We start from the raw sequence: 71,786 nt of genomic DNA on the forward strand, positions 1-71,786 counted from the left end.
GAGATGCTTAGGATTCGAAGGACTCTGGCAGGTAGATGCAATGAAGTCAGATGCTTAGGTTTTCAGAACTTGGCTATCTGCTAGGAACTGGCTTAAAAAAAAAAAAAAAGGAAGATGGAGGGGAGTGCCACCAAGCTGAGAGGGCATCACCTCCTCACCAGCCCTCCCTCCAAAAGTAAAATGTCTCATCTCGATGAAAGGGGCAAGTAGGGATGACAGTCACTGCTAGTGTTCAGAACATGAACAAATCTTTTACACAAACTCATGATTTTTATGTTTCTGATAGTAAAAACTGGAGGTATGAATTGATATAATCTATTATAAAGATAACTTTGTGGGATAACCTCTTCAAAAAGTGATGGTCACTCACCCTTATGTCATGGTTTTCTGACATGAAGCAGGTATCCAGTTTTGCTAATTTGGGGATGCATCTAGTAGCGTTTATCTTCCATGAATAGCAAACAGAAAAGTGACCCTGACCACATGTTCTCACTAGGTTCAGCTCTGTAGCCTTCTGCCAAATCTATGGAAAATGTGTACCCAAACATACTTTGCAACCTGACAGTCAACCGAGATGCTGAGTAGGTAGCAGATTCGGGTGTGTACCTTGTTAGCCTTAGCCTCCATGAACCATGTGGGCTTCCCTGGTAGATCAACTGGTAAGAAATTGCCTGCAATGCAGGAGACCCAGATTCGATCCCTGGATGGGGAAGATCCCCTGGAGAAGGAAATGGTAACCCACTCCAGTATGCTTGCCTGGAAAATCCATGAACAGAGGAGCCTGGCAGGCTTCAGTCCACGGGGTCACAAAAATTCAGACACGACTGAGTGACTAAAATACCACCAATCATGATTCTACCTCAAGTATATATACCCGAAGTTTGACACTAGGCACTTCTAAGGCTTGTCAGAAGGAAAAATCATTATCTGCAGAGGATTGCCTTAAAGAGAGTAAGCAACCAATTCCTTCAGAAAGTTTTTCTAAAAAAATACATGAAGGTGCAGCTAAGTCTTCAAAGAGCTAATTACTGAGACTCCAGTATTTTGGAAGATTTAAGGATTTGCTCTCACTGAATCACACTCTAATAATATATCTTTGGTCTATACTGTACTGCATGAAATTCATCATTTTACTTCTAGGAATGTTAACATGGATGACTCCATCACAGAATCCTCATGATATCTCAGGGGCAAAATGTACCTCAGGCCTCAATACCAGGATAGGAGTACACTTCTGGTTCATGTGTTGACCTGTGGAGACTCATCCATGGATGTCCTCTTCAAGCAAAAGCAAGTTCAGTGTTGAATTCACTGCCTAATTCTTATAAGTATTCAGGACACTGCAGCATGCATTTTGTTTTAAATATATCCCTGGGCTTTATCTTATTTTGCCTTCTGATTTTTCATTCAACTATATAATTTTCTTACTTTGTGTTTTAATAAGCTATTTCACTTCTATTATTTTCCTTTTCCATGAGGCAGAAAACACCAAACTCTGGGCTCAGAGTAGACACAGAAATGGGGGAAGGAGAGAGAAATATGAATTGCGTTGCTAAAAAAGCCATTGTTATAAACATGATGAAATGTGAAACAAACTAAAAGGTCGTATTAGAAGGAAAATGCAAGGGCAACCCCGTCAGTGCATTTTCTGTGTGCCACTGAATTCACTTACATCTCCTTTAAAAAATCCCTCTCCCCAAACTATTAATTACAGATCTCATGAACATCTAATGAATTCTGAATACTGTCATGATTTAATGTAAAATATCAAGAACTGTTCCATCTAAAAAAAGTAACATACTATGTCTCATACAAAGTGCCATACAAAGGCAATTTTAATTTGCTAAAAGAAAAACAAGAAACAGAACAACCTTTTTCTTACTGCTACATCTATCATCTTAAAAAAAATGATACCGAGAATTTACATAACCTATTTCCAGGTGTTATTTAAACAAAAGCATACGTGTAAGTATTCTTGAGTAAGAAAAACCAGTCGCAAACAACTAAAACTAGAACCCATACTCCTAATTTTGGCTATGAATTTTAAATTATGTTTTATCTCTCAGTCCTGAAAATGTTATCTTTACTGAAACTTCACTGTATAATAGAAGCAGACACAGAAATCCACTGAGCCTGTGCTGAAACATTTAGACTTTACTCCTGATACAAATTACCTGCAAAAAACTAACTGCTTATACAGAATGTCTGAAGCTACGTCAATGATTTAAAAACAAGCACACAACCAATGTCAAAGCAAAGAATCGTTCTTTTTCAGGAGAAATGTCTTATATGAAGCTCTCCTCTTGAAACATGTTTGATGTCAGTTCTGGGTGAACCAGGACGGCCGCTTCCTCTCCCGCTCAATGATCCTCTTGCCTTGATCCTGCTCGGTGGGTGTCTCCCCCGAATACAGCACCACGGTCTCCACAGTAGGAGCCTTGAAAGGGCCCCCCTCTTGCTTCCCTATCTGTCTTCTGATTTCTGCTGTCTCCTTGCACACCTTCTCATAGCAATAGCCACAGAGGACATGTTTCTGTTTCAGGTGACCACATTCAGGACAAAAGTCTATATTGTTCTTTAAAAAGAAAGAAAGAAAGAAAGTTTAACGAGAGGCAACAAAATGCACACATCATCAAGGATGAGGCTTGTATTAAAGCTTCTTTGGAAATGTTCATCCTGCACAAGGTCACAGGGTACCCAGTTCAACCTCATTTTAATCAGGAAACTAAGGACACACGTTGATTTGAATTAGTAGGAAAACTGGAATTAGAAGCCAGGTTTACCAACTTTGAATCTGGTACATTTTTACTTAAATACAACAGTCTTACTATGTGAAATGGTACTCCATTCCCCCAGCCTCAAAAACTAAACATCTGGTAAGGAGCCCATGGGTGATCCACACAGCCAGCATCTTAACTAAGAGACCAAGGCAAAGCGAATTCACTTTTCCTTTCAGTCAATCCTGGGAAGAACAAGATGACAAACACATTACAAGTTGGCTTCCCCTGATTATCACAGTGTAATTCAAATTCCTGTATGATGTATAGTTGGTATGGGGTGTGATTTTCTTCCTATAAATGAACACTGATTATTTCTTAATGTAAAACTCTTGATATATTACAATTTGAGGGTATTTTAATGAGTTTTTATACATGTATCTAATTTTAATAAGACAATTCTAATCTCTAAAGAAGTCCTTTCAATGGGTTCCAAAGGTAGATTTGAAATATAAAGAAAAATAGTAAACAGGAACATCAAAGAAACTCTAAACATGTTTGAAGACTAACATACAAACATTTATCAGGCAGATGACAACAAGAACTTCATTTTCTAAAAGAAACAAGTGTTAGTCGCTCAGTCATGTCCAACCCTTTGTGATCCCATGAACTATAGCTTGCCAGGCTCCTCTGCCCGTGGGGTTTTTCCAGGTAAGAATACTGGAGTGAGTTGCCATTCCCTTCTCCAGGGGATCTTCCCAACCCAGGGATCAAACCTGGGTCTCCAGCATTGCAGGCAGATTCTTTACAGTTTGAGCTACCAGGGAAATCCTAAAAGAAACAAAGAACCTAGCAAATCATTTGACCCACTGACTTCTCATCTTACTCCAATACATGGAAAACTGGATTATACATTCAACTCGAGGAATTGAAAAAATACCCATGGTCAGTAGGTGTTCTTTTCCTAACAAAGACCTGGCATAACAAATTATATGTTAACAGAAAACTGTCTAAATTAATGAAGTATTTTCCAGTTCCACATTTTAAGTGTGGTCCCAGCCATGACTCAGTAATATTTTTGAGCTTATGTTCTAGGGGTTTGTTTTAATACTGAATGTGGAAGCTTATGGAAGTCAATTTTCTGTCCTTGAGTTCCATCTGCACTGCCCTGGAGAACGCCGTGCAGTAAACAGGAACTCAAATCATGGCTGTTAAAGCCATAAATTAACAAATCAAAGGCCATAAACACTATACTTTTTGTTACTAGATCAATGAAATAAGTGTACCCATGGGAGATGGTGGGTTAGTGCTGGGGGGAGACGGAGAAGGAGCACTGAGATGAATTATCTAAGGATAGGAACACACACAAATAAAAGTTTCAAGAGAACAGGACTTCCATAGGACACTGAATGAGTGAAATCGCTCAGTCGTGTCCGACTGTTTGCAACCCTGTGGACTGTAGCCCACCAGGCTCCTCCCTCCATGGGATTCTCCAGGCAAGAGTACTGGAGTGGGTTGCCATTTCCTTCTCCAGAACAGGACACTGCTACTGCTGCTAAGTCACTTCAGTCATGTCCGACCATGTGCGACCCCCGCCCAAAGACGGCAGCCCACCAGGCTCCCCCGTCCCTGGGATTCTCCAGGCAAGAATACTGGAGTGGGTTGCCATTTCCTTCTCCACAATAGGACACTACCAAGGCTCAAATCCTGGTTCTACCACTTAAGTTTGGGATCATAGGTGAATTCTTTTTGTTTCAGTTTCTTCACCCTAAAACTGAGCAAAACAATATTTACTTTGGAGAGCTGTTCTGAAAATATAATTCATGTAAAGCACTTAGATACATCATAGGCACTTATTAAGATATTAGCTATTTTTACTACTTATCTAAGGATTTTACTTCACAGTATCTCATTGGACTCAGGAAAGAAGAGAATAAGCCCCTCAGGGTTAATAAAACCCCGTACTGAATAGATCTACTGCTTCTGACTTTAATTTTAGGCTCTGCAATAGTTAAAATGTTTATTTACATATAGTTCAAAAGCACACAGCTCAGGACTGGCACAGCTCACGATACAAAAGTCACAGACTCTTTATAACTCAGTTCTCTGTCCAGACTCTGAACTCCCTCCTTGACTGGGTACCGAGTATTTAGCCTACAGAACAGCAGACGCATACATATATAACAAGAATATTGTATTTATTTAGACCAGGGAAAGGTAGACATACAGGATCTAAAAATAATTTACTCATAGGTTACATGGACAAATCAAGAGATTATGCAGTGGTGGACATGAGAAAAAGTACACCCACAAAAATCACCGTATTACCTTAACTTTAATAAGCTTATGAGGGTTTCTTCTCCTACATCGGTTCACTTCAATGCTGCGCCTGTTTTTAGGAGCTGCCATCCAAAATATACTATCCAGAAGGCTGCAAGTCTCCGTACTTCCACTGGTATCATTTGCTGGTTCTGAAAATATAGCTGGACCTTGGACTGCTAACGCTGGTCCTACAAAATAAACCATGGAGATACAGAATGGTTTCTAGCTTCGAAATGACCGTTTCCAAGTATTATTCTCTTTAACAATCAACAGTAATGTATCAACAGGCCTAAGTAACTTAAAACATTACATTCAACAGACATTTAACAGGAAACCTTAGAAGCTATTAAAATATACCTAAAGTTCATACCTGAAATAATTTTAGAACAATATTTCATAGTGGCACTTGCTTAAATGAATCAGTGAAATTCTACCAAAAGTTTCTCATCTTAAAATACAGAACTCAGGGGTTTAATAGTAAACATGAATAAAAGTGTGAGAGGCACCAAATTTAAACAAAACAAGGCAAAAAAAAAAAATTCACTCAATTGTCCACATTCTACTTGATGAGCAGTATCTAGTTATAAGTAAATCTTAAGCTTGAGGCTTTCAAAATCCACTTCCTACCAGCACAGAAATAAATGCTGATTGTCTTTTTTTAAAAATTATATTCAAATTGAGTTAGCGCCTCAGTCATATAACCTGATAGGCCCTTCAAGACACTTAGTTCTCATAATATTTAGTCTTGTTCCCTAAGAAAAGTACTCTAAGGAAAAGAACTCACTCATCACTTTTTGTAGGATACTAATTTACTCTTGCGACCACCAACGTTTCACTTTTGTTCTTCTAAACTGTTTGTAAAAATTAGTGGGAGGTGGGAGGGAAGTTCAAGAGGGAGGGGACATATGTATACCTACTGTAGTTTCACGTTGATGCATGGCAGAAACCAACACAGTATTGTAAAGTAATTATCCTTCAATTAAAATAAAACAAAAAAAAGAAAAAGATTTCTTTACCCTCTCCTTGCTATATTCCTCAGGCCTGCAATATTTCTTTTGATTTTAGAAACTCTTAAAAATATACAAAGCTGTTTAACACTTAACTGATACTCCTTTTCAATATACCTGAAAGTATTGCTAAGCACAGACCTGTGATTAATAGCACAGGCTCTGGAAGCTCGGTGTGACCTTGAGGCCTTTCTGAGTTTAGTTCTTCAGTTGAAAAGTGGAGACACCTAATGGGACTGTAGTGGAGATTATCTTACGAAATATATGTTGACTTTGACATTCAGTGGGACTTTCCTGTTGGCTAAGACGGTAAAAGCGTCTGCCTACAAGGCGGGAGACCAGGGTTCGATCCCTGGGTCGGGAAGACCCCCTGGAGAAGGAAATGGCAACCCACTCCAGTATTCTTGCCTGGAAAATACCATGAACGGAGGAACCTGGCGTGCTACAGTCCATGGGGTCGCAAAGAGTCGGACACGACTGAGCGACTTCACTTCACTTCACTTGACATTTAGCGGGCTCTTCTGAGTATTATCATTATTATGTTCGGGATAACTTCGAAATCGAGTAGAATGTAAACGTCAAAGCAATGACAATTTTAACAGCCAAGTCATTTCCATTTAAAATTAGTTTTCAGGGGAAATAGAGGATCAAGAGTCAATTGACAAAGCTCAAATGCCACAGACGGCAAACTGCTTTAGGTGGTGGACTGGACTGGAAAGAAAAGAGGATCTAGAGAGCGGTGTCCCTTGATGCTAAGTTAATGCACTTCGGTTACATTCTCTGTAGGAATGGGACAGTCAGAGGACGTTTCTTTTCCTTTTTGCAGGGGACTGGGGGGCAAAAACTGCTGTCTTTGTTCCTAAGTAAGTGAATGCCCGGAACATCGTCTCCTACACGCAGCCAAAGATCAGAACACCAGAGCAGGCTAGATACGAGCAGAATTCACCACGCTGCCTGGGGTCCCCAGTCCAAACCCTTCTCCACGGAGGTCTTCTTTACGTACCCCATGGCGGACTGGGAAAACCTGGTCGGCTCTGCAGAAGTTTCCGCTGCAGCTGCTTCCAACAGTTCCGGAGAAGTCCTCGGGCTGCGGGCAACGGCGGAACCAGCAGCACCAGCATGGTGGGCGCCATGTTGCTCGGCCGAAAGCCACACCCACCAGGCCTCTGGGTCCCGCCCCTACCTTGAGCATGCGCACAGACACAGAGTCGGGCAAACGCGCACTTGGAACTATAACTCCCAGCATGCTTCTGGAGCGGCTCTGCCTTTCCTCCAATCAGAAACCTAGAAAGGAAGGCGCGGGGCGGGGAAAAGAAACTAAATTGGCCTCAGTGCGCATGTGCGCGGATGTGCGTTGGTTCTTTGGGTAAAGATGGCGGAGCGTGGTTACAGCTTTTCGCTGACTACATTCAGGTATGGCAGGGACTTTTCGGGTCCTCCACGTAACTGAGGTTGCAGGAGCTCTGCCGACCAGGTTTTTACCTTCCTGGTCTCTGACTTGGCGCTTCCTGAGGGCCTAGTAGGAAATGGGGGTGGAAATGCGAGTTTGCCAAGTCATTTGCGGGGCCTTCCCCGCGGCCTGGGGAGCATTGGTGCCTGGGGGCCGTGGGAACGCGAGTCAGGGTGTCCTGGGAGATCTATCTAGACGCTGTGGGAAGTTGAGGTCCTCACCCAGGGATTTTCTTTCGCTTTGGAAGTAGAGAAAAAGGCAATTTTGAATGAGCTGCTTCCAGGTTTCCTGTTCAGAACTCAGAAGATTTCCTTCCTGAACCAAGTAGGCCTGATTCAGGAGCTTCTGCAGTTTGGAATCTTGGTCAGCTCTATGGGGTTCCTTTTTCTTGGAAAGCCCCAACTTTACAGTTCAGTTCTAGTCTTAGCTTCCATTTGGCGCTAATGTCTTTGGAAACCTTTTCCCGCTTTGGATTTTTTCGGTGCCCCTACTGGAAGCTTAAGAACTGAAAGTGAAAGTGGTAATGTTTCTAGCCGGGTGTCTTTGTGGGCTCCAAAATAGGCTGTATTTGCTTTGGGGCTGTTATTTTTGGAAGGGGATATGTTTATTTAAAGAAAGATTGTAGGCTTTTAAGCTTTAGAGCATTTATGTAAGCGTATTTTTCAAAATAAATCTGAGATGCACTGCCTTACTGACCGGAGAAGGATTCAATTTGGCCATTTTCCCTACGATCAGTAAGGGCCTATTTAATTAAAAATATTATCTGACAGCTAAAGACAGGCGGCATCTAACTTGTTGAGTACTTTATGTGTGGGTGGAGCTTACTCCTTCTCTTTGGGCTACCCTGTGTGATGAATGTTTGTTTTCTAAACATCTTACAGATGAACTGACCACAACTCAAATTCAATAACTCTTCCCTGGTCATAGGTTAACATTTAAACTGGGTTCTTTCTGACGACAAAATTAATACATTTTGCATTACTGTGTAATGTCTTCTTAAAATACTAGAATATTTATCTTTTAAAAAAGATCTCCTCATATACAGTGATAGGAAACAGGGTTTGACAGGTCGCTACTGTTCCTATTCGGAGGCAAAACCTGGAACTCTATCTTTAAGAAAGTGTTATCCTAATTCTAGTTGAAACATGAAGCAACCATATGTTATCAGGGACTGAATCTTTCTATGATAAATTTCCTTGTTTAAACACTTTTTAAAAAAATATGGTGCAATTCTGTTTTGGATTTTAAAAATTGTTTCTAGCCTGTTGTAATCAGAATTATTCATGGTAGATGTGATAAGAGACTATACTATAGGATGAAAAGGTGTTCCTGAGGATCACATTTAGTTGGGGATATTGATAACTAGTGGGCTTCCCTCATAGCTCAGCTGGTAAAGAATCTTCCTGCAACACAGGAGACCCCGGTTCAATTCCTGGGTTGGAAAGATCTGCTGGAGAAGGGATAGGTTACCCACTCCAGTATTCTTGGACTTCCCTTGTGACTCAATTAGTAAAGAATCTGCCTGCAATGCGGGAGACCTGGTTGGGTTGGGAAGATCCCCTGGAGAAAGGAAAGACTACCTACTCTAGTATTCTGGCCTGGAGAATTCCATGGACTGTATAGTCTATGGGGTTGCGAAGAGTCAGACAGGACTGAGCGACTTTCACTTTCACTTCATTGACAATCAGTGGGTAAAGAAATTGGTGTCTACTCATACATTCTGAAGAATGATTTTCCCTTATTCAGGAATTTTTATTAAGAGAGGGCAAAAGAAGGAATGTAACTTTAGATTGGGTGATCAGGAAAGACCAATGCTTGGGGGTTGTTCTGGGGGACTGGAAGATGAAAGGGAGCCAACTGTTTGAAAATTTAGGGGTAGGGAGAGTTGCAGACAAGGGAAAGCATGTTTGAAAGTGCTGAAGTTGAGAAAGACTGAATTGATAGAAGGCCAATGTGTTAGAGTATAGTGAGCAGGAAATTATCCTGGGTCTGGACCAATCTTGCACAGCCCTGTAGGCCAGAGTAAGGAGCTTTTATTGTAAATGAGTCAAAAAATTAAAGGATTTAAGTGGAAGATGTTACGATATAAAAGTATCCGGAATGGGGAATGGAAATAAGAGTGGAAAATAAGAAAACTAGTTGGAGGGCTGTTTCAGTTATCCCTGATAGAGCCTGGTGGGCTGCCGTCTATGGGGTTGCACGGAGTCGGACACGACTGAAGTGACTTAGCAGCAGCAGTGGCAGCAGCAGACTGCTCCCCCTAGGTGTATTCCTTAAGATAGGTGTGGATGTATGTCTGTCTGTCAGCCAGATGAACCTGGTCATCGATTATGTGTTGGTGTACTGATTGAACACAGCTTACACCTCGTGAATGTTACAGAGTAATTCAGGTGTGATGCCTCTGAGCCAAAGAGGAAGCGTGGGACACTGGGGTATGAGTGTGTGGGATCCGGCCTCGTCTGGGTGGTCGGAGCAGCTTTCCTTGAGAAGATGACACTTCTACTAAGGACTGGAGAGTGACTTGGAAGGAGTTCACCAGACAGTGGTGAAGTGCATTGCAAACAGGGATTGTCTTGCCAGAGGGGTTTTTTGAATTCTAAGGGTACTTGTGTCTCGAGCGCAATGGCATGGTATGAGTTGAGACTTGAGTGACAGTATCTATAATTTTATGAAGATGAAACAGATGATCTCCTGAATCTGAAGGTTATCTTTTCAGTAGTAGACTGGATATGTGGGCCTAGCTTATATCTCACTTTGGACAAATTATTTTCATTCACAGACTTTATCAATCAAATAGAAAGGTTGGTGATGTTTATGGGATTTGTTCTAACTCAACAACTAGACTGAAATAATATATCACCTAAAAAGCCAGTTTGGACCTAGCATTTGACTGCCAGACTCAATGGAACCAGAGAAGTATAACCAGCTCACAGCATCTTGAAATAGTTTTTTGTTGTTGTTATATTTTGTTGTGACTGACATCTCGATCTTACGTGTTAGGTCATGTCTACTTTATAAAATGTCAAACTCCACCCACATGGAGTATGTGCTGTTATTTGGTATTTAACAGACAAATACATGTTCTTAATAACGTTACTATTTGGTGTTTACTCAGTGCTAATTTTGTGCCAGGAACAAAAGGCATCGTTTCATTTAATCATCACAGCAACCTTTGAACCCGGTAACACTATTATCCCTATTTTACAGATGAGAAAACTGTTGGTGAGTGGTGAAAGAAAAGAATAATAATGCTGCTTTAAATGGCAGACAAGAAAAATCAACCAAAGAAAAGAGATTAGTGTTTCATTATGAATATGTTCACATCACCTAATAACTTTGGTTTCTCTATAACTTGTAATAAATTTTCAAAGCCCATCTATTCGTTGATGCTTGATTAATAGATTTGGCCTATTTGCCTGCCCTTTCTCAGAGATGCTCCTATAATAAATATTTGAGAATGTGAAATTTAGCAATACCTTTGTTTCTTTTTAAGCCCGTCTGGTAAACTTGTCCAGATAGAATATGCTTTGGCTGCTGTAGCTGGAGGAGCTCCTTCAGTGGGAATTAAAGGTAATTAAATGCTTCATTCACTTCAGATTCCTATTAGTTGTAATGCTTTTTGGGGATTAATAGGCCATTAATGTAAAAATAAATAGCTGTGGCGGCATAATTTTTAACAGTTCTTTTTGTTAATCTACAGTATTTTGATGTTTAAAGAAGTAATAAATCAAAGAAGATGATTAAATTTTTTAACTTAGAAAAGGTTAATTGTAAAATTTAAGGACCTTGTAAAAATGTATCATTGGTTTTTAAGTTTCAAATTACAAGAACAGTAGGCTAAGTAGGCAGAATTCCATAATTTTAAAACTTAACGTACTCTAAGGTGTCCTAGAATACTTTAGGAAAAGTTGCATAATACCTTTAACTGAGGGATTTCTTGTGCAATACAGATGACTATTGAGGGAAAGCTGATTTACCATTCCTTTGGTGATTCTAATATAGAAAGTCAGAAGAAAAGGTTTTATAAATAAGAAATTAAAGAAAGGAGTTTGGCTGAAAGCTTCTGTAACTAGAAAACTATTAAAATGGAGTGTTTAAATGATTAAACATTCAAGTCTCTTATTTTCTTTTTTTTAAGCTGCAAATGGCGTGGTCTTGGCAACTGAGAAGAAACAGAAATCCATTCTGTATGATGAGCGAAGTGTCCACAAAGTGGAACCAATCACCAAGCATATAGGTTTGGTGTATAGTGGCATGGGTCCAGATTACAGGTACCTTGTATCACCATCACATGAATTCCTTGTAATTGATACTTTGGGAAGAAAAAACAAGGGACATTTTCCTTTAATCACCTACCTTCTTGTTATTTTGCTTAGTTGAAGAACAGCAGCTGAAGTTAGTTGCCAGTATGAGGCAGACTGGGGGTTTCTTGAAGGTGAAGAACTCAGTGCTCCTCACTTGTTAAAAGAGGAGATGCATATAGTACTCATTCCTGTCACCTCTGTTCTCTTCTACCATCCAAGGCCTTAGCAATACATGTTATAATAAACTATATTTTTAAAAAGTTTACCAGACAGCAAAAGAAAGCATACTATCCAGAGTTAACCTCACTGTATTTATTTCTGTTTTTAGCAAAAGGACAGAATTCTCAAAAAGGCCATTGGAAGTTGTAGAGTATGACAACCAGTTAGGATCAGATGTTTATGTAGTCTCTTCTTTAATATTCACAGGAAGAGAGTAATCTGGTTCCATCAGGGTACCAGCAAGTTTAAAGAGATTGACAGTTTTCTATGTTTGTCATTTAACAGTTGAAAGAATTATTATTACTTCATTGATTTGTGGAATAAGATAGGTAGAGCCAGAATTTCACTTTCATGAGTCGCTGCAGTGGAACCTGTTAGCACTTCAGGGAGGGAGGCTGCAGTGTGTTACCACTCACAGAATAAACAGAGACATGGCAGGAGTCTTGCTCAGAGGGCTAATGTGTACAGCTCAGATCAGTAGTACATGAGCAGGTAGAGATAAATCCTGCTTGTCTTGCCAATATATTTAATCATATATTTTTGACAGATTTTACATTTTTTACATTATAAACAGTTTCATGGTACTCTTTGAAGTTCAGTCTGTGGACATGATTGAGGCAGAGTGAGATGCCTTAACGCGTGTGTATGTGTGTTCATGTGTGTGCATATTAGTGTATTGCCTGGAGTGAGATATAAAATGAGAAGGTACCTTCTCTTGGGATAAGGGGGGCATACTCTTGGAGATTCTGTGACAAGAGATAAAAATCTCATGTGCATTAAAGCTGTGTCTGTTAAACTGATTGATACCCCTAGTCCATAGTTTTCCTTTTGTCTTATTCTTGTCCATTTCCTGTAGTTTAGCTCTTCAGTGACTCTCTGATATTTTCTTTTAAGTTAGCTGGAATTGGATGACTGGTTTACAGCTGAGAGCTACTATTAAAGAGATGCATGTCAAACTTGTGCTATAGTTGTATGCCTATAGAAGGTGAATGAGTCTTGAGGATGTAAAGCATCTGAATTTTAATTAAGTCTTATTTCTTTTCGGTTTTTCAGGGTACTTGTACACAGAGCTCGAAAACTAGCTCAACAGTACTATCTCGTTTACCAAGAACCTATTCCCACAGCTCAACTGGTCCAGAGAGTAGCTTCCGTGATGCAGGAATACACCCAGTCAGGGTAAGTTGATTTTATTATTTGAAATGTGTCATGAATTAGGAAAAAAAAAAATCATCTTACTTTTGTAAAAGTAGACATATTTCAGGGAAAAAAAAAAGAGGACTTAGTATTCCTGTATTACCTTAATCAGTGAAGAAAACCACTGTGAATGAATAGTTCTGATTTTAACTGGACTTGAAATATTTTCTTAAAGAGACAGTGGGAATGTTTTCTTGCTGTTCATGTAACAGCAGAAAGCAGCTTCTAGATAAAGTCCTTTTGACAGTGATTAAAACATTTCTTTTTGGGCAGGCAGTCATTGCTGCCTCCAGATTTATCTTCTAGCTAGAAATGATTGTAAGCACTTGATGAAAGCAGTAACTGACACATCTGTATTCATTTTAATTCCAGTGTTCTTGAGTTTGGATGTGAAAATGATGAGGTAATTGCTGATATGTAAAACCAGTGGGAAAGCTGCATTTGCTGAAAATCTGTTATTTTGTTAGGATGTGAAGTGTTACCCACACTTATTAACCCCAATATTTGTATCAGTCTATTGACCAAAATGATTTGACTGTTGTTCCTCAGTACCATAAAGAAAATTCATTTTGAACTGATTTGTTTAGACAGGTGTTAAATGCTTTTTAAGGAACTTAGAAGTCTAATTCGATTTACCTGGTAACTTGCTTTACTTGAGAGTATTAATAACTTCTTACATTAAGTTGACTTGAACACCAGGAAGGTGCCGAGTAATTTTCATTTCTCTTTGTTCAGTGGTGTTCGCCCATTTGGAGTTTCTTTACTTATCTGTGGTTGGAATGAGGGACGGCCATATTTATTTCAGTCAGATCCATCTGTAAGTACCATTAGATGTATTTGAGTAGATGGTTAAAGTGCTCTTTGAATATCTAATAAAAATAGAAGCCATAAAACCCTTACAAATTAGAGTATTTTCTCTTCCATTTGGGCTTTAGAACTAATACATATTCACTTGAACATTTAAAATGTTGATAACTTTGTCTTCTGATAAGGAACCTCCTTTAGTTCTGCCCTCTTTTCTTCTGGCATGCTGATTAACCTCACGTACTTAGAATGATTTGTTGAAGTAGTTATTATCAAATCTCTGTAAATCTGTGGAATTCTTTTAAAAATTATGATTAAAGCTAATTTTAATTTTAATTCAGTTAAAACCTTTCTGTGAGTGGGCAGTGCCCTTTGCCATTAATTTAATCTTGGGGTTGACTTGAAGTGACTCTTCTGCACAAATATTGATGTTACTGTCATGACTTGGATGTTTTGCAAAGTGAGTGAGTCGTCTGCTATAAAGCAGAAGATTGGTGTCTGGGTTGGTAGGTGTCTGGAAAAGGCACCACTCCTAGACGTGTGTCTCACGTCTGTCACTCAGGTTTGCTGTGAGGAGACCTGGAAGAAAAGATTCATGATTAGAAACTGATCTTTCATAGATCATTAGGTAATGGCAGGTTTACTCAATTCACATCTTATGCTCTAGCTTTGTGATCTGAAAAGGCAAAAATATTTAGGTTGTTAATTAAATCAGAAAAATTAAGTATTTGAGGAACTCTGACAGTGTCTGTTACCCCATATCTGAGCTTCTGAAGCTAAATGACAAGTCCTCTTATCTTCCTTTCCTCAGTAGCAGAGCCATCATCGTGGGCATCTAGCTTTCATCTTTTGCCCTTTTCCCCTGTTACAGCTAAAAGCCACTTGTTTTCTTTTAAAATATGGTCTCTTGCTTTTAGTTTCTGTATATGTGTGCATATGTACTTTTTCAGTAGATGAGTCATATATGATATGGTAGCTGTTTTCGTGTAACTTTAGATTACAAAATATCAACACCTTTGAAAATTTTTACTACAAAGTTGTGTCTTTTTAGTTTGTTCACCAGTGATGGAGAGCTGGTCACCATTTTTCAGATAGATATGACAGATTTTTAGAGCCTTTCAATCCTAGTAAGCTAAAATATTGCTTTTGATTATTTGCTCTAAATTAACTTCATTTCTTTTTTTTACAAAAATTTTGTACAGTAAATTGTGCATTGATGGGGTTTTGAGATATTAAATATCTGAGAAAATATCAACACAATCAAGATGCTGAACCTCCAAAAGTTTCTTCATGCCTCTTTGTTATCACATTAATTTATTTTGTGACATAGCTCATTGCATTCCAATAAATATTCTGAAAACCTTAGAAGTTAGAGACAAATTATGGAGCTGAGAAATAAATGTCAGAGTCATAAATAATTATATTAATGATTTAAAATGTGCTTTTTTTTTTTCCTCTTCCTCCCCTGATTAGGGAGCTTACTTTGCCTGGAAAGCCACAGCAATGGGAAAGAACTATGTGAATGGGAAAACTTTCCTTGAGAAAAGGTAGATTTATAAAACTAGATTCATTACCACACTTACTCTACAGTCTTTAGCTCTCTGTAAATAATATCATTAATCTATACACAAATTTGTTGTATGACTGTAGTCAAGCCTAGTTACTGATAGAACAAACTTACTTGTCTGTACTCGGGCTCCCCAGCCTTTGACATATTAAGTGGTAATATTCATTTCTTAAGAACTTCTTTTTCTACATTCTCATGTTTTCCTAAACTTTTTTTTTTTAATTTCATTTTTTCTACCATCTCAGAAAAAAAAAAAAAGACCATTGGATTTGGAGTAAAAAGTTTGGGAAGAAAATTTTTAAATGGTTTAAGTGATAACAGTTTGTATGTGTGCTGTCATTCGATCGTGTCTGATTCTTTGAGGCCACGTGGACTGTAGTCCGCCAGGCTCCTCTGTCATTTTTCATTTTGACAATTACCAAAAATATAGTGAACCCAAATACCTGGTGTTGATGGTAGATTAAAGATGTGACATATGGGGCTTCCCTGGTGGTCCGGTGGTTAAGAATCCTGCCAGTGTAGGGCACAGCCTGGGAGGATCCCACATGCTGCAAAGTGACTAAGCTCATGGGCTACAATCTAAAGCCTGTGTGCCTTAGAGCCTGTGCTCCTCAACAAGAGAGTAGCCCCCGCTCACCTCAACTACAGAAAGCCCGCGCACGGCTATGAAGACCCAGTGCAGCCAAATATAAACTAAAAAAACAAAGTTAAAAAAAGACGTGATGTATGTACTTGATAAAAAGTGGAATGATACATAAAAATCTACCCCTGTCCAACACAGCAGACTGCTCTCACTTAATTCTAGCTGTATTCTAGACTCAGCATTATTGTAGCCCACCGAAAAGTGTCCTATATTTTGGATGGGAACAGTCTGCAATTGATTTTAACCACCAAATGAACCTTTTCAGTACATTCTCAGATAATATTAATGCTAAGATTACTTAAAAATCTTAGACCTGGGATTACTTGGTAAACTTAAATAATCTTAGAATCTTAAAGCACTTTCTTTATCCTCTTATGTATTATTGGTGAGTCTTCCAAACGTTATGAAATTTTACTAAAGGTTTGATTTCTCTGCTTTATTTTTGTAAATTGTTATAATATTGCCACCACATGCTGATCATAGTAAAATACTTAAGGAAATTTCCTAAGTAAACTCGTGTTAGGGTTACATTCTTCATGATGTCAGGAATGCACCCCAAATAATTGTCAATTTCTTATTTTGGGGACAGCTCAGTGAGGAGACTAGGAGAATTTGTAACGTAATATTTTTAAGAATGTCTTATTAGATGTTTAAAAAATCTTAATGCTGTTGCTGTCATTGTGTTTTCTTAGTCATGAATCATCTTAATAGTGCCACAAGTCATTGTTTTTCTTAAAAAAATTCTTTAGATATAATGAAGATCTGGAACTTGAAGATGCCATTCATACAGCCATATTAACCCTAAAGGTTAGTTCAATATCTAATGATTGGATTTGTAGTGATTTTATGATTAACTGTTTGGAAAATTGACCTTTTCCCCTCCTTCATCAGGAAAGCTTTGAAGGGCAGATGACAGAAGATAATATAGAAGTTGGAATCTGCAACGAAGCCGGATTTAGGAGGCTTACCCCAACTGAAGTTAAGGATTATTTGGCTGCCATTGCATAATAATGCAAATAATGAAGTGACTGAAAATGCAGAATTTCAGATAACTTCTCTACTTAAACATGTTTAAAGTATGTTTTGTTTTGCAGACTTTTTGCATACTTATTTCTACATGGTTTGATGGACTGATGTTTTTAAAATGAGACTTATAAATCATAATAAACTCTTAAATTAACTTCCAGCTTTTTAGGAGTTAGTAAACTTTTAACATAGTTATTTCCTGCTTTCCATCACAGTTGATTTCTGGAAACTACATTGAAAAGCAGAATGGTGAAATTGGTCTTTAGTCTTCACACAGTTGGGTTAAGTCAAACCTTGTCATCTTCTTTACTGTCAGATGTTGTCTGCTTCAGGAAAGCAAAATCCTGATTTCAGTAAACACTGCTTTTGGAGCTGAGAGAATCTGTAGACTTTCATGGATTCTGAGGCAAGGTAGGAAGCATAGCTGTATTTCAGGCACCATTAGGTGTGGATCAGTGAAACCTAGGATGTTCTATGAGATTGCACTGGAGCTGCCGAGAGTGCTAAGCCAAACAGTCTCCTATAGGAGATGTACTATGTAAATACATAAAAAATGGTGTGCTAGTTCCTGTTGATTTTTCCATCACAAGTACATAAATGTATCTCAGAAGAGCCCCCTAGAGTCTCCTAGATCTTTCTAACTCAAGGATGAACATGAGTGCTGGAAATAAAATACTAATACTTAAATGTCAAAATTACGGCTTAAGTCTCTCCCTCATTCATGTAACCTCTGTAATCAGAAACTTCACTGCACATTAAGACTTCCAACTGCAAGCTAATCATGGAATATCAGAGCCCTGTTTCCATTATATGTGAAGGCATAGCACTTAAAGCTTTCTTGTTTTTTAAGGCATCGTAGGTTGAGAGAAATCCCGTCATTAGTCTTGCTCACAGAACGCGGTTTATGAATGTCACTGTTCTTACCAACAAAGAGATGGGGACTTCTGTGACTTAAATGTGGCTCAAAAGATTTGGTTAAGTTTAGGCTTTTTAGAAAAGAGACTTATCTTGGAGTATTTTTGTCAGGATTCCCAGTTCTCCCTACTGTCACTGTAACCCCCTCTAAGTGGCAGAAGTGTTAGGATGAGAGATGGGAGATGCCAACTTGACCTGTTTCTAGACATTTGTCTTGAAGACCTCATTTAACATTAGTCTCCCCTTGTTGGCTCTTGGTACATTATGAATCCAGCATGCTAAAAAGAGAACTTAGTGGTCGAAAGGAATGGTTTTGGAGTTAGGTCTTACCTCTCCCCCTTAACGGGCCTAGTGACTGCACACGGTAATTATTTCAGAGGGTTTTCTCAGGACTAACCTTGATTCTACAAGTGAAAGGCCTGGCAAGGTTAATGGTTAAGTTTCAGCTCCTTTGAATTTGCTTAGGCTCGCCAATGTCCAACATTAAGAAATCAGAGGAATCCCAAAATTCTTCAAAGAAGGGAAGAGTAAAGGCATTTTTATTTAGGACAAAAAGCACATGGAGGTTCTTATGGAGTGCTAACAGAATAAATCCTATGGAATAAAGGGAGGAAAAAAGAGCTGAAGCACATCTGTGTCGAGTCTCGTCTCTGCCTCTTGCCCCGTTACGTCCAGAGCCCAGTTCAGCTGCAGCTTCTCCATGAGCACGTCTGCCTTGGTTCTCAGTTTGCTCTCTTCACTGACCTTAAGTTGTTCCCTTTGTCTCGGTTCTTGGGAAACTCAAGTTTTTGGTCTAGCAACCCACTGCATGCATCCCTACACGTTCCCAAATTCTTCAGTCTTCTAACCTGTGGATTCTAGCTTTTAAAATCTTATTTTAAGTATCATCATGCTCCTCATGTACATTCTCCATTTTCGGTTCTTTTTTTTTTTTTTTTTGTATCATCTCTTAAAACATTTGCCTCCACTTGTTTTGTTTTCTAGTTTCTCACCGAACGTGAATTCAAGTTTTTGCAAAACTATTAGCAGTGAAATGTGGACATATTTAAAATTCACGTGTGGGGGTAGGAGGGTGTTCAAAAGGAAAGTGGGATCAGGAAGAAAAGTAATATGGATCTTTATAATTATCAGGTGCTAATTTATTGGGCACTGATTAGCTGATAAATATGATCAGAGGATTTTCTATCTATTGCTCAATTATGTTCATGGCTAAAAATGCCTGCTCTCAGTCTTTATTGCAAATGTAGGCAAGCTCTGAGCCCTTGTTGTAAAGAAACTTAAACTAATATTCAGTGGACTGCCTGAGAACATGTAAGAGTTAGTAAGTCCTTTGGTTTAGAATCCTAATTTCCTGAAACCAGTTCAGTGGTCCTGTATTAATGTCGTATTACTTCACACAGGTCCTTCAATTCATATTCCTCCCATGACTTTGCTCCAAAGAACCTTATAGAACCAGCAATAGTTGGCTACCAAATGATAGCTTCCTAAGCATGAACTTAAAGTTGGACAACTAACACTGATCAAAGGCCTTGTCCCTGATCCATTCATCACTTTTCACTTTTTAAGTACTCTTATCAAGTACTCCTGTATTTCAAAACAGTAGGCTTATATGGTCATTTTTGGACTCCAAAAGGTTAACTACCATATAAACGTTTTCTTCTGCAACATGAGAATTTTGAACTCTTATACCTCCCTCAATTCCTCTCTGCTTTAATTAGATCACAATGTTGAGCTTAAAAGGTTTTTTTAAATTGGTATGTAAGTATACTGTGAGGGCTTCCCAGATGGCTCTAGTGGTAAAGAACCTGCCTGCCAACACAGGAGACAAAGGAGACATGGATTCGATCCGTGGGTTGGGAGCTCCCCTGGAGGAGGGCATGGCAAGCCACATGAGTATTCTTGCCTGGAGAATCTCAAGGATAGGAACCTGGCATGCTATAGTCCATGGGGTTGCAAAGGGTTGGAAACGCCTGAAATGATTTAGCACGCAAGTATACTGTGATTGCTTTTCCTCACTTTTTTGCTTTGTTTTTTTCTGTGGCTCACTAATTCTTACCAGTTCCCCCCAACAGGATTGTAAAACCCTCTTCAGTCTGTTTTCCTCTTGGTCAGATATCAGGTAATCTTAACAGTTCTCACCCTACCTTTCACACCATTCCAAGAAAGAACCCTCTCTTCCTGCTCTCATCTAAGCTAGTTGCATGTTGAAACTATTCTGTTTCTTGATTCAGTTCACTCGCTTAGTTGTGTCCAACTCTGCAACCCCATGGACTGCAGCACACCAGGCTTCCCTGTCCATCACCAACTCCCGAAGCTTGCTCAAACTCGTCCATCGAGTTGGTGATGTCATCCAACCATCTCATCCTCTTCCCCTTTTCTTGATTGGCTGGGTTTGAAAAATTCTAGACTAGAAAGAATTGTCTCCACATTGAGTCTCTTATTAATTGGATACTGGACCCTTTTGTTTTCACTGTATTTTTCACCTGTTTTTAAAATTCTACTTTTTAGTAGACTTTTCTACTTTTAGTAGACACTTCTTACTTTTCTATTGATGTTTTTTAAGATTTGGGATAGCATTTTTAATTTTGAAGAACTCTACGATACTCCATTATCTCCCCTTTAGGAAAAAATTCTCTTGATTCATGGTTAAAATACCTTTTATCTGAGTGAAAGTGTTAGTCACTTCAATCATGTGCCACTCTTTGCACCCCCTGGACTGTAGCCTGCCAGGCTCTTCTGTCCATGGAATTCTCCAGGCAAGAATACTGGAGTAGATAGCCATTCCCTTCTCCAGGGGATCTTCCCACCCCAGGGATCAAACCCAGGTCTCCGGAATTGCAGGCAGATTCTTTACCATCTGAGCCACCTGAGGATGTTAGTTTAAAGATATTTAAAAACAAAACATTTGTTCTGCTTTCTGTTTCCTTTAGATTCCAAACAGAAAAAATGTTTGAAAGTGCTGTTTGTGAGTCCCAAACCTGCTTACTGTGCTGTGATTAGTTGCTCAGTCATGTCTGACTCATTGCGACCGTTGCTCACCACTCTGTCCATAGGATTCTTCAGGCGAGAATACTGGAGTGGGTTGCCATCCCTCCAGGGCATCTTCCCAACCCAGGAATCAAACCAAGGTCTCCTGCTTTGCAGGTGGATTCTTTACTGTCTGAGCCACCAACTGGGGGATACCAAATATCACCTGTAAATCATTTCTCTGTGGTCTTTCATGTGCTCTGTGACTCCAGAGAAAAACAGGGTTTGGGGGAGAAGGTGATGAGGGGAGTGGGACAGGAGTGCCTTTGTTTTGTGAGGGGCAGAAAAGGGGCCAACAGCATTTTACTATTCAGGATAGTAACTTGCATTCTTCATAATGTGTCTGGAACCTTTCTAATCCCCTATCTTCAACATCTTAAATGCTACACTTCTGCCTGGGGAAGGATGGGTAACAGTCCCAGCTTCCCAGGACTGGAGAGAGGACTTATGTGTCTGTTGGATATACAACATAAGCAATGCCCATTTCTAGTCCTGCCTCATCTACTCCCCTGGTATCCAGAACCTTTTGGGAGTTCTGCTTTGTGAATCGCTTGATGCAGTTTTGTCTCTGCAAACTACTCCATCCACGGAGAGGCATCCTGGTTCAAATAACCTCTCTCTAGCAGATTTAACTCTAAAGTGTATCTTTTAGGCTAAAAGGGTTGAAGAATATGTGTAATGCACTCAGAACAATGCCGGCCATATGTTAAGCATTGAGCAAGTTTCACTGCTGTTAGTCTTCCAAAAACGTATTGACATGTCTCCTGTGCAGTCTTGTTTTCTTTTCTTTTTTTGTAGGTTTGTTCCTTTTTCATTCCTTTAAAGGAGCAGGCAGGCATAGGATAAAATTTAACGTCAAGTTCTCTTTAATTTTTAGAATGAGGCTTAAAGACTTGCCTGGGGCTCAGACGGTAAAGCGTCTTGCCTACAATGCCGGAGAACCGGGTTCGATCCCTGGGTTGGGAAGATACTCTGGAGAAGGAAATGGCAACTCACTCCAGTACTCTTGCCTGGAAAATCCCATGGACGGAGAGCCTGGTAGGCTACAGTCCATGGGGTCGCAAAGAGTCGGACACAGCTGAGCGACCTCACTTTCTACTTTATGGGTGACTCTGAACACTAGCAGGGTTAATGTCAATTTCCCAGCCCTTCAGAAGCCACTGACGATTTGTCTTCTTTAGAAAGGCAGAGGATCTGGGTATGACACTATGCAGAGCCCGTGATGATGCAGTGGCGAGTGCTTTGGCTTGGAGTCATAACTCTCAGCTCCAGTACTTAGCAGCTGTGTAACCTCTGACAAGCCTCTCCAGCCAGTTTTCTGTTAAAATGAGCCAAGCATTTTCTACAACCGTCGTTTGGCACTCTAGGGGTTTGAGCTTGATGGCAAAGCGATGTGCTTGGCCCGAGGATGGGAGCTGGGCGCTATCGGGAGGTTTTCTCCACCAAAACGCACCGACTCCCGCCCCAGGCAAAGTCTTAACTATTAGATCAAATGCTAGGGTGCGGGTTCAGCCGACCCGGCACCCTGGGGATCGAGCGGTCGGCGGCCAGTGGGAGATGCGCGGTCCTGAAAGTTCTACCCCTGCCCCTTTCCTGGAGCCAGGAAGCCGCGCGTCCCTAGGTTCGCTCCGCGCCGGCAGTTAGGAAAAGTCGGTGCCATCAACAAACATGGCCGCCATGCTAGCGTCAGCCTCGCTCTCGAGGCCGCGCTGCCGCCTGGGAATCGCGGACTCGGCGTCACCCGGCGCGGGGCCACGTGACGCGTTAGGCGCCCGAGGCGGTAGGGCTTGCGCAGGCGGAGCAGCAGCGGAGGCCTGAGTTGGGTCGGGGCTGCCCGGTGAGGTTTCCCGGCGGGTCCCGACCTCGTGCGCACGTGGCCCCCTGCTCGCGCTCGCAGTTCTGGGCGCTGCCGGTGAGGAACCGGGGGAGGGGCCAAGGGGAGAGGGAACGGGGCGCCCCTTCTGAGGCTGGGAGGGGACTTAACTGGACCGGCCCGGCGGGAAGGGTAGTGGGCGCCGTGCCGCCGAGCCCCGTCCGCCCGCGCCGCAGACCCCGCCCTGGTCGCGGGTGCTTTTGGAGCCCCAGCCTGCCCAGCGGAGCCAGCGGTGCAGGTGGACCCGACAGGGCCGAATGCCCGCCAGGAAGGCCCCACTGATCTCAGGCCCGCCCGCTCGGGCTGCCGCGGGCTGCTCCGTGGAGTTTATGTTCAGGCTTTACTTTTGGAGTGGGAGCTGGAGGCAAGTCGGTGGGCTCCTTAGTTCTTTAGAAACAGGCTGGGTTGACGTCACAGGCACGAACAGGCAGTCTTGATTCCTCCGCGCGTGTACCATATGCCCCTGGGAATCACGAGGCAGGAGGTTGAAGGAGACACAAGTATGAAAAGCTTAGAGTGCTCAATTTAGGAGAGAATCTCCTGTTTTGGAAAATTTATTTTTTTTTTTTGGACAATTTTTTCACCAGCTAGTCTACGCGGATACTTTAACCATTTTACTTTGACATTCCGAGCTTTCTAAAATTTCTTGACAGACAAATAGTAAGGCTGCTTATAAGGAAATTTCTTATGTAGCAGGTTGCCAGCATTTTATCCTTACCTGGGTTATATTGTGGATCCCATGACTTTCAAGCTGAAAAAATGAAAGTGTAAAGAGTCTTGAAAACCAAGCGTAGGTAAGGAGTTGGGAAGTATAGCTGTCATCCTTTCCCTAGCCCTCAGAAGAGGAAGTCACTCCAGACACCCAGAATCCCAGGTTCATAGTCTTGGGGCCCCCATAATCTTAGTTGTCCGATTGAAATCTTACAATCCTGAGTGAAAAATTGCTTGTGGTTGATTTGTTTTGTTTTCATAGGAAAGGAATAATGCTGTCAGCATGTCTGCACACTCCATGCTCTGCGAACGCATCACCATAGCCAAGGAACTGATCAAGAGAGCAGAATCACTTTCCAGATCAAGAAAAGGGGGCATCGAAGGTGGTGCCAAGCTGTGCAGCAAGTTGAAGGCGGAATTAAAATTCTTACAGAAAGTAGAAGCTGGAAAAGTAGCTATTAAGGAGTCCCACTTGCAGAGCACTAACCTGACACACCTCAGAGCCATCGTGGAATCAGCAGAAAACCTGGAGGAAGTGGTCAGTGTTCTCCATGTCTTCGGTTACACAGACACCTTTGGAGAAAAGCAGACCCTTGTGGTGGATGTTGTTGCAAATGGTGGTCATACTTGGGTGAAAGCTATCGGCCGCAAGGCTGAAGCTCTGCATAACATTTGGCTGGGCAGGGGCCAGTATGGTGACAAAAGTATTATTGAGCAGGCTGAAGACTTCCTCCAGGCCAGTCACCAGCAGCCCGTGCAGTATAGCAACCCTCACATCATCTTTGCATTTTACAATAGCGTCTCCAGCCCCATGGCTGAGAAGCTGAAAGAAATGGGCATATCAGTGAGGGGGGACATAGTAGCAGTGAATTCTCTGTTAGATCACCCTGAAGAGCTCCAGCCCAGTGAGAGTGAATCAGATGATGAGGGCCCTGAACTTTTGCAGGTGACCCGGGTAGACCGAGAAAACATCCTAGCAAGTGTCGCGTTTCCTACAGAAATCAAGGTGGACGTGTGCAAAAGAGTCAACCTGGACATTACTACTTTAATCACCTACGTATCTGCCCTGAGCTATGGAGGCTGCCACTTTATCTTCAAAGAAAAAGTGCTCACGGAACAAGCAGAGCAGGAGAGGAAAGAGCAGGTTCTGCCGCAGCTGGAGGCATTTATGAAGGACAAGGAGTTGTTTGCTTGCGAATCTGCTGTCAAGGATTTTCAGTCTATTCTAGATACCTTAGGAGGACCCGGGGAGAGAGAGCGAGCTGCGATGCTGATTAAGCGAATTAATATGGTCCCAGACCAGCCTTCTGAGCGTGCCTTGAAACTAGTGGCTAGTTCAAAAATTAACAGCCGCTCATTAACAATTTTTGGGACAGGAGACACCCTGAAAGCCATTACAATGACTGCCAATAGTGGTTTTGTCAGGGCTGCCAACAACCAGGGTGTTAAGTTTAGTGTATTTATCCATCAGCCCAGAGCGCTTACTGAGAGCAAAGAGGCCCTAGCTACCCCCTTACCAAAAGACTGCACAACTGACAACAAACACTAATGATATCCTTTATTGTCATGGAAATAAGTTATTTATACCAAAGGCTGTGTCTCCCCATCTTAATTGGAAAAAAAATCTATGGTAAAATTAATACTTAGAACTCTTATTAAATCAGTTGATGGTGTGTCTCATCTATAAAGTAAATAGCCTACCATAGAAAAAGCATAAGAGACAACCTTATTTATCAAACTGGCTACATTATAATTAGAACAGAAATACATCTCTGCAAGGCTTGTAGCTGTATCACAATACTTTGATTTGTTTGATTCAGTAGGGCTCCATCTCCCCTAATGGTAATTGCATCTCTTTGACTGTGGCTACATTGCATCTTGCATTAAATATTGAGCAACCTCTGAAGCTTGTTTTTCATTATATTGGTTTAGCATTTGATACGGGTTGAGCCTGGGAATTAATTGTTTACAGATAATTTTAGATTCCAAAATTATGGCCATTATTAACAAAAAAAACCTGATTGCTATCTGTTAGGTGCAGTCTGGTGGTTATGTACGTTTACATAGAAGGAAACAAAGTGAAGTCTGATCACAAGAGTCCCATGAATCTGAAATACCATCGTAAAAAGACAACAATCATACTACTACACACCTAAGATGCTGGAAGATTAAATGTAAATTTGAATATAATGAAAAATATGTAAAATAATTCAGATTTTACTTTTAAATATAAATAGCCCCCACATGGCCAGTATTTGGATTACGGATACTATTCTTGTGCAAGTGGCAAGAGATAGCTGCGTTATCTCATTACATCTCTCTCGTGAAATAGCCCCAGGGAGATTTCATGCCTGCTGCATGATACAGTTGTAATTAAAAAGAAAATTTTCATGTCCATATTGTGCTAGGTGTTTTATTAATGTGCAGCAAAAACAAATTAGCAAAGTAGATAATGTATTTACATTTTAAAAATTGGGACTTGAGTCTTAAAGCTGAGGTATTAACTTGGGCTGAGTGTAGGAACCAGTGTTAAGATTTTGTGCTTTCACAGCCTGGCCTTTTCTACTGTGCCAACCCCTATTTTGTGAGTAAACTTGTTTCCAGCCACAATGTTGAGTAGGTGAAATTTGATTGTCAGGGCCTGTGACAATGGAAATGAAATGCAAAATTAAGAGTATGGGGTGTTTCTCTGGGGAGAGATTTTATTACTAAATGCATTTCCGAGGGGGAAATGGCTGTGATTGGGACTCCAATTTAGTGTAGAGAGGTAGATTTAACTCATTGCAACAGAAATTATCTAGGGTTAGAAATTGAACTTAGGCCTTCTCAAGCACGTTTTAAAGTCCTAAAGTATTGATCCTTGGTACTATTAAGTACCTAGCATTACAACAGTTATTGGTACAAAAGATGAATAATTGCTCTTTGCTCTAAGGAGTTCTTAGTCTGGACTGGAGGTGAACAATTGAAGTATAATTAATGTGCTGAATTTTTGTAAAGAATTATGTTTAAAATACTGTGGAAACAATGAGGGAGTAATTCTTGATGTGGGGGACAGAAAGTCAGAGAGGAAGTAACCTCTGAGGGGTTTGGGTGTAAGATTTGACAAGAAGTATACAGGGCATGGATGGGAAAGGTACAGAAGTCTGACTGAGGTTCTGTTCAGAGTCCAGGCATGTGGACACTATAAAACTGAAGGTGAAGCTAGAAAAGCAGGCAAAGTTCTCTGAAGAGTTTGGCATTAGAGAGCCATTGGTGATTTTTAAGATCTGGTCATGATCAAATCCCTCAGGAAAACAAGAAAAACTTGTAGTGTGGAGGAATAATTAAACGAAGGAAAGATAGGATTATAAAAATGATAGTGCAGTATGGTGGAATATAGTCATGGCTTTATACTAGATTCATTCAAGGCGTGCGTGCTCAGTCGTGTCCGACTCATTGTGACCCCTATGGACTGTAGCCTGCCCGGCTCCTCTGTCCATGGGATTTTCCAGGCAAGAATACTGAAGTGGGTTGCCATTTCCTTCTCCAGGGGATCTTCCCGACCCAGGGATCAAACCCGGGTCTCCTGCATTGCAGGCAGATGCTTTACCCTCTGAGCCACCAGGGAAGCCCAGAAAATATACAATAACTATATACTATTTTAATAAGCTTAGAAGTTAGCCATGCTCCCTATCAGTTGAGATGCCATCTCTCATTAAATTCTAAATCAGCTCAGAGAACACATGTTTATTATTTTTCTAACATCATGTGACTGATTCTGGAGGAGCCAAGAGAGTCTTTGGAATAAATTGATTAAAAGATACTACAAAATGTCAAAAACATTATTTTCTTAGAGAATAGTTAAAATTGAAGAAGAACTAGAAAACCTACTTAACCCATAGTCATTGAGAAAATTGTTAAAATAGTTAATGACCTCCCCCAAGTTTCCAGGTCCAGTTAACCTCCTTTAGGTAAGTTTTGCTTATGTTTAAATGTGAAATAATCTCCTTGCTCTGAAAAATAATACGGGCAAACTACCTGACACATGAGACACTTGATAAATGTTTATTAAATGAATGAGTATCATGTCAGTTCTGCCCTAAACAATTTGTGGTGATGAAAATGTTTTGGAATTAGATAAAGTTGGTAGTTACACAACATTAAGAATGTAGGCCAGTTAATTTTATGTTTTCTGAATTTCACATCAATTAAAAAATAGTACCCTGTACGTAGGGTAGAAATATTTCGAGCATGTGTTCCATTTACTCCCCCTCCTTTGCCCCCAAATGAGAACTTTGGTTGTTCCTGTTTGAGGACAGGGCCCTTGTGAAGGCCTCCGGCGCTGTGGCTATATCTTAATTCAGGTAATTGCAGGCCAGTTGTCTCAAATCATTGTGTATGTGTGTTCAGTTGTGTCCAACTCTTTGTGACGCCATGGACTGTAGTCCGCCAGGCTCCTCTATCCATGGAATTCTCCAGGCAAGAATACTAGAGTAGGTTGCCATGCCCTCCTTCAGGGGATCTTCCCAGCCCGGGGATCGAACCCTAGTCTCTTATGTCTCCTCCATTGACAGCCTGGTTCTTTACCACTAGCGCCACCTGGGAAGCCTCCAGATACACTACCAGCCAGTTAAGTCATTTGTACATTTGATTTGCATTGAATTACTTTACACTTTTTGACTGTTTTTCTTAGTATGTTTCTCCATCTTTTTATTGACATACATGTACTCTTTGTTTAGTATGGATATGAGTCTTTTATCTATAGTGCATTGCTAAATCTTCTAGTTTGCCTTTGTGTGTATGTGTGTTTGTGTGTGTGTGTGTGTGATTGGGGAAGTGCTGTTATGTTTATGAAACCCTATTTCCTTTCTCTCCTGAGCACACGGTGGAAGCGTATCTCTCAACCTGCTCTGAAATGAGTTGTGGCCATGGAATATGGGTGGGGCATATGCACCACATCCAGGCTTGGCTCTAGAACTTCTATGATCCTTTGCACTCTTCTTCTCATTGATAATCAGATGCTAAAGATTCTGTGGTGGATTCTGATCCTGGGAGCACTTCTGCTGGGTGGAATTGAATCACGCTCCCAGTTTTTCTTCATTGATGAACTCCATGCAGGTTTTAGGGGCATTATCTTATCACATCATTGTATTTTGAAAGGACTTCTTTGGATGTGACCTATTCTTTTCAGTCTCTTTCCAGAGCTTTGCCTGACCCTTTGGATCTTCCGAAGAAGAAAGCAGTATAGACATTCATATGAAAAGATTTTCCAGTTTAGACATTAGGATTATCCCAGGAGATAAACACTTTTAATCTGAAAGATTTCATTCCAGGAAATAATTTTTTTTTTTTTTTTTGCTCCTCCACCTCTCAGATACATCATCACAAGGGTTTAAGGAGTCATGCAAAATGACTAGAATTCTAAACTAAAATTAATTTCAAATGGAGCACTGTATTTTATTTCTTTGATGACAACTGTATCTGCCAGTGAGGTGTATAGCAAGCAATGCACACCTGCAGCACAGACCCAGCGTTGCACGCATGCACGTGTACACTGGCTTGTTTTCTTCCTTTAGGTACCCAACCCCCCAACTGTTTGTAAGTATTTGTTGTCAAAACTATATTCACTAAGGAGAATAGGTGTCCATAATATTAAGGGTGGAATTCTTCAGTGAGTCACATGTGCGTGTTTATGTGTGTGTGGCATGCATGCTCAGTCATGTCTGACTCTGTGACTCCATAGACTGTAGCCCGTTAGGCTCCTCTGTCCATGGGATTTTTCAGGCAAGTATACTGGAGTGGATTGCCATGTCCTACTTCAGGGGATCTCCCTGACCCAGGGATTGAACCTGTGTCACCATGGTTCCAGGTGTGTGTGTGTTTGGAACGGAGACTAACAGTGGTTCCTAAAATCTCCAGCTCAGGAAAAAAGGCAAAGAGCCTCTGACACTTCTCCTGGGATACTTCACAGAGAAAAGAATTTTTAGCCAGGACCCTTAGAAGATGATGATGATGACAATAGTAATAATGCTGATATCAGTATAACAAAACTGTCCTATCTGGGCCTCATTTAGTTACTTATGAAACAGAGTGAACTCAATAAATTGTCTTTGACTTCAATTCTAGCTCCATTTTTTTTTTTTTTTCCCAAAAAAGACAAATGTGAGGTGGTTTAATGGTGTTACATAGATCCCTGAGGACTCCCTAGTTATTTTTGAGCCCTTCTGGTGTGAAGGATGACTGTTACCAGTGCCAGGAGTGCAGAGATGACACAAATTAATCATGTATTTATAAATTCCAGGCTGAATGAATTGCCATCAGTTTGGTTATGAGGTCAGATCTTTAAGAATAGATTTTATACGTGCACATATTTTCCTAACTTTGGTGTAATGAAGAATGTTGGATTAAAAAAAAGGGACTTTGGAGATTGTCTTTGCCAGACACATCTCAGGTTATGGGTGGAAACCGTTTTAGTTAAATGAGAGTAATAGCCAGAATTCAGGCTTCATAATTACCAGCTCTGGCCACTGGGAGGCAGCACACAGTAATGGTCAGCTCTTGCCTGGGAGGCAGAGCTGGTTGGATACATTTTGCCATTCTGTGTGAACCCTGGGCAAGTGACTTAACCTCACCAAGCTTTAGTTTCCTTATCTGTAAAATAAGGATATGAAATAAGACACTCTATGGATAGCATTTAAAACAGTATCTGACACAAAATAAGGCCTAGTAACTATCAGGCCTTGCTAGTTGTCATACTTTCTGTATTTTCACATGTGATTGCTTTGAGTTTGCATGCTGATTATTTCTTTTCGGAATAAACTATACATTTATATAGACTACATATGCTATATACACATGTGCTTGCATGCACACACAAGCTTTTGGATCCCTTTATTTTGCATCACTTGACCCTTTATTATTATTTTGCATTTCAATTGTGTTTCATTTTGAGAATTCCAATTCCTTCTGATTTTTGTTTGAATCCTAAGATAATTATTTCCCTTTCCTTAACTCCTGGTCATAATTCTGGCGATAATTCAGACATGGCAAATAGAGGACCTTGATAATAGCATTGCATGACCACACAGGTTCCCAAACAGGGTGGGTATTGTTAGGGATCCTAACAATTTTAATGAGGATTATTTTCTGTGTCTGTGGTGGAGAACACACAGGTTTGAGACCCCTGTCCTGTGTGTCTTTATGGGGTAGAGTGTAGAGTAGCAGGGGGAGGTTGAGATTTTTGTGGGCAGATAAATTGTATAGGGGTGGGGTGTCAGTGCTAATGGCAAATAATTGAAAAACTCAAAGTGGCATTTATTCCTAAAGATCTACTTCAGTTCTGATTCTAGGTAAAGTTCTGGCCTTTGTTTACCCTTTTTCCTTCTCACTTATAAACACCTTAAATCCTTTTTTGATTCAAAGTGGTGACACAAGCTCATAGTAAATAAGTAAAATAAGCTCATAGTAAATATTCTGTGATTTTAATAACCATCAATTTATTATCTAAAGACATTTACAATGAAAAAGAGTGAATCAAACAAGGTCACCAGCAGAGCATTTTTGGATGTGATGTGTGGCTCCGTGTTCTGTACTTTACCATGAATAATGTGGAAGAAAAGAAAATATTTGGCAATAGGCAGAGTTAGGGATAGGGGAGCTATCTCACAGTATATTCTTTGTGTTGTTTTCAGACTTGATGTCTCTGTCATCAGTTCTCATTTGCTCCATTATTAATGCCAACATCTGGTGAGATTCTAGCCCTCTTGGCATTTCTTCTTTGGAAGATTCTTGTGGTCTTGGTCTATGAAAAAAAACAAATGGGCACAATGTGAGCTGAGAACAGAAAGTAAATTAATTTCTGCTTCTTGAAAGGGTGTCTGTGCATTCTCTGCTGTGCCCTGTCTTTTTCTGTTTTGCACAATGTGTATTGAATGTAGGGAATATATATTCCTTCTGCATGATTTCTAGAATATAGAACATCAGTTCAAAAGAAAAAGAAAGTGACAGTAGAACAAGGTTACAACCCTAACGAAAATTCTGCAGGAAGAACATTAAATGGGAGATGCTATAATAATAGATCCTACTCATTTTTGTATTTCTGAGAGCTGAATGAGGTAATGGCTTGACTACAGCGGAGTGGTTGTTTTATTTCCATATTTATCAAGGGTGGTAGGGTGGGAGCCAACCAGAGTGGTGGATTGTGAAAGGTACATGAATGAAGAGGGAAAACTGACCCAAAAAAATAGGCCAATTGTAAAGTAAATTGTAAAGTCAGGGAGCAGAGTGCTTACAGGGCATGGAATTCCCAGTGGGGCTGTTGGTGCTGCCACTGGACTCTGGCATCAATCATCCAGGTCAGTAACGTGGCTGACTTCTGGTTCCTGGCATGGTTCTTGACTGGTCTCCTGAGAGCGAGGGCAGATGGTCCATCCATGGTTGCTTCATGTTTATCTGACTTTGTAACCGTAGTATAATCATCTGTTGATAATTGGCTAGACAGAACAGTTATTTCTTCTGTAAGTATTGGACTTGTGTTCTCAGGTGGCAAAGTTTGAGATAACTCTGAAAAATAATAATGATGACAACAACAACAAATGAAACCTGGGTCTCTATTATTTTCTTCATTCAGCTGAGTTTATCCCATTCCTAAATCAAGGCCATTACATAGGAGAAGAGGAGAAAGACAGGATATTTTAGAAAGAATTTGCTTGCACCTAAAAAAAAAATCAACATTCAGAAAACTAAGATCATGGTATCCAGTCCCATCACTTCATGGCAAATAGATGGGGAAACATTGGAAACAGTGGCTGACTTCATTTTTCTGGGCTCCAAAATCACTGCAGATGGCGATTACAGCCATTAAATTAAGACGCTGACTCCTTGGAAGGAAAGTTATGACCAACCTAGACAGCATATTAAAAAGCAAAGACATTATTTTGTCAACAAAGGTCTGTCTAGTCAAGGCTATGGTTTTTCCAGTGGTCATGTATAGATGTGAGAGTTGGACTATAAAGAAAGCTGAGCACCGAAGAATTGATGGTTTTGAACTGTGGTGTTGGAGAAGACTCTTGAGAGTCCCTTGGACTGCAAGGAGATCCAACCAATCCATCCTAAAGGAGATCAGTCCTGGGTGTTCATTGGAAGGACTGATGTTGAAGCTGAAACTCCAATACTTTGGCCACCTGATGCAAAGAGCTGACTCATTTGAAAAGACCCTGATGCTGGGAAAGATTGAGGGCGGGAGGAGAAGGGGACAACAGAGGATGAGATGGTTGGATGGCATCACTGACTCAATGGACATGGGTTTGGGTGGACTCCGGGAGTTGGTGATGGACAGGGATGGCTTGCTGCGGTTCTTGGGGTTGCAAAGAGTCGGACACGACTGAGTGACTGAACTGAACTGAAAAAAATCACACCCGACATGAAAAGATGTTTAACATTGGTAATTATTACAGTAATGCAAGTCAAAACTACAGTGAGGTATCATGTCACATGGGTCAGAATGGCCATCACCAAAATGTCTACAAATAATAAATGCTGGAGATGGTGTGACGAAAAGGGAACCTCCTTACACGATTGGTAGGAATATAAAATCGGTACAGCCGCTATGGAAAACAGTATGGGGGTTCCTTAAGAAGCTAAAAAGAGTTACCATATGATTCAGCAATCTCACTCCTGGGTATATATCCAGAAAAGATGAAGGAAGTAAGCTAAGTGTCCAGTAACAGATGAATAGATAAAGAAGATGTGGTACATGTATATACCATATATATATGTAAACACACATTCATATAATATGTAATATTTATATAATATGTAAATATAAATATGTAAATACATGTAAACACACATAAGTATATATGCATATATATGTAAATACATATAAAACACACAGATTATATACATATGTGTGTGTATACAATGGAATATTTCTCAGCCAAGAAAAAGAATGAAACATTGCTATTTGCCACAACATGGATGGACCTAGGGGTTATCATACTAAGTGAAGTAAGTCAGACAGAGAAAAACAAATAATATATCACTTTTATGTGGAATCTAAAACAAAATACAAATGAGTTTATTTACAAAACAGATTCACAGACATAGAAAACAAACTGATGTTTACCAAGGTGGAAAGGGATAAATTAGGATTGTGGGATTAACATATATGCACTACGGTATATAAAATAGATAAACAACAAGTATTTACTGTGTAGCACAGTGAACTATGTTCAATATCTTGTAGTAACTTACAATGGAAAAGAATCTGAAAAAATATAATATGCAACTGAATCACTTTGCTCTACACCTAAAACTAACACAAGTGCCATAAGCCATTGTTTTTCTTAAAAGAATTCTTTAGGTACAATGAAGATCTGGCACTTATACTTCAATAATAAAAAAAAAATCATGCATGTATCACATTGAACAAATTTTTTTTACCAATAAACAAAAAATATCAGAAAGTACAAAAGAAAAAGTTTTCAACTTCAAGATAGACATAGCAAAATATACTCTAAGATGTCTGTCTACCAAAAGTCAACTAGAGTATAAAAGCACTATGTTTTGCTAAGGACTTGAACATAAATTCATTTGCTCTGAAAATGTCAGCTTCTCTAAAGTGTTTACAGTGACTAGGAAATGAAAATTTTAAATTCAAATTGGAAAGCAACTCAGTTCAGGTGCTGAGCTAGAAATAATAGAGACACCAAATGCATGCTGGAGGGATTGCTGCATGAATTATGCTGCTCCAGCAGCTGATAATTAATATTGTGTCTCATTCATAATGCCTGTGACTTCAGCCAGCTGCCAACTAAAAACTGGCACTTGCCATCTGCCTCTACAAGGACTAAGTCACAAACCGCTGTACCGCTTACCCTCAATACCCCCTGAAAGGAGCTCAGGGTGGAGATCAAGAATGGGGCCCTCTGTGCTCTGGGAAAAACTAGCAGAACAGGCTTTCAGATAGTTAGATATTTTCAGGAGAGGATTCTTTTTTTTTTTTAAGGGGGGTGAAATTTCTAAAAAACTTTTTATTGGAGTATAGTTGACTTATAATATTGTGTTACTTTCTGCTGTATAGCAAAGTGAATCAGTTGTACATATATCCACTCTTTTTTAGATTCTTTTCCCAGATACATCATTACAGAGCAGGAGAGGATTTTATGAGCCTGATTCTTGTATCTCCTATGTGTTTATTGTTGTTGCTCAGTTGCTCAGTTGTGTCTGACTCTTTGCGACCTTATGGACTGCAGAACACCAGGCTTCCCTGTCCATCACCAACTCCTGGAGCCTACTTAAACTCATGTCCGTTGCTTCGATGATGTCATCCAACCATCTCATCCTCTGTCATCCGCTTCTCCTCCCACCTTCAATCTTTCCCAGCATCAGGGTCTTTTCCAATGAGTCAGTTCTTCACATCAGGTGGCCAAACTTTCAGCTTCAACATCAGTCCTTCCAATGAATATTCAGGACTGATTTCCTTTAGGGTTGACTGGTTTGATCTCCTTGCAGTCCAAGGGACTCTCAAGAGTCTTCACCAACACCACAGTTCAAAAGCATCGATTCTTCGTTGCTCAGCCTTCTTTATGGTCCAACTCTCACAGCCATACATGACTACTGGAAAAACCATAGCTTTGACTATATGGACCTCCTTATGTCTAGAAAAGCACTAAAATCATTAAAAGTTACATCTGCTCCTTATGCCTAGTGTCCATAAGATGTTACAGAAAAACCCAAATTAAGTTTTTGGTCAACCCAATACAGTTCCAAGGCCATCCGGGTTGGGACCCTTCCCAGTGCTCAGAGCATTTCTTGACTGCAGCGACTGGGCTCCCAGGGCAGCAGGCTAATCCTCCTGTGAGCTCTGCCCCCGGCACCCTTCCTGGGTCCTTGTTGGACCCAGTCGCCTCTGTCACCTACGTGGCCCAGTGGCTCAGGCTCAGAGGCTCACTGGGCTTTAAGACACATAGCCCAGTGGGCAGAAATGGAAGCTTTACAGACATAGCTAAAATGAAATCTTCTTAGTCTCACCCTCAAGGATGTTCTCTATCATCAATATGATTTTTCATCCCTTTAATATTCATCTCAGATGCTACATGCTCATGACAAAAGAGGGAAACTCTATGGACATTGTTTAGGAATTTCCTTCTCTCTCTGCTCACCCACCGCTCCCCCCCACTCCCCATTAAAATACAGATAAACTGAACATTAATCATTTCAACTCCAAAAACCTGTCTTCCGGCATCCTAGCCCAAAGGACCAGTTTCTTCACAGGAAAAAAATATTGGTTTGCTTTCTATGGAAATGTACCTTTTCCTTATTTTTTGCCTTTCCAGAGATCTTTTACTTTATAGCTTGGCATCATTTTGTGATGCCAAGCAAAGACCGTGTGTATCTGCCTTTTATCTCTATGAGAACAAGGCTGAGACAAGGACAAAGCAAGAAACTGTCTAAAACAGACCCCATCACCACCTTTAGAACCAGTGGACACCCATTTCTGAAAATTTTATAAGTTCTCTTTCCTTGAAATTTTAGAATCCCATGAAAGATTCAGAAATATTGTGGGCCAGGCTCAATGTAGCCATCTGTTTTCTATAAAATTTGTCATGTTAATAAGTAAGCATTTGTGTGAGCATTAATTATTTTTCATTTAACTAGACAGGAAGAAAAATCCCAGACTGCTTTGTCACAGGCATTGAGAAAAATCCATAAGAGTTCATTTAGAATGAATTCAGAATCATTGTCTACCAAAGTCATTTTGGGTTTCCTTGCTGAAGTTTTGTTATCTGTTCGACCCAGTCATTCTATCCTTAGCCTGTGAGATTGTTACTTGATCCTGCTGATTCTGACAGAGAAAGCCCCTCCTTAGGAAGATTATTCAAGACATCTTTAAATAAACAAAAGGGAAGTCAAAAGGGCAGAGAGACAGGCGCTGTGGAAGGGCTCACCAATTAGCCATCTGGGTTAGATATTCAGGAAACACGAGGGAGGCAATTTGGTTTATGAGCACTTTACATTTCCTTTGAAAGATGATTGTTGATATGCTTGGCCCTAATTTGCACACGATCCCTCTATAGGGTCTCGGTTGTTGGGGGATTTGTCTTGCTCTGTAGACACAATAGTGACCTTTTAACGCTTTGCTCGCGGATGTCCCTGCAATGACCGGCCCTGTGTATGCTGGATGGAAAGGTTTCACGTTTCTCTCTGTTCAAATCCCATCCTGCACCTGGGAAAATACACACTCCGCACATCCTGGATCCCCCACCAGCTGCCTTCCTATAACAATATTTTAGTAAATCATCTGACGAACCAGGTGCAGCAACTATGGAGCTTCATCTGTACCCAATCTGCAGGCTCTCATCACATCCCATGGCCCCTCTGAATCACTGAGAGGAAACAGGAGCTGGGCTGGACGATCGGGGTGGGCCTTAGTATTTTTAAGCTCATTTTATTGAAGTATAGTTGACTGACAATGTTAGGTTAATTTCTGCTGTACAGAAAAGTGATTCAGTTATACACACACATATATATATGTGTACACATTCTTTTCACATTCTTTTCCATTATGGTTTATCCCCGGACATTGACTGTCGTTCCCTGTGCTATACAGTAGGGCCTTGTTGTTTATCCATTCTCTGTATAATGAGGCCTAAGCTGGCCTCTTTAAGGGACTTCCTGGGTGGCTCAGTAGTAAAGAATCGGCCTGCCAATCCAGGAGATGTGGATTTGATCCCTGGGTTGGGAAGATCCCTGGAAGAGGAAATAACAACCCCCTGACATGAGTTTGGGTAAACTCTGGGAGTTGGTGATGGACAGGGAGGCCTGGCGTTCTGCGGTTCATGGGGTTGCAAAGAGTCGGACACGACTGAGCGGCTGAACTGAACTGAACTTAGTATTCTTCCCTGGAAAATTACATGGACAGGTGGGCTACAGTCCATGGGGTCACAAAGAGTTGGACATGACTGAGCAACTGGGTGGTCCTCTTTAGGACCTTCACCAGGAAGGCTCACTGGCCACTGCTCTGTCCTAGTTGTCCCCAAACCAAAGGCCCGCCCCGGCATGTCACTGGTCTTCATAGGAACTGCTTTGTGACATGCTGTCACTTTATTTCTTCAACTGCCCATGACTTTGGGAAAAGAGACCAACAAATGTTCCTTCAAGGAAAGTTTTCCTTTCTCCAGTCTCTCCCTTGGCATCCATCAAAGCCCCTCCTATCTCAGGATATAGCTACCCTCTGTGGCTCTTCTTGTTTCTGTGCTTTGAAACATTTTCACAAAGCTTGTCGAGAGGACTGTCTGCTCCTGGGGCCTCTGCCTTCTCCCCTGGAACTGTGCACTTCTCAGGGAGAGTGACAGAGCAGTTGTAGCCACAGCAGAGGCCAGCATTTCAGATGATTCCATGCAACAGGGCCTCCCAGCAGTGCACTGAGGTGTTCAGTTAGGTGGACTCAGTTCTCGGGTGAGGAAGCTGGACTCTGGGTGGGTAAGCGACAGGCCTGCAGGGACAGGGTCCTTGGTCCCAGGGCTGGATTAGGACCAGCTCTCCTAATTCACTCCTGCCCACTCTCATTTTCACTGCCTGCTGCAAACACAGCTCTGCTTGATATAGGTTTAGCCAGGTAGGATGGGAGCCCTTGTGATTTTAAGTTAGAATCACATATGCTTCAGAAACGATGAAAATGTACATGTGTCTTTAAATCTGGAAATTCACCAAGAATGTAAGACTTCACCAAGCAACACTTCCTGTCACTCGATAGATCTATCTAGATAATGGTTTATTTTTCTAAGAATTAGCCAGATTTTTTTTCCTATAGATTTTTTTTTAACTACAGATAATGCCTGGAAAGAGATCTTTTTTTTTTAGTCTCAATTATAGGTTTCTACCACTCTGACAGTTTCTAAATTTCTGTCATATTTAAAAACATTGTAATAGTAGTAGATAACTCTGGTTTTGAAAATTGAAATTTGGAAAATTTTGTTCTCAAAGTGCCCTTGTTCTATTTGTTTCAGCCAGGATTTCATCATCAGCATGCATTCATATATTAAAATATTTATGTTTATTTTTCCAATTATAAAAGTAGTGTGTATATTAATAAGAACTCTGGAAACCATAGAAAGTAGAACGGACTTAAAAATATTCCATAACTCTATTCCCATAGTTTACACTTTAGTACCTTTTTTTTTTGGATGATGTTTAATATTATATATATATATATATATATATATATAAAATATATATACTGTGTGTAATAGACATAAATTATTATATGTAAATGTCATATACATGAAGATCACTGTGTTTTTAACATATATGTATGGTAATTTGAACATTTGTGATTGAACTATTTAGTAATAGTTCTTACTATTTACTAAATAGTAAAATTATCCCAATGTTATTATAAAAATATGGATAGCAAAGACAGTTGGTTTTTTAAAAAATTAAAATAAGTTTTTAGACATGCTGCATAGGAGATCTTAGTTCCCAAACAAGGGATCAAACCTGCAACCCCTGCATTGGAAACTTGGACTCTTAACCACTGAACCACCAGGGAAGTCCTGAGAGTTGGTTTTTAAAAACAGGAATATGGTTGAAATGGTGGAGCCTGTCTTAAAATGCAAATACAGACACTTATGGACTCAAATAGCTGTACATAATATATGAATGGAAGTATAAAAATATGCATACCACAAGTCAAGGAGGAATATAAGTAGTACCTATTTACAAAGCACTTTGTTCCAAAAGGTCATTTGCAGAATGTGCTAGAAGATTGGCATTGGGAACTGGAGGCTACTTCCCCTGGCAGAGGGGCGGGCACTTCTACACCCAGGCACTGGTGGGGAGTTGGGCCTGGCCAGGCTCCAGAGGTGTAAGTGAGGGGCAGGCAGATGGGGCTGCAGAGATTGGGGATCAGGGGAGTTTCCTCTGGGGGTGAATCTCTCATTCCCATTTGCCTTCCTCCCGCTCCTCTCTTCCTCTGGCTGCTATTCAGAGCAGCCCTAGGAGCTGAACAGGAAAGGTGGGGGCTTCCCTTCTGTCTCTCCTTTCATCATCTCTCTTCCTCCCTCTCCCCTCTTTCTACCAGATATGCTTTCAGGAGACTAGATGCTCCTGGCCTGGGTCAGAACCAAGGAAGAGTAAGGATGGTGACAGGTGAGGGTGGGCTTGAGTGTGTAGGTAGGTTAGCAAGGTGTGGGCCAGGCAGGAGACCCTCCTGGGCTTTAGAGGGAAAAGTGAAAGTCACTGAAAGTGGAAGTGGCTCAGTCGTGTCTGACTCTTTGTGACCCCATGGACTGTAGCCCGCCAGGCTTCTCTGTCCATGGGATTCTCCAGGCAAGAATACTGGAGTGGATAGCCATTCCCTTCTCCACAGGATCTTCCCAACCCAGGGATCAAACCCAGGTCTCCTGCATTGCAGGTGGATTCTTTACCAGCTGAGTCACAGCCATATGTATGCAAACAGCCACTGATCTACAAGGAGCATCTATGCCTTGTGTGGACAATCCAACTGCATCACCTTAATTAAAATCCTTGTTACATCAGTTAATAGACAAATCAGTAGGTACATCCAGCTCTAGGAGGTGAAAGGAAAGAAAAGGAAAAAGCTAATTCTACAAGGTACAGGGCATTGAAATATTCTTGTTGAGGCAATTTCCCTGGGGGTTCAGTGGCTAATATTTGTACTTCCAGTGCAGGCAGCCCAGGTCCAATTCCTGATTGGGAACCTAGATCTCACATGCTGCAACTACAAAGTCCCACATGCCACAACTAAGGTCCAGCCCAGCCAAATAAGTAAATAAATAAATATTTTTTAAAAAAAGAAGTTGAGTACACATGGGAATTCTCACAAATTTAGAAAAGAGTGACTCATACCATACACATGCACTTAGGAAATTTTAGCATTGGTTCCTCCGCAGTGATTCTTATACCTCCAACCTGAACATCATTTTCTTTTTAAGAGTTTCTGGTATGTACTATCTTTTTTCAGATTTAACCTTCTTATTCATATGTGTTTATTGTCCTGTTGGGCCAGATAACACCAAGTAATGAAATTTATCCAGATCCAACATTACAGAGTGCATGATGGGCAACCCTCCTGTTGTGTCACCAAGTATCAGAAAATGTCATACCAGGAGAGTAGGAGACAAAGTTAAACAAAACACTATATTATTTCCAGATTACCTCAAGGATGGAAGGAAGGCCAGGAGCAAGTGATGATAAGGCTGAGTAGTGAAATTATAGTGCTTTGGGGAAAGAGGTTCACTGGCAAAGGTGAATGAAGACAGACATAGAAAATGGAAAAATAATCAAAATCATACATAAACAGAGAATAACTCTTTATTAACTGCCCACAAGGTGATGAATGCTATTCCAATGAGAGGCTAGAAAGTGTGAAGAAATTATCTCAAGTACATCTTTCTAAATGATTTGGTTGGTTAAATGATTTTAAAAAGAAGGAAGATCTTCTTTTTAAAAAGAAGAAACATTTAAAAGAATTAACTGAGCCTCAATTTCAACACAAGATTTTGTTCTTGGCTAGAACACCGAAGTGAGTAAGTCAAGTTCTAAAGCAGGAAGACCTTGGGAAAGGCCTGGAGAACAGCCCTGAAGAGTCCACAAAGGTGGGTTGTTCCTGAGGCAACAGAACAGGCCTCCTGGCCCCAGGGGGCTGTTGCCATGGTCTATTATTGGGTCTTGACATTGTAAATCTATAAATTCAGTCTCATTTGTGGCAAGGGCCAGAGCATGTGCAGAATTGCCACAAACAAAACTCCCAAGACAACAATGAGAGGGAATGTCTTGTATTAGTCTTTTTTTTTTTTTTTTTAAAGAAATCTTATTTCTTTATTTGGCTACATTGGGTCTTAGAAGGCATTTGGGATCTTATTTTCTCAACCAGGGGTCCAGCCCACATCCTCTGCTTTGGAAGGTGGATTCTTAACCACCGGAGCACAAGGGAAGTCCCTGGTAATAATCTTTATCAAATCCTGTGGCGGTCACACTGGACGAACGGCTTTTGTCCGCTGATCTTATGGTATCAGGGAGTTGATGACACCCAGGAAGCCCAAAGACCCTAGAAGTCACCTAGAAGCAAGGGTACCTAATTTAACTGGATGATTTGAAGGGTTCCCTCTGCGCTCCCGAGGGGTACAAGAGACAAGCCTGGGCCCTGACCTGCTTTTCACATCTTGTTACACTTTCTTTCTCCAGATTATCTAGAGCTGTTTTCTTTTCTGTTTGGTCATTTATTTTGCCTCTTAGGTTTCTCCTGATTCTGCTTGGGGAGTGTCATGCTTTTTAAAAAGCACATTTGAACAGATCTGTATTGTTTTTACTAGTTAACTCTTAGGCCAGGGACCAAGCATGCCTAGTTCCCAACAACATGCGTGGATGGGTGGCAAGGGCGTTATCACAGAGGGTCCTTGGAGGAAGTGCCTTCTCTAAGGGAGGGAGCAGGCTGAGCCAAGTTCAGGATTGCTTCTGCGCTATCTGGCGTGTGTCTGAATTTATAGGAACTATGACTAAAACTCCGCGAAAACTCTTGCTTTCCTGTTTTCACTCAGTTCTCCTTTAAACTTCTGTGTTGCTCTAGTCACATTCACTTTATTGCTTCTAACTGCATGTGTACCATTTCCTTATCTGTTCTCTTGTGATGGGCTTCTAAGTGTCTTCCAAATTCCCACGACTGCAAATAACTCCGAGATAAAGGTCCTGATGTGCTTAAGAGCTGATTCATCAGAGTCTCTTGGGGCATATCCTGAAAGAGGGATTTCTGGATCCCAGAGAATGAGCATAAACTCCAGAGTAACGTGTAAACTCCCTTATCCTTACCTACACTGCCAACCAATGCTTTTTCCCTTCACTGTATCCTGCAATCTACATAGAAGCATGTGGAAGCCCACTTTCTAGGATGGAGCCCATGGCTGTCCAGTGTAAATATCAGTGTGACTCCTCCAGACTGGGGTCGGGATTGGACTCAGGCCAGCTGAGTCTGTAGGTGGGGTCAAGTGGCCTCAGCCAAAGGAGATCGTGTGCTCGAGGCAGGTTTCTCGCCCTGGCTGTCTAGACCCACCAAAAGAGGCATTTAGGCTCCAGTATCTGCATCTGTCACAAGCAACTCCTCCCCACCCCTTTACCTTCCCAGCAATTGTGCTACACATCACGGTGTGAGAATCACCAGTTTAAGTCAAGCTTTGATAGAACAGAGATAGCGAGTCCGATGAGGTGGACCATTAAGCCATTCACTTTCATTCATCAACATCCTCGTCAGCATCGTCACCTAATGTCAATAGCATTAAGAACAAAAAAGTTATTGAGCTTCTTTCCCTGTGCCAGGCACCGTATGATATCCCTTACAACACAGTCCTATTTAATTGTTTTGAGAAACCTACCGCAGAGTACAACCACCACTTCAGAGATATAGGGCCCTGCCAGGGAAATACAGGTCTCACATAGACCAGGAAGACAGCAGGCTCCTGGGAGCTTGTGGTCTGGCTTCCCTTCCCTCAGTACTGCCTTTGATGAGCTCCCTCTGAGATGGGGGTTTGTGGGCCTGCAAAGGTCTCTCAGGGGTTGCCCTTGAGGTCAGCCCTGCAGGGAGTGAATGGAGGAGGACCGCACAGAGGGACTAGCTAAAACTCAGTGCTGTCACGACGGAGGCAGGGCGCCTGATGCAGGGGTGGTTCTTCAGAACTGACCAACACGGGGCACTGGGGCGTTGTCTCTGTGCCCTTTTTTTGGTTAGTGGTGTGATCTACTCCCAAAGAGGAACATCACTTTAAGGGAGAGAGGCTTGTGCCAGAGCTGGGCAGTAAAGTATAAAGGCAGATTTTTTCCAAGCACATTTTATTCTGAGCACATTTATGTTTCAATCATTAGAGAAATGATAAAGGTTTAGCCTTTGAACAGAATGATCCTCTAGCCCAATGCTCTGATTTTGCAGAAAGAGAATGGAGGCCAAGAGTGGTCATTACCTGCCCAAGGCCTCACAGGCAGCAGATGCAGGAAGGATATGACTGGGTGAGGCAGGCTGAGCTTGCAGCTCTGCTCTGCCAAGTGTTCTTGGGTGAGTCACGTCCCCTCTGGACCACAAAGACAGAAACATCGGCCCTCTGGAGCTGCCGCAGGGACTGAGTCCAGAGCGGTCAATCCCTCTATCCCTTTCTGATTCCCAGGCTCCTTCTGCTGCCCTGAGGCTGTCCCATTCATTAATGCGGATGGACTGCCTTCTCAGGAGGTCGGATCCTTTCAGTTCAGTTCAGTTGCTCAGTCGTGTCCGACTCTTTGCGACCCCATGGATTGCAGCAGGGCCAGGCTTCCCTGTCCATCACCAACTCCCGGAGTTTACTCAAACTCATGTCCATCAAGTCGGTGATGCCATCCAACCATCTCATCCGCTGTCATCCCCTTCTCCTCCTGCCTTCAATCTTTCCCAGCATCAGGGTCTTTTCAAATGAGTCAGTTCTTCACATCAGTGGCCGAAGTATTGGAGTTTCAGCTTCAGTATCAGTCCTTCCAATGAATATTCAGGACTGATTTCCTTTAGGATGGACTGGTTGGATCTCCTTGCAGTCCAAGGGACTCTCAAGAATCTTCTCCAACACCACAGTTCAAAAGCATCAATTCTTCAGCACTTAGCTTTCTTTATAGTCCAACTCTCACATCCATACATGATTACTGGAAAAACTATAGCTTTGACTAGACAACCTTTGTTAGCAAAGTAATGTCTCTGCTTTATTATTTAGGATTATTTAGGATTCTTCTCTATTTGATGTGTAAGCTCAGTTGCTTCAGTTGTGTCCAACTCTTTGTGACCCAATGGACTGTAGCCTGCCAGGCTCCTCTGTCCATGGGATTCTCTAGGCAAGAATACTGGAGCGGGTTGGCATTAGTTCTCCAGGGAATCTTCCACACCCAGAGATGAAACCGAAGTCTCCTGCACTGCAGGCAGATTCTTGACTGCTGAGCCACTGGGGAAGCCGTCTCTATTTGGACCTGTAAATAATTTGTTATAAAACAGAAAAAGTACTGACAGTCTTTCAAATGCCAAAGAGGTGGAAATCACCTGAGACATTTGCAGGAACTGACTCATAACACCATGAGTGAGTGAGTGAGTGAAGTTGCTCAGTCGTGTCCGACTCTTTGCGACCCCATGGACAGTAGCCTGCACCAGGCTCCTCCGTCCATGGGATTTTCTAAATACCCCCAAATAGCCAACTCTTTTAGAAATACCATGATTGAAGACTTTTTCATTGTTGGCCTCTTCCAAAGAGAATTAATTGATTTTTAACTGCGATTAGGATGGGATATCAGGATTAACATTTAAAAATGTGTCAGACCTGAGAAAGTAAGCTCTCTTACAAGAATCTCTGGCTGTATCTGACGTTTTTTTAGGACAGAAATATTGGGAGACATCTAGCCGCCTGTTTGCATTCAGGAAGGCACGACTTGTTTTTACCTGTACTGACCACACGGGGGCGCTTAAGGCCTTTTCTGCGTAGTTTAGTCGCTCTTTAAGACTCAGGGCAGCAGCTCCAGGACCAGAAGCACGTTTTAACCAAATGGGTGACCCTTCTTCTGACAAGACCACCAAATCTGGTCATTTGTAGCGGCCTGTGTCACTAAAAATCAGTGTCAATTTAAAGATACGTAGTAAGACAAGGCAGACATTGCAAAGATTGCCTTGTGGAAACAGGTCATCTTTGAAGCTGAAGAAAATTCATAAGTGCGTCCCAGACTGCATATGTTCCGTTTTTACAGGATCAGTAAGTAGAATATATTGCCAAGTTTGGAAGGGGGAAAAGACTCTATTTTACAAGGGTTCTTGAGCTCTTTTAAAACTTTTTTTAATTAAAATTTCCAACATATACAGAGAAAACATTACAGTGAACCTGATGGACCATTATTTATTCATGTAAATCCTCTGCAACTGTAATTATGAATACCTGAGCAATCTTTTTTTCAGCTACACTTTCTTCAGTGTTATTTTGAACCCAAATCCAGACAAAACCTTCTCATTTCATCTGAATATTTTGTTATGTACCTCTGTAAGAAATCGTAATACTATCATTCCACCCAGATAATAAACGTTAATTCCTTAATATTCCCGGATATCAAGTGTCTAGGCAGTGCTAACAGTTTCCTGATTTTTTTTTTAATTTTAAATGTTTTGTTTTAATCGCCATCAAGCTGGAGTCCGTATGTTGTGATGTATCTCTTATGATCTGCATGTCCTTTCCGTTGCTGAGTAAACTGGTTCTTTCATCCTGGAGAATTTCTCACAGTTTTGATTTTGCTCTCGACTTCCGGTGGTATTGCTTCACAGGTTTTCCTACCCCCTGTAATTCCTACTGGAAGTTTAGAGTTATAGGCTTGGTTAGGTGCAAATTACCACAGTTGGATTCATTATTACTGAGCAGTTGCTAAGTAGTGATCCTCACATTCCTTTTCTATTAGCTGAAGAACTTCTATAGAGACACTGTGCCCCTCATCCATCACATGGCTTGTTTAGGTTTGGATCATGTGGAAAAGAGGATAAATGGTGGCAGATTTCTCTTTGTTTACCAGTTTTCTCGACCAGTTTATCATCTGCCGGAGGTGACCAATAAGGTTTATAATGTTGCATCATTACGGATTTTAAACATACTTCATGTGTTTCAACCCATTGCAGTTGTTGTGTTATCTTTGCCAGGTAAGGGCTAATTTAGATTGACTTCTGTCATGATCCTAGTCATCACAAGAGCTTCATTGCTATGTGGTAAGGTAAGATGTCCCAGAATCGTTTTGGACTCCTGGTTTCTTTGGTGAGAAATGGTATTTAAAGACCGTAAGATGGGTGTGCCAGGTGTTTTATGCTTTTTACCTCCTGAGAGTCATGAGAAGAAGATTGGGCATCATCAACCTACTCGTAGAGGTAGGTTGCAAGATCCAGCAGCAGTGTGCCTTATTCTGCCCTGCATCTTTTTCTTTGTAGAGTCAGCCAATGCTGCTGGGATACTGTAGTCAGCAAGGGACTGGGGACTTCTCCTTAGTCTAGGTGTTGTGTGTACTTGTTTTGTCTTGGAACCCCGTGGAGACCACCTCGACTACAGATAGTAGCCTGACGTGGTGGGAAGAAACATAAGCATTTGGCTCACTGACAACCTAAATCCAGGTCACGGCCAGCTACCTACTAGCTCTGACCTATGGCCAAGTTATTTAAACTCTTTGAGCCTCAGTCTGCTAATCTATAAAATGGAATGAATAGCATCTATCTAATACATTTTTAATGGGGATAAAAATGGATGATCTTTTCTAGCTTAAGGATAACCTGTAAAGAGCCTAGCACAGAGCCAGAAGCACATTAATTTAGACTACTACCTCACACCCTAAAATAGTAAGTTGGGTTTGATCATTTTAACCCTAGATAGTAATTAGATAATGTACTTCTAATTATTAAACATCATACTGCTATGAAAATAAACAATGAGGAAGAAGTCCAAACAAGGAGCAGGTGAGCTGTTTACTGTTCTGGTATTATCCATTAGACTAAGGTCTAAAGCGTTCTCTGTCTTTAGATACATTTGTTAAGGTAAATACCTTCCTACTTCTCATCTCCCAACAAATTAATGGCAAGCAGTAATAAACCTTCAATGTATGAAATCAGACCAGGGTCCATTTGATAAGTGTAAAGCTAAAATGTCATGTTCATAGGGAAGAGCACCACAGACCAGCAGGTTTCCAAGAGTCTCCAACATGGCTCCATCTTTGTTCCCGTCTGGTCATGTTTATTCCTTTCTGAGAGGATACCTTCTTCCACCTCTGTTTTATCTTCCTAGTTTGACCCAGTGCAGTGATTTCATACGTTCCAAAGTCCCATTCTTTTGACCCTATTTCTCACACTCACAAAAATTCTCAGAAGTAGGACTGGGACCATTGCTCATGTAAATATCTCTGTGTGAAACTAAGCCTGTGACCAGCACTCTTATGCCTTTTGAAAAAAGGAATCAAATATCTCAAAGGAAGAAATAAGTGCAGGTAGAAGTACTTTTGTTTATCGCATCATCAATATGCAAATAACATACTCTGAGACTCACTATAACAGTCAAAATGAGTTCTCTCAACTGTGGGGCTTTCGCATGCAATGCATATGTCTGTTCACACTTACCTCACCACACTGCATTCTTCGTTGAGTTAACTAAGAGCAAAGGCTAGTTTTTTAATATTAAGTGGCAGTGGTGTTACATGAAAGCTTAAAGATATTTCTTTGATGGTGGTCACTGAAATCTGTTAAGATTCCTTGCAAAAGAGTTGTTTTCATTTTAACAATGACATACTTGAATTGTACAAAATTTAGAAAATAATGAGAAGAAAAAAGATGATCATTCAATTGCCTGTATAACTACTGTGAATATTTAGTTTTCTTTCTATACATAATGAAGTTTTAGAAAGTATAGTTTGCACATTTTTGGTATTGTGTTTTTCTTAACCTCAGATGATATCATAGACACTTTGTAATTACTATGTGTGTGTTTCTGCTTAATCACTCAGTTGTGTCTGACTCTCTGCGTCACCATGGACTGCAGCCTGCCAGACTCCTCTGTTCACAGAATTCTTCTGCAAGAATACTGGAGTGGGTCGGCATTCCTTTTTCCAGGGAATTTTCCTGACCCAGAGATCAAACCTGTGTCTTCTGCATTGCAGGCAGGTTCTTAACCACCTGAGCCACTTATGGGCATGGTTTAGTCGCTAGGTCATGTCCAACTCTTGTGACCCCATGGACTGTAGTCCACCAGGCCTCTCTGTCTATAGAATTTTCCAGCTAAGAATACTGGAGTGGGTTACCGTTTCCTTCTCCAACACAGTTATTATAATCATATTTAAATAACTGCACTGTTTTGGAAATTTAGATTGTTTCCTGTTTTTCTGATATAATAAATAGCACCATAATAAATATATTAGTATATATAATTTTTAAATGAATTTTGAATTATTTCTCTAGGAAAAGGTTAAAGGTATGGAATTTCTTTATAAAAGGATATGAATATTTTTGTGAATAGTGACACATATAGTCAAATACTCATAAAAATTTTATATCATCTTATAGCTTCATCACTCATATGGTATGAATTATGTTTAATCACACTTTGGTGAGATATGGTTTATTTTTAAAAAACTCTTTTTATGATGATATTGGGAAAAATGGAATTGCATTTGATTATTGTTGAAGGTAAGCATTTTTTCATGATTTGTGACCAGTTATGGGCTTCCCTGGTGGCTCAGAGGTTAAAGCGCCTGCCTGCAGTGTGGGAGACCTGGGTTCGATCCCTGGGTCAGGAAGATCCCCTGGAGAAGGAAATGGCAACCCACTCCAGTATTCTTGCCTGGAGAATCCCATGGATGGAGGAGCCTGGTGGGCTACAGTCCACGGGGTCGCCAAGAGTCGGACACGACTGAGCCACTTAACTAACTAACTAACTATGTTTCTTTAGGTTATAGAATGATGGATCTTGACTAGATCTTAGCAGTCATTTCCAGTATCATTCATATTTTTTTATACACAGTAGTATTCATTTTTCAAAAGAAATTTTACACACTCCAATTTCCAGAACAGCTACAAATACAAGTGTTCTGGTTGGAGTGGGAGTGGAGGGTCCTGTAAGCCTTACCACTTAGCTTTCCTTCAACCCATGACTCTGCTCCATGAAACCCTAGTCCTCTGCGGAAGAGTTTGCAAGTCACCCATCTGTCTCTAGCATGATCTTACCCCCTTGGAAGATATCCCTGAAGAATCCTTGCAGAGGTAACTTGGTAACCTGTGGAGCCACGCCTGTGTGATTGAAGAAGCGGAGAGCTATGAAGGCTGCCAAGGACCACCTGCAAAATCCCACTGGGCAGGTAGGTGAGGAGTGGTATTGAGGGTGTGTGTGTGTGTGTGTGTAGAGTAGGTGATGGTGCTGGGAATATTTCTGCTGAGGGGAAGATGTAATCTTTCTCATATAGGACGGTCTTTTACATTACTGAACAGTACACCTAACATTGGTCTCTAAACATCTGTCTTACCAAGTTGAAACAACAAAGGGTGTAATGACTCACATTACAAAAGGACCATAAGGTCTCTTTAAGTGGCATCTTCTTGGGAGCTTATTTGCAGATCATTAAATACTTAATAGAGGGAGAAAGAAATAATTGATGTGTTCTGGGCCACTGGTGTTTAAGTAGCAATCGGATATAAAAACAAAGTGGATCTGAAGTTACACTGATTTATGTGTCTGATTTTGAAATTTTGCCTTTTACTGGCTAAGGAGCTACAGAAGAAACCATGCAATTTAATATCTAGGGACCTGCCAATTAAAAGTTGTCGCTGCAATCCATATACACCTGCTGGTGTTGTCCATGCGATGCATCTCAAAGTGCATGCTAGTCTCCTGGGGGCCTCGTTAAAATGCACATTCTGATTCAAAAGCTCTGGGGAGGGAATGGGGCATCTTCATTTCCGACAAGCTCCCAGGTGGTATCAATGATGTTGGTTTCAGGACCAAAGCTCTGGGGAGGGAATGGGGCATCTTCATTTCTGACAAGCTCTCAGGTGGTACCAATGGTGTTGGTTTCAGGACCATATCTTCAGCAGTGAGAGTCTAGGGAACCTTTCAGCAAATCAGTAAGAAGGTTGAAATATCCTCCATTGATCCTCTCTTGGAACAAATTAGGACCCTTTATTCCCCCTACTGATAATAGCATTCAAAAATTAGAATAAAAAATTAGAAACAGATGCCACTGACCAACAGACTGATCAATAAACTAACCACAGACAGACACACAGTAAGTTTTTCTGCTCCGTACAAGGCTCTCATGCTCTTGATCAAATCCCACTTTCATACTTGTTATCTCCTCTCCTCCAGGGTTAAATACAAGCAACTCATAGAGCTGAAGAGCTATGTCATGAGCATATATGGAGCATATTGTGTGGTTCTGTGGTTTTTCAACCTTTTGGATTATCCTCGGTTGTAGAAGGCTGTCTTACAGGATGTTTGTGAGCATCCCTGGGCTCTACTCATTAGATGGCAGTAATATTCCAGCTCCCCCTCCCCCCCCCCCCCCATTGCTGTTCCTGACAATCAAAAATGCCCCTGGGGGAATCCCTAGTTAAGAACCATTGCCCTAGACTGTGCATGGCTTGGGGAACACACAGAAGAAACTTTTGAGGGGAGCAAGGAAGAAAGCAACATTTTTGTTTATTTTGAATTGGAGGATAATTTCTGTACAATATTGTGTTGGTTTGCGCCATACATCAACATGAATCAGCCACAGGCATACATATGGTATACATAAGTGAAGCCATGGGTATATATGTTCCCTCCCTCTTGAACCTCCCTCCCGCCTCCCACCCCATCCCACCCCTCTAAGTTGTCACAGAGTACTGATTTGAGTCCCCTGAGTCGTAGAGCAAATTACCACCCGCTGTCTATTTTACATGTGGTGATATACGTGTTTCCATGCTGCTCTCTCAATTTGTCCCACCCTCTCCTTCCCTCCCTGTGTCCATAGGTCTGTTCTCTATGTCTGTGTCTCCACTGCTGCCCTGCAGATAGGTTCATGATAACATCTTTCTTGATTCCAAACGTGTTTGCATGCTTGTGTTGCTCAGTTGTGTTGGATGCTTTGGGACTAGAGGGACTGTAGCCTGCCAGGCTCTTCTGTCCGTGGGGTTTTCCAGGGAAGAATACTGGAGTAGGTAGCCATTCCCAAGGGATCTTTCTGACCCAGGGGCTGAACTTGGGTCTCCTGTATTGCGAGTGGATTCTTTACCATCTGAGCCACCAGGGAAGCCCAGATTCCATATATATGTGTTAATATATGATGTTCATTTTTTCTTTCTGATTTACTGCACTCTGTAAATAGGTTCTAGATTCATTCATCTCATTAGAACTGGCTGAAATGCCTTTTTAATGACTGAGTAATATTCCACTGGGGCTTCCTAGATGGCACTAGTGGTAAAGAACCCCCCTGCCAATGCAGGAGACATAAGAGACGTGGGTTTGATCCCTGGGTTGGGAAGATACCCTGGAGGAGGGTATGGTAATACACTCCAGTATACTTGCGTGGAGAATCCCCATGGATAGAGGAGCTGGTGGTCTACAGTCCATGGGATCATAAAGAGTGGGACATGACTGAAGTGACTTAGGACAAACACACAATATTCTACTGTGTATGTGTACCACAACTTCTTTATCTATTCATCTGTCGCTGGACATCCAGGTTGCTTCCATGTCCTAGCTATTGTGAATAGCGATGCAATGAACATTGGGGTACATGTATCTTTTTTCAGTTATAGTAGAAAGCAACATATTTGATTGTTGAGTCTTCGATGTTGACAAAGTCAAGGAGAAGGTGCTGGGTTCTCTGCTTTAGACACTGCAGAAGAAGGGCCAGAGCTAGAAGATCTTGGTGCCATCTTCCAAACTATGTGGGTGTGTCTCATTGGTGGAACTCAAAGCATTTGCCAAACCTTACTTGCAAGTGTGTTCAAGAGATGTGGTGATTAGTTTTTCATGTCTGCAGTGAAGGAAGCTCTCTAGAAGAGTGTGGAGTGGATGTAGATTATGCCAGGTCCTCTCCTCCCCTAAGCCTCAGAATTCCCTGGAAGCAGCTACACCTGGAGTAATAGAACTTTGGTTAAGTGGAAAGGCCTGCTAGAACTTTTTGTAGCAGTAGGATTATTCTCCTGAATAGCTTTAAGATGATTATTTGCTTCTTCACCACCAACATAAGTAAGATTAGTATCAATAGAGAAATATACAAGGCCTATACTCTCACCAGGCCTGTCTTATGGTTGATTGTTTATGATTACAAAATGGGCAGACATTCTATAGATAGAATAGCCTTTCAATCCAGGACCTCAAGAAAGATTAATAATCATGGTTCTGCTTATAGATGCTGCCTCTGTTCCAGGGGCTATTTAAGGACTTTTTTCTATATTAATACTTGAGCCTCACAACAATACCCCAATAATAGATTTATAGATGAGAAAACTAAGGCGCTGAGGCCCTAAGTGTCTTTCCCAAGGTCACCCAACCAGGAAATGCCAGGGTTAGGATTCCAACTCATGGAAATCTGGTTACAAAGTCTGTTTTTAATAACTAAACTGTACCTAGGATTCAGTTATGTATAGTCTTATTATTTATAAAGGTAATGTGGTCCCAACAGGGAGACTATGAAGAAAATATAGAAGTATGTCAATTCAAGATCTTCACAGCTTGTGAAAAGACAATTTGGTTAAGTGATATAGTGGCTTGAGTGGGGTAGCAGGATTTCACTAAGAATTCAGTCAAATGAAAGTTGAATCTGAGATGGAGGCTCTCTAGGATGCCAACCCCTTCACTATGGTATGAAGTCCTCACTAGAATCTGTGCTAAGTCACTTCAGTCATGTCCGACTCTGTGCGACCCTCTGATTGTAACCTGCCAGGCTCCTCTGTCCATGGGGATTCTCCAGGCAAGAATACTGGAGTGGGTTGTCATGCCCTCCTCCAGGGGATCTTCCCAACCTGGGGATCGAACCTGTGTCTCCTGTGGCTCCTGAATTGGCAGGCGGGTTCTTTACCACTAGCGCCATCTGGGAAGCCCTGCTATAATCTGAACCTATGGTTAAAAGTGGCCCACTAGTGTCATTGGCTGGTATTTAGTCAGCTTCTTGCCTGATATCCCCACCCACCTGCAAAGCCTCAAATACAAAGTCTTAGAAGAAACAGCAAAATCTCTGTGTAATTAACAGGAAGGCAGATGGATTAGGAAAGGACAGAAAACTCATAAGCTTTCTCCGAATTAGGAGCCTAAGTTTTTCCATATGAAAGAAAAAAAAAAAAATCAAATGGAATAGTTTGAACAATAATGTATTTCAACACTTTTGTGTTTCATCCTCTGCTCTCTTCTTTTAGAAACTTCTGGATGAGTTTCCCCATTTAAAGATCAAAACAGCGGAGCAATTCTTAAAAGCAACTATGAAGTCGATGTATTTCACAATAGACTCTAGTGCTGGCTATAGATGATTCTCAGAATATTTCTTGATTTACTTATGCAAAGGCATGCCTTCAACTTTGAAAACTTCAATCTTGAAGACAAAGCTAAATCAATATATTGCTTATGAAGAATTCAGAGTAGGAACTTATCCATTGGGCTTAGAATGTCATTGTTTTTTGGGAAGAAATGATTCATATCTATTTTATAGATTCTGAAAACTTCTAACTGTAGAACTGGTTTTCGTGAGCAAAATAAGCAAATGTATTCATTGGAAAAAACTAAACAATAGAATGAAAATATTGATATATAAGTCTTCTTGTTATAAAAAGTAAATAATTATGTTTATAAATATGTGCCTATTCCCGCACTGAAATTGTGAGAATGCATGTCTTCTATGTGTGTGCATTTCAGTTTCTTTCCTGATATCAGGGCTGGCTCGTGGTTCAGCCTTTATAAGACATAGGGGGCAGAGTGGTGCCTCAGATACTTTATGTCTTTTGCCCCATCTAGGTTTTGAATTCTTAATCTTTAAAAGGAGGGATTAAAGAACCTCAGAAGGATGTCCTGGCACTCATAGGATATTGTTCAGGGGTTTAAACCCTGGTTTACTCTTTAGAAATAGTCCCCATTGGTGGTAAAAGCAATGGAAACATTGTGATAACTCCATTCACAGTCATCCAAGCAGTCCCCATTGAGGGCATTAAATGGCACAGACTGTTCTCAGAGCAAAGGTACTTAACCCTGGATAAGAGGCTGAGCCTTCATTTTCTGTCTGGGAGATGGCAGGATTCATCATTCCTCTGAGGATTCAGGGGCTGGGGACTTAGCACACCTAACTCAGAACACAGTGCTCACTACAACGGGAAGAAGGAAACGCCACTGCTAATCGTTAATAACATGAAAGTGCATCCTTGATCAGCAAGACTAAAAGGTGGCCCAGGGCTCTGCTGAACAATTTCGTGGCTCTCTTTTCCAGAATTTTTCACTCGTTTGGTTGGGGTTGTCACTCCCTCCCCAGCTTCTCCTTGGATTAGATGCCCACTATCTTAGGGTCATCTGTTCCCTTGCTCCTCCTGCCCCCACCCCTTAGGAGAGAGTCTCAGGGCTTTAACTCTTGCTCTAAGCACTGTTTTTGACAACAGAGCACAGGTTGCCTGTAACCGCATCATCCAGGGCACTTAGGAAACTGACATTCTTCGGCCCCAGCTAAGACTTGGATCAGGTTCTTATTTTGATAGACTATAATTTTTAAAATTTTCTTTATTATTTTATTTTTAATCAAAGTATATTATTTATTTTTAATCAAAGTATAATTGGTTTACAACATTGTGTTAGTTTCAGGAGTCCAGCACAGTGATTCATTTATAAGTATGTATATTCTTATTCCTTTTCATATTCTATCTCTTATAGGTTATTACAAAATATTGAGTATAGTTCCTGTGCCATGCAATAGGTCCTTGTTGGTGATCTATTTTATAAATATGAGTGTGTACATTTAACAAACTCTTGAGTTGATTTTTAGTGCCCCAAACTTTAAGAGTCAATGCTCTAGGTATGAATGATTCCTCAGCTTTACATATTAAGATATACTTGAAAGGGATACATCGGTTTAGGTCAAAAAAGTGCAGCTTAAATTCCACATTTCAAGCATTAGGAAGAAAGCTGAAGAGGTAGGAGAGTGACATACTGTGGGGACTCTGGAAATTCTACTCAAGTCATTATTCCCTTTCACCTACTTGCAAAACTGACTTCACTAGCCCCAGTGATTCTGACACCCTCCTCCCCCTGACAAGCCATTTTGGAGGTTAGAGTGACCTCTTTAGAAATGAGTTATTCATTTTTCAGACAAATTTTTCAGAAGACATAATTCAAAATCTTTGGGCAAAGATGGGGTGTGGAGAAATGACCAGATTAAAGCCTAACTTTTAATTGGAAAATGCTAACTTAAAACTTTGGAAAATAAAAAGGCGCTGAATTGTGTGTGAGTGTGTATGTGTGGTATGCATGTGTGTACAAGTGTGTATGAGTGATAGGTGTGAATATGAGTGTGTTGTGTGTGTGTATATAATATGTGTGTATGTGGGGTGTGTATGTGTGTGTGTGGTGTGCATGTGTGTACAAGTATATGTGAGTGATAGGTGTGAATATAAGTATATTGTGGTGTGTGTGTAGTATGTGGTATGTGTGTGTATGTGGAGTGTGTGTTTATATAAGGTATGAATGTGGCTGTGTGTGTATGTGGCTGTGTGTGGGGGGTATGTATGTGTCTACATATGTGTGGGTTGTGTGTATAACTGTGTGTATGTGGGTTATGTATGTGGCTGTGTGTATGTGGAGTGTGTATGTGGCTGTGTATGTGGGGTGTGTATGTGGCTGTGTGTGTATGTGGGGTGTGTATGTGGCTGTGTGTGTGTGTGTGGCAGATTTTGACCTCTGCTGAAACAGCAGTTCAGGTGATGGAAGTCTTTTGTTCAACTATGAAACAGATTGTTTTCCTCCCAATCCCTTGGACGTTGCCAGACCTCTGAGCCAGGATCACTATCTCCACTGTGATAAACACTGTAAAGCTGACAGATTCCCGAAATGAACTTTATCTTGGGCTCTTATTTACTATTAATATAAATTCATAAGAAAATTATTTGAGAACATAATCTGTGCTCAAAATACCTCAACTGGACTGAGTTGTGGAATGGAAGAGATGATTTGAGTGTTAAATCTATAAAAATATATCACATCTTTTTTAAAAAAGATTTTTATTTTAGAAGCAATTCAGGCAACATCAGTAGCATTTTCCTCCCTGGACAAAGTCTACTTGTTCCTTTTTGCTTTGGCTTTTCTGTCTGATCCATTACCTGTCATATCCAGCAGATACTTGCTGTTGCTGAGTCTAAGCTCCTTTTGCTCATTGCAGGCCAGGCCAGTAAACTGGGAGACAAAGTGTAGGGACAAGAAATAGCAACTTTATTTGGAAAGCCAGAAGTCTGAGAAGATGGCAGACTAATATACCAAAGAACCATCTTACCTGGACCTGGATGCTAGTTTCTTTTATAAAACAAAGAGAGGGGGAGATGAGGAGGTAAAGTAAAGATACCCTAAATTTTGCAAATATCTCCTGGTTTCACTAGCCTCCGGGATGGGATGTGTTAATTTCTTCTTTCCTGCAGCCATTCACAGGTAATCAGGATCAGGATATTTTCCTGAGAGTTGAACAAAGGTATTTTAGTTTAATATTCATGCAGAGGGCAGGCCATTCCCTGAGACAGGCCATTATATGTACTTATAGCTACGGGAGTGTGAGTGTGAAAGTTGCTCAGTCCTGTTCGACTCTTTGCAACCCCATGCACTGCACATTCCTTGGAATTCTCCAGGCCAGAATACTGGAGTGGGTAGCCTTTCCCTTCTCCCAGGGGATCTTCCCAACCCAGGGATTGAACCCAGGTCTCCCGCATTGCAGGCGAATTCTTTACCAGCTGAGTGACAAGGGAAGCCCAAGAATACTGGAGAGGGTTGACTATGCCTTCTCCAGTGGATCTTCCTGACCCAGGAATTGAACCGGTGTCTCCTGTATTGCAGGCGGATTCTTTATCAACTGAGCTATCAGGGAAGCCCAGGCAACATCATATTAGTGATTAACTTGTAACAAAAGAAACAGAAAGCAAAGGCTGAAGTAAAATAAGCAGATATAACATGGAGTCAGATTTGTTCTTCCCGATTACATTGCCATCCTAAAGATCCAGAGGCCTTGGAGGCAGACCTCCAAGTGGAGTATATTGGACTCTTCTCAGGCAAAAAATAAGGACTCTGAGCCAGCAGAGGGAGCTTTCTGTCCAAACTGAACTGCCTCTGAATTTGCTGCGTGGATCTGTAGTCTCTCCCTTCTAAAACTTTAGAAGGAATTTTCAGGCAGCCTGGCTTAACTTGAAATCAAGCCTGGCTTGGTGCATCGAATGAATAACCTGTGTAATTCTGGATCTGAGGCGTGTGTGCAAACTTCTTACCAGCACCTTCCATGTGGTGATTTGATGTTGAGAGAGAACGCATAAGACTTGAGGTTAACTTCCACAATCCTGCCCTCGTTATGAAACTATGGTGTGAGATTGGACTCTCCATGAACTTTCTTGTTCTTTGTTCCTTCATTTATAAAATGAGGCTGCTACAGCCATGTGGTAAGATAAACAATGACCTCAGAAACAGAATACAGCTCTGTGTTAGAGCCAAAACCAGGGTCAGAGAATCACAGCTTCTTGAAGCTGGAAAGAGATGGGAGGGGGCACCTGATCCAGCCTCCATCTGAGGAGGTGGAGCAACTTTCAGGATGGGCGGCCAGTTTTCCCTTGGCAGCCAGCCCAGGACTTGGGATCGCAGCCTATTGTCATCCAGGATATTGGGTTTCTGCAGCCTTGTGTCTGTGTGACATTGAGGGGCTACAGTTTTGGACTCTGGGACAGGGAAAATGTGCTCTCTGATGTGGCTGATGCATGACCCCCGGGGCCTCCCATGAAACATCATTTCAACTTTACTCTGTTTCTACTCCATCTGCAGACTTCACTTGTTTTATGTGCTCATTCATTCAGCAAATACTTTCGAGTTGTTATTTAGTGTCAGTTGCTGGGCTCCACCGTGGAGCTGTCACCACGAGACATCATTGCCTTTGCACAGCTTACAAAGAAAGCTGGGGTGAATGCAGCCCATCTGACCTTCTTACATCTTCGCCTGCTTCCATGTCCATGGGTATGGTGTTCTGTCTGAGTCTCTATCCTGCACTTTGATGCCTAGTGAGTTTCTGTTTCATTTATTTTCCATTTTGTGTAATTCACCAAATATTCTCAACCATCTTGTAGGTTGCATGTCCTGGCCCTTTAGGCTTGAGTGGGGTCACATGATTAGTTCTGGCCAGTGAGCTGCGAGTGTGGTGGGTGTTGCTACGTCAGAGCATTGACCATGGGTTCCAGACTCTCTAAACAAGAGTTCTGGAGATGGAGTGGTGGCTTATCCTCTGCCTGGTGTCCTTAGTGACTATACGAAGCACAACGTCCTGCTGACCATGTGTTGGGAATGAGAAAAAATTGACCACTGGGCTGTTTCTTAACCAGGATCCTAATCCAACCTATTACCGTCTTACAGAAGAAGCAGTTTGGCTCCTGCTTTCTCTGGGCTAATCAATGGGATAAACTCATTTACCTATTCATGAATTCAAATATAGGTAGTGAGCATCTCCTAGGTGTCAGGTACAGTTCAGAGGATGCAGCATGAACACAGAGTCAGTAACTGGCCCTTCACAGAGCTTTCCTTCTAGTGCAGAAGAAGAGGTAGCATTATAACAGTGTCCAAATAAAAACAGATGCACAGGTACTTCCCTGGCAGTCCTGTAGGTTGAGACTTGGCTTCCCAATGCAGATGGTGTGGGTTGGATTCTTGGTCTGGAAGCTAAGATGCCACATGCCTCGTGGCCAAAAAACCAAAACATGAAACAGAATCAATATTGTAACGAACTCAATAAAGATGGTCCCCGTAAAAAAAAAAATTCTTTAAAAAAACCCCACAGAAGCACAAAGCCCAGTAGGGTCTGTAGTTAATGAAACTATTCCTGATAAACCCTGGCATTTCAGAGTGTCGTGCACAAGATGTGTGGATGACAGCATCTACCAGAAGCCCCCAAGCTGTCATCCAAGTGGACTGTGCTCAAAGGAAACCTCACGAAAGACCAGGAGGCTGAGAGCATATGAACTTCTTGGGTACCACTGTTGAAGATTTCGAGGTATCCTGTCACATGAGGAATCACCCGGGGCTCCCCAAAGTAGTCTTGTGGATTCCAAGACTGAGGAGATTCTCCTCATGTGTCTGCTTCCCCAACTCCTGTTCTCACTCAGCTCCGTCTGGCCTATTCTTTTGCCACATGGGCAGGGTCAGGAGTTAGTAGGAAACAGAAAGTAGTCTCAAAGGGGATGGGGGGCATCTATAAAAGGTGGGGTTGTCCCCCTTTCCTCAGGCATGAAGAGGAGAATCAAATTCACAGAGAACGATTGTTATTGTTATTTAGGGTCATTCTCAGGTGGACTATTTTTTTTTTTTTAATTTTTAATTGGTGTGTAGTTGCTTTACTGTTTGTTCATTTCTGTTGTACAGCAGAGTGAATCAGCTATGCGCATACATATATCTCCTCTTTATTGGATTTCCTTTCCATTTAGGGCACCACGGAGCATTGAGTAGAGTTCCCTGAGCTATACAGTAGGTTCTCAATGGTTATCTATTTCATACATGTTATCAATAGTGTATATATGTCGATTCCAATCGCCCAATTCATCCCACCCTCCCTTCCCTTTTGGTGTCCATGTGTTCATCCTCTATGTCTGTGTCTCTATTTCTGTTTTTCAAATAAGATCATCTATACCAAGTTTTTCAGATTCCACATATATATGTATGTGTTAATATATGATATTTGTCTTTCTCTCTGACTTCACTTTGCATGACAAATCCTCTTCTTTCTAGTCTGTGTGGTCTTGGCAAGTCACTTGCCCTCTTTGAGCCTCAGTGTCTTCCTATAATGTGGGAATACTAGCTATCTTACAGCATCACTGTGAAGGTTGGAAGCAGTAGGCAGGGTGCCTGACCACACACAAAGTACTCATTGATAGCTGTTGTTTTATGGAAGTAGGACCATTTTCTCCAAGGGTGTTAGAATCTATTGTCTTGCCTGAAGGGGATGGTGGAGAGGCACTCACATTGTTGCAATTCCCTCAAATTAGATAGATGCACATTGTCTGCAAAATACAACTTTCTTGTTATTAGGCCATTATGGTTCTATGTTGATATATCTACTTTCTCCTGAACATCAACTTGCTATTTCAAATAAAGAAACATCTGTAAGGGTGAAGTCTGATTGAGCAAAGAAGGGGTGAGCCCTTTAAATACCTGCATCATGGGGGCTCTGAATGCCAAGTTCTGAGTTGTATTTGGAACTCATGTATTAAGAATTACTTCTAATGGAACAAACTCACAGATACAGAGAATAGACTTGCTATTTCCAAGGAGGAGGTGGCGTGGAGGAGGGATGGACTGGGAGTTTGGAATTGTTGCTGTTCAGTTCCTCAGTCATGTCCAGCTCTTTGTGACCCCATGGACTGTAGCCCGCCAGGTTTCTCTATCCATGGAGATTCTCCAGGCAAGAATACTGGAGTGGGTTGCCATGCCCTCCTCCAGGGGATCTTCCCAACCCAGGGATCAAACCCAGGTCTCCTTCATTACAGGTGGATTCTTTATTGTCTGGGCCACCAGGGAAGCCCAAGAATACTGGAGTGGTTAGCCTATCCCTTCTCTAGGGGATCTTCCTGACTCATGAATCAAACTGGTGTCTACTGCATTGCAGGCAGATTCTTTACGAGCTGGGCTACCAGGGAAGCTCCACTATCTCCCTGTTTGCTCAAACTCATGTTCATTGAGTCAGTGATGCCATCCACATATCTCATCCTCTTTTGTTCCCTTCTCCTTTTGCCCTCAATCTTTCCCAGCAACAGGGTCTTTTCCAATGAGTCAGCTTTTGCCATCAGGTGGCCAAAGTTATTGGAGCTTCAGCTTCAGCATCAGTCCTTCCAATGAATATTTAGGATTGGTTTCCTTTAGGATATACTGGTTTGACCTTGCTGTCCAAGGGACTCTCAAGAGTCTTCTCCAGTATGACAATTCAAAAGCATCAATTCTTAGGTACTCAGCCTTCTTTATGGGCCAGCTCTCACATTTGTGCATGACTATTGGAAAAATCATAGTTTTGACTGTACAGAATTTTGTTGGCAAAGTGATGTCTCTGCTTTTAAATACACTGTCTAGGTTTTTCATAGCTTTTCTTCCAAGGAGCAAGCATCTTTTAATTTCATGGCTGCAGTCACCATCCACAGTGATTTCAGAGCCCACAAAAATAAAATCTTTCACTGTTTCCACTTTTTCCCTATCTATTTGCCATGAAGTGATGGCACTGGATGCCATGATCCTAGTTTTTTTGAATGCTGAGTTTTAAGCCAGCTTTTTCACTTTCCTTTTTCACTTTCATCAAGAGGCTCTTAGTTCCTCTTCACTTTCTGCCATTAAAGTGGTATCATCTGCATGTCTGAGGTTGTTGATATTTCTCCCAGCAGTCTTGATTCCAGACTGTGAGTTATCCAGACTGGCATTTCGCATGATGTACTGTACATGGAAGTTAAATAAGCAGGGTGACAATATACAGTCTTGATGTACTCCTTTCCCAATTTTGAACAAGTCCATTGTTCCATGTTCAGTTCTAAATGTTGCTTCTTGTCCTGCATACAGGTTTCTCAGAAGGCAGGTAAGGTGGTCTGATGTTCCCATCTCTTTAATAATTTTTCAGTTTGCTGTGATCCACACAGTCAAAGGCTTTAGTGTAGTCAATGAAGCTGAAGTAGATTTTTTTTTTTGGAATTCCCTTGCTTTTTCTGTGATCCAGCAATGTTGGGATTGGCAGATGCAAACTATTAAATATTGAATGGATGAGCAATAAAGTTCTACTGTATAGTGCAGGGAAATATATTCAATATTTTGTAATGAGTCATAATGGAAAAATGTGAAAAAGGATATATATGTATTTATAACTAAATCACTTTGCTGTCCAGCAGAAATTGGCACATTGTAAATTAACTATAATTCAATAAAATAGATTAAAAAACCCCCAAAACTTTGGTGTTAATGGCTTTAAAGGTTAAGTCACTAGCCATTCAAGTAAAAAAGGAAATGCTTCTGATTGTATTTATTTGTTGGTACCTTAGGGAGCTTAACATCTAGTCCAAGTATTTAGATCTATGCCACCTGCAGTTGTCGGCTCTTAGGAATGGAAATAAGCCTGGAAGGTGTAGGTTGTGGGCAAGACCTGTAGGCTGCCCCTTCTCAAGAACTCAAATTGGTTCTTAAGTTTATTCTGTGTGGAAGGTACCCTAGACTCCAAATTCTTAAGCAAGCATCCATCTGATCAGAGTGCAAGGTAGTTTATGCATGAAAGCAACATTGACCATTTGCTGTTTCTGTTTAAAGTGTTGGTTAAGGAAAGAAGGCCACCTTATACTTATATTCATTATATTACTTATAAGGAATGGGCATATTATACTATAGTAGTCATTGCTTTCTAGAAAATGATTCTTTTTTTTACATATGACATGAGACTGTGTAGGTGTCGGCCTTTGGTATTTTAGATAATGAGTAATAAGAGATACTAAGGTAATTCAATGCTTTTTGTTATCATTCTGATGGAGTGTTGGATATTATTGCTGTAATGCCCTTAAAATAACTGAGTGAAAAATGAAAAACCATCTTTCTGTTCAACTATAGCCAGTTAACTTCCTTATAAAAAATGTAGGTTCTTTTTTTTTTTTTATTAGGCTACAAAACTATTTCAAGCAAATGAAAACCAAATGTATACCCAAAAAGCCCATGTGTATTTTCAAACTTACATGTCAGTGGTCCATGCCTTTGGTTTCTGGAGCAAAGAGCAGCCAAGTCTCCTTCTTTCTTTTGTGCCTTGAGGAAGGAATAAAAATATACCTCATGAGAACAGGCTTGTGTCATTGTATTAAATAAATTATGTATTAAAATAGCCCCAAACATTTTGAACAGAATCATTTCAATGTTGGTTAAAAGCTACCAAGATAATAAATACATGATCATTAAGCTCCAAATACTTACTATGGAAGAGAACATTTGTTTATAGATGTTAATCTTGTTTTTTAATAGTCCTGAAGTTTGCATATCTCTGATTTCTTAAAGTCACTTGACCAAGAGCCTATGAATCTCTTAATCACCAGTGCTAATGGAATTTAATGCTCTAAAATGACAATTTCCACTTTAAGTCAGTTGGAACTATTTAGATACCATCAGCGTCTATGGAGGTGACCAGAATGGCAAGCAGTCAAGGCAAAGAATTAGATGCTACAGATGCATACCCATTGTCAAACCCACAACCACATGCCCAGATACCCAACTTGTAAGGCTAAGTTTAATTCATGGTAAACATGAGATAGTTTAAAAAAATTGTTTTCCAAATTGAGAAAAACAGCATTTGGTGGTGGGTAAGATTTTGAAGAAAATATCTTTAATTTTCTTGTGTATTACTCCTCGAACCCTCCTTGCTCTTTTTTACAAGGCTGAACTCACATAATGTTATCTTCTTGGCAAGCCAGGCCACTGTGGCACACACAGTGTAATCAATAAATGAGCAATTAAGTGTCCTATTACAGAAGGAAGCAGGTTTGGCTATAATCCAACAAGAGTTTTCCCTGTCCTCTGTATTTATGAGACTTCATGTTATACTTATTCACATTAGGCTTAATAAAGGCTAAAAGAGGTGCCAAAGAATAGATTTGTTGAATACTCGATGCCTGTTTCTCTCACCATTAAAACACCAGTTCTGATTAGGAGGAACACTGTCTCTAGCAGGACCCAGAGTTGGAAGTAGCATTCGGTGGGTGGATGTCAAGTGCGCCGATGTAATCTTTGAACAACAGCAAATCAAATCAGCTGAAGTTGGACCAAACCAGATGCAGAGCCTCCAAGCTCAACAAAACGAGCTATAAAGAAGCAATTGTACTACAGAGGCAAAGGGATCCAAAAGTTATCCATCTGATGGTGTATTTAATAGGACTCTCCCAGCCTCCTCCATGCATCATCTTGAAGTTAACATCCCTTTCCCCTAAGATGAGGAAATTGTCTCAGCACGAGTGCTGTAAAGGGATGCAAAGAAGCTGACAGTCTGTCAGAGCGTTCGACATGCAGTGTCTAGATGGTCCACGGTCTGGGAAGCGAGGTGCTCAGGCCCCAGGCTCTACCACTGCATTTATCTATTTACCCAGAGCTAGTGCAATCCAAGGGAAGCGATTCATTGGGAGACTGGGATTGGCATATATACACTACTGATACTATGTATAAAATAGGTAACTAATAACCTACTGTACCGCTCAGGGAACTTTACTCAGGGCTCTGTGGTGACCTAAGCGGGAAAGAAATCCAATAAAGAGGGGACATATGTACACACAGAGCTGAGTCGCTTTGCTCTACGGCAGAAACAAGCACAACGTGAAAAAGCAACTATGTGAGCTCCGTTGCTTCAGTCGTGTCTGAGTCTTTGCAGTCCTCTGGACGGTAAGCCCCCAGGCTCCTCTGTCCATGGGATTCTCCAGGCAAAAATACTGGAGTAGGTTGCCATTCCCTCCTCCAGGGAAACTTCCCAACCCAGGGATCGAACCCACATGTCCTGTGTCTCCTGCATTGCAGGTGGATTCTTTACTACTGAGCCACTGGGAAAGCCAAAACAACTACACTCCAATAAAAAAAAAATAAATTATATACACAATAGCAGGAAAAAAAGGAAGTGATTCATGCTAATCCCAGGTTTGTAATGCAGAGAGACAGTGTTTTCCTGGTGGTGTCCCTGCCTCCCTTTTTGGTATGAATGTGCCTGGGAAACCAGATTTGTTTTCAAATGGAGCAAACATTTTTGAGGGCCTGCCATCCAGAGCCTTGTCAATTGTCCACCCCCGCCCCTTTCACTGTAGCCTGCAGTTTTCTGGAGAACAGACATGGAGACCCCATGTCTGTCTCATTGACTGATTCACTTGACTTGAACTGTAGAACCACTGATGCAAGTTTACCTGTTCCTCACATACAGCCCGTGAAGAAAACCCGAGATTCCATCTGTTTCCTCTGCATTTGCTTTTTTCCAGTTCAGTTTACTTTCCTGGAATGTCCTGGTGTGGGCCTGTTTGGGTTCCTCCGTGCTTCCAGTCCCTGGATACGTTTCCTTCTTATGGCTGGGAAGTTTACAGCCATAATTGCATCAAATACACTTTCGACCTCCTTTTCTCTTTCTTCTTCTTCTGGGACTCTTATAATCTGAATGTTGGTACACTTCATGTTATGTTAGGGAACTTTTACACCATTCTCATTAATTTTTTTTTTTGTTCTGATTGGATGATTTCTATTACTCCATCTTCCAGATTCCTTGTGCCTTCTTCTGTATCACCTAGTCTGCTATTAATACCTTCTAGTGTTTTTCACTTTAGGTATTGTATCCTTGGGCTTCCCAGGTGGTGTGGTGGTAAAAGAATCTGCCTACCAGTGCAGGAGACATAAGAGATATGCGTTTGATCCCAGGGTTGGAAAGATCCCCTGGAGTAGGAAATGACAACATGCTCCAGTATTCTTGCCTGAAAAATCCCATGGACAGAGGAGCCTGGTGGGCTACAGTCCATGGGGTCATAAAGAGTCGGACATGACTGAGCACACACGGAGCACACAGTGTATTCTTTAGTTCTGACTGTTTCTTTTCTATATGTTCTAGTTCTTGGTTAAGATTCTGTGTTCATGTATTCTTTTCCCTGATTCAGTTAACATTCTTATTACTACTGCTTTGAATTTTTTATCTGTTAAAATTGTTTTTTTTTCTGATTTCATTAGTTGTTTTTTCAGGAATTTTCTCTTGTTCTTTCAATGAACAAACTCCTCTGCCTTCCCACTTTCTTAAATTTCCTTGTTGTGTGAAATTAGGTGAAAGAGTTACCTGTTGTGGTCTTGAAGGGGTGTCCTTACATAAGAGCATCCGTACGGTCTGTGTGCGCCCAGTGCCTTTGGAGCGAGAGCTGGATTTGACGTGAGCACAAGTCATGTCTTTCTCCAGGGCATGCTGGCAGCGATCACCTTTGGTAGCATGAGAAGGGGCCTCTGGGCCTAGAGAAGAAGGGGCTGGGGCCAAAGCCACGGGTGAGCCGGGGCTGCCTCTCTGCTCATTGGCCATCACTGCCTTATTTGGGTCGGGAGTGGGTTCTAAGGTTCTCGAGTGGAAGCCCTCAGGGTTGGGTCTAAGCTAGCTAAGAGTGTGTTCTTCCCCTTCCCAGCACCGGCACCCTTGCCTCAGAGGGGAGCGGTGCTGGGTGGAGCGAGAAAGACTGCTGCAGGCCCTTGGCGTGGGGCTGGTTACCGGCTGTGGCAGTTCAGCTGCAGTCAGGGGCCGGATGCTTCTGATGCTCTGCCGGTTCAAGCCCAGTGACGGCTGCCTCTGCCCTGCCCCGATGCCACTCCAGGTCTGAGCCACCTCTGTACCTTACAGCTGAGCTCTCTTCTAGGCCTCGGCAGGTCTCACCCCAGTGTGGAGCTGTGCTGTGGAGCAACCAGGGTCAGAGAGGTGGTTCGGTTCAGGCTGGTGCACGTTCCTCCTGCAGTGATGGGAAACTTGCCAGTGACCCATTCAGTTTCGGGCCTTTCTCTCTGCCTGTTTGGGAGTAAGCAAGCAGGAGTGCATACTCATTGAAAGTGTAGGCTTTCCACGGCCCTCCTGTTACTTCTACCAGCCCTCCAACCAGCCTAGGGAGCCTGTCTTCCCATTGTTGAATCCCAGCTGGGGTGCCCAATATGTGGCTCGAACCTCACTTCCCAGTGAAGATTTCTGCTTGTGTAATCTCCTACCTCTGCTGAGACCCCTCCCAGAGGTACAGATCCTGACCTGATTCCTTCTCTTTCTTTTCTACCTGATTTTACTTTCTTACATCCTTGATTGTACAGGAGTCTTTTTTCCAGTCTCCAGTTAGTTTTCAGTGAGAATTATTCCATTTGTAGATGTATTTTTGATGAGTTTATGGGGAGAGGTGAATTCTGAATTCTGCATCCTTCTACTTCACAATCTTTTTTTTTTTTTTTTTTTAATTGCTTTTTAAAAAAATATTGGAGTAGAGAAAACCTATTTGTTTATTTTTATTTTTAAAAATGTTGGCCACACCCCATAGCATGTAGGACCTTAGTTCCCCGAGCAGTGATGGAACCCAGGCCCCCTGCATTGGAAGCTCCGAGTCTTAACTGCTGAACCACCAGAGGAGTTCCAGCTACTCCACCATCTTGATATCTTTTCAGCAGTAATCTTTTCACTATGACCCTCCTGCTCTGGCTCCTTCCATGCATTATTTTATTAATGTAAGGTTTCTAATTTGTTTTTACATTTTTTTCCTGTCTACCAATTATCCCAGTCAAGAGGTGTGGCTAGTATCTCAAAGTGCTCCTGTCAGGAAGACTGGACTGCAGGACTCTCCTGGAAAAAACTCCAGTAGCAAATAGGATAGCAGGCTGCAACATGAAGACTCTAACTTTGCTTCCAAAGGAACGATGAGTTGAAAGAACGAGACAGAATTTAAATGCTGCCAAAATTTAATATAGCATAAGACTATCTGGCTGAAATTCAGGCGCTGTCTCTAGGTAAAAAAAATTACAGGACTTAGCATATAAAAATAGAAGATTTCAAATATTGGGTGGGATATACCATCAGTTAAAAAATTCATTGTTTAGCTCAAATTCAAGTATAACTGGGATTCCTCTTACCTCTAGAGATTAGATAGTATCTGGTAGTCTTATCTGTAGAGGTTGTGACACAGGGGGTAGTAATCTATGAGGTGGGAAATTTCTTTTTCTTATTTTTAAAACACTTTTTATTGGAGTAGAGTTGATTTATAATGTTGTGTTAATTGCAGGCACACAGCACAGTGAATCAGTTATACACATACAAGCATCCACTCCTTTTAGATCCTTGTCCCGTATAGGCCATTACAGAGTATAGAATAGAGTTCCCTTGCTCTACAATAGGTCACTATTATTTTTACAAGTTTTGTAAAAAGAAATTAACATAGATCAAATAAGAAATTAAACTCGATATATTGGAGAAATCCTGAAACTTGATAAATTCAAACTGAAATATAGCAATTATTTATAGTGTAAATAGACTACTTATTCCTTATAAAAGTGGGAAACATTTTTAACTAGAGCTCTCCTCTACATTGAGGACAGTGTAGTGTTTTCAGAGGAAAGGCGGGCTACCTTCTGATAATATTTCTTAGACCTTAAAATATATCTGTTACTTCAAAATCTCATAATTCTGATCAAATTAAGCCAGCTTGGCCCCACCCTCTTTCTAGTTGGGTGTTCTTAAACTTAAATTTGCTTAACTTGTTTGAGTCCCCAGTTCATTCATCTCTAACTGCTTCGAGAACTGAATAATGACTTATAAGGATAAGTACTTCATAGAATTGTAAAGTAATTTACAAATATAAAGAATTTTTGTTATTTCCTCACTAATCATCTTTTTTTAATCTCCTTTTCTACCAGAATGATGATGCATGTTTTGTTGTCTTTTTTTAGTCTACTATAACCCTACAGAATTTTCAGAAAAAATATCACATCCTTTTGTAAGGAAAGATGTTTCACTGGGCATCACTTAACATATGTTCCAAATTTATTTCCCTCCAAGAAGTCACATCTCCCAGCTCCTAGAAAATCACAGACATTTGGGCTTTAGATAAACATAGAAAATGCTTCCAAAACTTTTCTTGCTCTTTTGATCCTGGTACTGAACTGCATGAATTTTCCAAATCTCCACTACTTTCTGTTGATTCCACATCACAGAAGGCCACCTGGTCACTGGATCATGGGGGACCTCATGTTGCTTCACTGACATTCTGCCGTGGGTGAGAGGTCAGCGGATTCAAGGATCCCCCAAATTCCCTCCCTAAGGGGTCACCAGGGGACCACAGCTGACCCAGAGGAAAGACTCAGCTGCCACACTGAAGTCTTTCATTACATCTTTAAAAATAAAACCCAAAATTCACTGTGGGGTTAATTGTAGAAAATGTTCAAAGTGCAGAAAAGTAAAAATAAGGAATTAAAAGTAATCAGCAAGCTCACCACTGAAAAAAAACCACTGGTGAAATGTGTATTTAATATAAAATATTTTGTATGTATTTCTTTATATATTTATAATATTTTTAAAAATATACTTTAATATATAATATTATATATATTTCTTTATATATTTATAACAATTTTTATAGAGTTGGGATCATATACTGTGGAATAAAGAGTTTTGAGTTCTGCTTGTTTTCACACACTATTAGAATTGTTTTCAGGCTATGTCATGATTTTCAAAATAATAAAAAATTATACTGGTCTATCATATGGATGCACTATGATTTTTTCAAGTATTTCTATATTCTGAGGCATTTTAAAGCACAATCAACTCACTAAAGAGGTGCTATTCTGGGGATATGTTCCCAGTACATATTTACATGTTTTTTTGTGTCCCAAGGTTTTCCCCATCCCACGGCAGGACCTGTGGCTTCTCTGTTATGTCCTAGGTCATAGAAGGTCCTGAGACTTCCCCTTTGAAAAGTAGAGTGCCCAGTCTGGTGTGTATTTAACACCTATGAACTGGATTTCAACTAGCTGGTTGCAGGCAAGAAGCTTTAGTGTGGAAACTGAGGATGGCTTCTCCTCATTGTGCATTTTGGGCCTGGTTGCTGTTAAAAACTGAGGATTTTCTCCAGGAGGACTTCCTGGCTTCTTCAGAGATCTCCCTGATGGACCTTTGGACTACTCCCATGACATGGCAGCACCCCTTTGCCATGCTGCGTCTCATCCGGCCTCTCCCTTTTCCCTCACGCTGTGACAGGGGTCCTCTTGGGCAGGGTCCATGTGAAAAATGACCTCAGGCCCACAGTCATTTTCCGGAGGCCACATCCAATCTTTGAGAGTTTGGCGACTTGGATGAGACATCACTCTGTTCAGTTCTTTGCATGGGCTTATGCTTTCATCTCTCTTTGGTAAATATCTAGCAGTGGAAAGCCTGGCTCATGTTTGGAAGTGATGATTGTACATTCCCGCTAGCCATGTAGGAGAGTTCTGGTTAGTCTGCATACCCACCAACTCTTGGCATGGTGTTTTTTAAATCATAACCATTCTACTAGATGTGTAGTAGTATCATGCTGTGATTTTAATTTGCATTTTTTCTAATGACTGGTAATGTGACAGTTTTTCTTATGACTCACAGCCAGAGCATAGAAGATTAGGGAGGTAGGAGATTTGTGTGTTCAGTTTAGGACAGGGAGAGCGCGGAAGTGCTGATAGAGCTATAAGCTGGAAGGCCCAGGAAGAGGAGGCTGAGGGAGGAACTGAATTCCTAAAGGGCGTGGTGGGAGCTGCAGGCTCCCACAGTTGGTGTCAGCATGATATCTGAAAGACCAGACACATCTTGGGAAACTTCAGTTAAAGGAGACCAGTGACCTGGGGAATCAGTGAGACCGTTGTGACCAGGAGCAGCATGAAGGCCAGACTCTTCTCCTTTGCTCTCTGAGGTTGTGTGAAAGGAAAAAGTAGAGGAGAATCCCACTGGAGAAGAGGCATTCCTAAAAGAGAGTCTGAACTTTGAATTGACCAAACAGTCACTTGAAACAGACTACTTAAAAGCCAAAGGAATGAACACAGCACAGAGGATAAATAAAAACAGCTGGCTGTGTGTGAAGTGTTGAGGACAGATGATCACATATGAGAGGGGCCACTGTTAACGCCTTGGTGCTACATGGCACTTGGGACATGATGCTTTAATGAGTGAGTCAGCCAGGTTGAAAGCCACAGTGGAAATGACCATCACATTTTTTTATCAAGTCAAGGTATATTCTCAACTAACCCCTCTAGTCTCCTTTTATAAGTTTATATTTAATCCAACTGGTGCAATTGTTTTTTTTTTTTAATTCCAAGTCAAGAGCCTTATACTTGTGGATTGTGTTTATCTTGTTGAATATGAACTATATATATTTTAAAATTTTCATTGGAGTATAGTTGAATTAGTGTTGTGTTAGTTTCTGCGGCACAGCAAAGTGAATCAGTTGTACATGTGTAACTGTATACATGTATCCACTCTGTTTTAGATTTTTTTCCCGTATAGGCCATCACAGAGCATTGACTAGATGGCCTGTGCTGTGCAATAGGTCCTTATTAGTTACCTGTTTTATATATAATAGGGTGTATATGTCAATCCCAGTCTCCCTATTCATCCCACATCCCCTATACCCCCCAGTAACCATAAATTTATTTTCTACATCTGTAACTCTATTTCCGTTCTGTAGATAAGTTCACTGGTAGCCTTTTAAAAGATTCATTGTATACGGACTATATTTAAGCCTGTTAAGGGCCTTTTGTATTCTGATTTCCTCACCAATAGAACATAT

The 71,786-nt window shown here is 41.1% G+C and overlaps 3 protein-coding genes across 3 annotated transcripts; 2 read left to right on the top strand and 1 right to left on the bottom strand.

The window, feature by feature from the left end:
* Window positions 1-2,128: 2,128 nt before the first annotated feature.
* MRPL32 (mitochondrial ribosomal protein L32) lies at window positions 2,129-7,212 on the bottom strand. The gene is made up of 3 exons (XM_061165646.1): window positions 7,050-7,212; window positions 5,046-5,227; window positions 2,129-2,575 (listed from the first exon to the last, which is right to left on the bottom strand). Exons 1-3 carry the CDS (start codon window positions 7,177-7,179, stop codon window positions 2,321-2,323), a joined length of 567 nt encoding a protein of 188 aa, XP_061021629.1. The 5' UTR covers window positions 7,180-7,212; the 3' UTR covers window positions 2,129-2,320.
* A 166-nt stretch (window positions 7,213-7,378) lies between these two features.
* PSMA2 (proteasome 20S subunit alpha 2) lies at window positions 7,379-17,407 on the top strand. The gene is made up of 8 exons (XM_061165647.1): window positions 7,379-7,459; window positions 10,990-11,066; window positions 11,635-11,767; window positions 13,073-13,195; window positions 13,949-14,030; window positions 15,491-15,564; window positions 16,977-17,034; window positions 17,119-17,407. Exons 1-8 carry the CDS (start codon window positions 7,419-7,421, stop codon window positions 17,233-17,235), a joined length of 705 nt encoding a protein of 234 aa, XP_061021630.1. The 5' UTR covers window positions 7,379-7,418; the 3' UTR covers window positions 17,236-17,407.
* A 5,557-nt stretch (window positions 17,408-22,964) lies between these two features.
* C18H7orf25 (chromosome 18 C7orf25 homolog) lies at window positions 22,965-25,679 on the top strand. Its single transcript, XM_061165648.1, has 2 exons — window positions 22,965-23,107; window positions 24,042-25,679. Exon 2 carries the CDS (start codon window positions 24,063-24,065, stop codon window positions 25,326-25,328), a length of 1,266 nt encoding a protein of 421 aa, XP_061021631.1. The 5' UTR covers window positions 22,965-23,107; window positions 24,042-24,062; the 3' UTR covers window positions 25,329-25,679.
* Window positions 25,680-71,786: the final 46,107 nt, after the last annotated feature.

Source organism: Dama dama, chromosome 18 (genome assembly GCF_033118175.1).
Source record: "Dama dama isolate Ldn47 chromosome 18, ASM3311817v1, whole genome shotgun sequence".
Classification (NCBI taxonomy): Eukaryota; Metazoa; Chordata; class Mammalia; order Artiodactyla; family Cervidae; genus Dama; species Dama dama.

Bases quoted from the DNA above. Each gene is read 5' to 3' on its own strand.
- MRPL32 (XM_061165646.1), bottom strand. From the start codon at position 7,179: ATGGCGCCCACCATGCTGGTGCTGCTGGTTCCGCCGTTGCCCGCAGCC. The intron at 5,228-7,049 runs GTACGTAAAGAA...TTTATTTTGTAG, and splicing joins TTTTCCCAGTCCGCCATGGG to GACCAGCGTTAGCAGTCCAA. The intron at 2,576-5,045 runs GTAATACGGTGA...TTCTTTTTAAAG, and splicing joins ATAAGCTTATTAAAGTTAAG to AACAATATAGACTTTTGTCC.
- PSMA2 (XM_061165647.1), top strand. From the start codon at position 7,419: ATGGCGGAGCGTGGTTACAGCTTTTCGCTGACTACATTCAG. The intron at 11,768-13,072 runs GTACCTTGTATC...TCGGTTTTTCAG, and splicing joins GGCATGGGTCCAGATTACAG to GGTACTTGTACACAGAGCTC. The intron at 14,031-15,490 runs GTAAGTACCATT...TCCCCTGATTAG, and splicing joins TATTTCAGTCAGATCCATCT to GGAGCTTACTTTGCCTGGAA.
- C18H7orf25 (XM_061165648.1), top strand. From the start codon at position 24,063: ATGTCTGCACACTCCATGCTCTGCGAACGCATCACCATAGCCAAGGAA.